The sequence below is a fragment of the Hyperoodon ampullatus genome (genome assembly GCF_949752795.1).
Source record: "Hyperoodon ampullatus genome assembly, chromosome: 11".
NCBI classification, from domain to species: Eukaryota; Metazoa; Chordata; class Mammalia; order Artiodactyla; family Ziphiidae; genus Hyperoodon; species Hyperoodon ampullatus.
Window position 1 is genome coordinate 52,724,239 of NC_136924.1, and position 72,089 is coordinate 52,796,327.

Below are 72,089 nucleotides of genomic sequence, written 5' to 3' on the forward strand. Positions count from 1 at the left end.
GAAGAACCCAGCTGTCGTTGAACAAGAATCTACCAATTAAAATGTTCTGATGCATAAGATCGAGAAATGTCTCTAATTTCTATCTGTGATTGGAGCTAGGCTAACTGGGAGCCTGAATATGGAAAATAGGGATTGGGGCTGGGTTTACTTGGGGGGTTGGTGTTAACATAAGGACTGTTCAAGAGTTCATTAAGAAAAGAGAAGAGATGAAGAAACAGCCCAAAGGACAGAAGAAACAGTAAAAAAAAGAGAGACAGGAATATGAATTGAGATGAAGAGACATGATGAGAATCTGGCAGTATGTTGTTCATTTATTTCTGTTACTTCTTGTGGGTTAGAAAAATCCACAGGCATGGAATTGATGGGCAAAAATGAAGATCATTTACAATATTAATAGATATTGCCAAAAAAATTGCAAAGTTTATACTCTCACCAGCTGCATATGAAACTGGCTGTTTCTTACATCCTTACCAGAACTATAATAACAACAGTTTTAATCATTTCTGATATGAAAGTAAAATTTTAAAAGGTATATAAATGTTCTACATTAGATTTATTTACTTATGAGTTAGATTATTAGATTGAACATCATTTCAAGTGTTTATTTTATTTCTCTTTCTGGTAGCTCCTTTTTACATTTTTGTAGCCCATTTTTCTGTTGGGATTTAAATATTTTTCTTAGTGATTTTTAAAAGCTTTTGACTAGTTAAGGAGACGAGCTCTATGCTATGTAGCCAAGGACTGGGTAGGCAGAACTTTAAGATGCTTCTTTGTGAATACAGTTTAGTAACTTTCAAACAAGAAAAAGTCAGTGGAATGGCCTCTCTAAAGTTCTAAATAGGAGTCAAACAGACAGGCATTACCTCAAGGGAAGACCGTACCAGAAACATTTTTGTGGTTAAATGTGACTGTCCAAAGCTGAACATCGCTTGGGGTATTGAAACAATGACTGTTGGAAAGAGTCAGGCAAATTTGCAGAGGCACCACAAAGATAGTATTAATTCTCCTACCCAGTACCTTCTGTTTTGAATTTTACTACTTTTAGAACCTCTCCCATAGATTCCCCAAAGGGAAACTCACCATGAGGGACATCCGGAGTGGAGACCTGGCATCAATATCAGGTTTCAGTGCCCATGGGTGGGGGAAAGGGAGAGCGTTGGCTCTGATACAGTGTGCAGCTATAATTGGAGCCCTGCCTAAGCCAGACAGCCTGGGGGGCGTGAGTTGGGAACAAGCTTGTGGTAAACAGCTCTACCTTGCGTGGGTTCCCAAGGTGGCAGTCACCATAGCACTGTGTGGATTAGTTACCCTTCCTCCATGGCTTCAGCCCTGGTGGAGTTGTGGACCTGTGAGGGCACCACTGTTAACAGTAGACACAGATTAACAAACTGTGCAGAGCCAGTGTTCAACAGTGACACCGTGTGGTAGCAACAGAAGCTGCACTGCAGTGGGAAGGAAGCCTGCTATGAACTGATTAAATTCACCAGTAAGTTTCTCTTTTGCCTGGAGTTTGGAAGTAAGCACTTCTGGAGCCAAATGCCTCGAGGGTTCTTGGACAATTTGGAGGGGAGGGAGTATCAAGAAAGAGACATGGGGCATCCTGGTAATGTGACCAAGGGAATACTTTGAATAGTTTCGACCTCAAATTTGAGAGTCAGGTCATACCAGTTGCAACCCATGTGTAGCAAATGTTAGTTTTGTCTATCATTTGGATTTTTGGGTTTTTTGCCCTTTGGCACTTTTATAAGTCATAGAGAGTTGCACAATTTTACAGATCCATTACTTCTTTTGTGACTTCTGTATTTTTGTATGAAGAAAGGCCTTCCCCTCTCTAAGATCTTATATATATGAGATACAGATATACAGACAGTGATAGGAAAACAGTGAAAGGCTTTGAAATAGGTAAAAATGATTACTGGGTGTCCTTTCAGTGGAATACTACACAGCTCTTCAAGGTTACCTGGAATGATACCTATGATAGAGTGGAAACCATTAGTTACCTAGTAAATGAACCACAGCCTTTCCATCTCATTATCAAATAGCCTCTTCTGTTTCTCCTTGAAACTTGCCTGAGGCCCTGTTATAAGCTACAGGCCCAAATCTGGTTCTTTAGCAAAGACACACAGGCCCAGCAACTCGTGGAAAAGGAGTGTGCCAAGTGCATTAGACTATTAACACCTCAAAGAATAGACTCCTGGGTACGAGCTTCTGAGGTGACATTACTTAGACAACTTTCAAGCTGTACCTGTGGAGTGAGTGTGGATTTACACGACCGCTTTTAGTCCAGAAACAGACAACTTTATGAAAGCAGAACATTAACCCAAGATCCAGCAGAGCATAATTACAAGGAATGGAAATCTTACTGTGGTTGTGTTGAGGCTGTTTTAATACTCTTATTTTCTGGATATATAAGGAGGCCATTTCTCTTTCTTCTTAAGCTGTCTTTAATCTACAACTCAGTGGACTCTGCTTTTGTAAAGCCTCTGCCTCCAAATTAAAAAGCTCTGAGTTCCTTTACCTTTTCACAGCAATAGAGTTATTTGCATAATTTCCTTTCTACCAGTATATAGTTGGAAAAATTGTGTATCAATTCCTTGTAATATCATGTTTGTGAATGATGCTCATTTAATCAAACACCTCTAAGGACCAAAGGTTGATTTTACTTATAAAGCCAATGCCTACAAAACCATCCCAGGAAAGCTGGCCTAGTACCATCCTTATAGATGGTAAGAAAGGGCATTTCCTGGAAGGGCAGGATCCTTAGGAAATTTGAGGGGAACTCAAATGGAGAGGAATTCAGCCAAATTTCTAGACAGCACAGGTGAAATACGGTGGGGTTTCTTGGGCTTGCTTTCCTAGCCTTGAGCTGGCAAATAATAGAGACTTTTAAAAGTGCAATTCTGTGCTCCAATAGCTGTTCAGTACTGCATGCCTCCGGATTTGCAAAGCAAACCCAAGAAAGCCTATGTGGTTAATTAACACCTGCTGCACCTATGCAAATTATCAGGCCAAACCTAATGAGGCCAGCCTTTCTTTTTTAATAACCAAGAATAATCTTTTGAGATTTTTATGGTTGAAAAGCAGAAAGTTACTAGGAAAATTGGAAAGCATTTGAGAATTTGAAAGGAGCAAAAAAATGATTGGGTTTACTACCTATGTAATATTAGATGTCCCTTCTGAGTTATCTGACTCTAAATGAATATTGCTTTCTTTTTTTTTTTTGCCTTTGAGCTATTTTATAACCCGTTAAATTGTAGAAAACTGATAGAGACAGAAATGACTATTGCCCAGAGAAGCAAATGAATTCTGTCTGATGGAGATGTAACTGATTTCCCTCTGTGGAGAAGGCCAGCTTTTCATCTATTAGCAAATTCATTTCAGCATCCCTGATTGCTCATATATGTGTCTGTTCTTTGAATTCTCCTTTAAACCATTTTAAAACATCTTAATTGTTCCTTTATTAATAATGAACTAGGGCTTCCCTGGTGGCGCAGTGGTTAAGAACCTACCTGCCAATGTAGGGGACACGGGTTTGAGCCCTGGTCCGGGAAGATCCCACATGCCGCGAAGCAACTAAGCCTGTGTTCCACAACTACTGAGCCTGCATTCTACAGCCCACGAGCCACAACTACTGAAGCCCGTGCGCCTAGAGCCTGTGCTCTGCAACAAGAGAAGCCGCCGCAATGAGAAGCCCATGCACCGCAATGAAGAGTAGCCCCGGCTCACCGCAACTAGAGAGAGCCCGCATGCAGCAACTAAGACCCAATGCAGCCAAAAAATAAATAAATAAAATAAATTTAAAACAAAACAAAAAATAATGAACTAGATAAATATTTTGACACACTTTGTATGAGTCATATTTCTACCTTTGTAAAAAAATAGACCTATTTACCTGTGTGTTTTAAAGTCTTTAATATATATGAGCTTTTTTTAGATATAAGGGGCAATACAAGGATATAGCTTTATTATCTTCAAAAAGCTAGTCATTTTTTCACCATTTATTGAGTAACCCATATTTTCCCCATTAATTTGAAAGGCCATTTTTCTCATGTTATTTGTGTTCTCTATTATAATCTATTTATTTCAGTATAAATCTGTTTTAAGTGTTATTGCTTTATAATACATTTTGATAATTTGGCAGGTTATGATGATGTTGCAGTAACCCTACCAAAGAACAGAGTGTCCTGCCAATTTGGAGTAGTCTAAAATGTAAACTAATGAAAGATAAAACATTGGCATACCAAAAATTGGCTCTGTTATTTGGGCCTCATCAACCCCTTCCAGACTGGGCTAATGAAACAGAACCGAATTATAAATCTAGAAGGTAAGCGAGCAGGTTTTCTGAGTTGCAAAGTAATCAGTAAGTCCATAGTTTATTCCATTTTGGAAAGGTAGAATAATGCATACCCAGACAATTGTGTAGAATAGGGCAGAAGAGAACAGTATTAGCAGACACGCATGGAACTGTAGTGGAAGAAGTCAGAACCATCAAAACCACAGCAGGACCAGACCTTCTGATTTATAACAAAACCTGCTCATATTCTCAAGTCTTTTGCATGTATGCACTTTTACAACTGCTTGGGTTGGAAAGTGATGACGACTCACACCCTTTGTCCCTGGGGTTTTGATTAATTAAGAAATAGAAACAGGAGGCACATAAGGATAAAAGTACCAGCCTTATTGCTAATGAAGTCAGATTGGAGTCCACAGCTTGGCCTCCTGGGCCCCAAATTTCCACCATGAGATCCACACGGGTGCCAAGGTGGCCCTGCAGAATGGGCTGTCTCCTGGGCAGCCCAGGGAGAGTTGAGAGCAGCCTCACAGCCAGTCATACGATGAAGGCCCAGGTCGTTCATGCACTAACCCTGTCCACAGAGGAATTTGGGTATCAGACTATGGCCATCTTGCCATCTTGCCCTGATAAAACTTTCCTAAGATCATGGGGAGGAGCCAGTGATGGACATGAAAATGAGGCTGCAGGAGCTTTCCCCTCAATAGTTCCTGGAGAAATGGAAGTGTCGATAGGATTTCCTATTTTATGGGTGGTTGCAGTGTGGGTAGAGGAAGACTAGAGTCCCTCCCACAAGATGGCACAGAAATTGATATTCATAAAGATGAACCTGAGTTTAAGAAGAAAATATTACGTTCAGCCTACTCTGATTGCGAAGGATGGAAAAGATGTAATGTGCTTCAGATCGGATAGATTTTTATCGGAAGTAATTTTTAAAGTTTGGGCACCTGAATGTAATCTTCCATGAACTCTCGGTGTCCCAGAACACTGACAAACGTGTCAAATCTGTCTCCAACAATCCCAAATAGTGTGTAAGTACCTAAACACCTCCCTTTTTAGTACTGCACCCCAGAAGAATGAAGACAAAAATTCATAAATACTTTTACTCCACATTTTTAATGTTTAAAAACTATGTTAACAGAGCAGTTATAGAACAGAACTTCTTGTCTTTATTTACACCACATCCTGTGTGTGGGGGGAACTATGTGTTTGATCAACCACGAATGGCAAAGTTTTGTGACTTGTGACTCACTTAAATCATCCATCTGAAATTCATTTACAAGGTTTTTACATTAATAAAACAGTGGTGTGCTACACGCACTGGACTTAGATGAAGTCTAAAATACACTGAACTCTAGTGAGCGGATTACATACCAACGATCAAGATTCAAGTGTTTTGGGAAAATATGACTTAACACAGCCTATGTTGGCATTGACACTGAAAAGAAAAGGCAAACATGCAAGTCTTGCAAAAGCTTGATAAAATAATGGGTTTTATTTTCTTTTCTTCATATTTGTGCTCATATTTAATATTCAGGTCTTTCCCCCCTTTCAGAGATCCCAAAGTTTGGGAAATGCAGCAATTCAATTTTGAAAAAAAAAAACCCCAAAAAACCATTCTCCTCCCCAACTTCTGTTTTCATAAATGCTGTGTAGTGGTATCAGTGTTAACAGTGAAACAGCATTATGAAGAAACAACTCGTTACTTTGGGTATATCTATTTCTATATGGCAATAATTTGGGTCTAAAATGTTCCTTATTTGTATCTCAGAGGACTAGGTTTGAAATAATTGATCTTTATACCAGTATAAGAAATCAATGAAACTATTTCTCAGACATTTCTCTCTCTAAACAATTAAGTAAGACTTGTAGGTTCCAAGTTTACATTGAGAGAACTATGTTACCTGGGAGAGAATGTAAATTTTTCTAATTCCCAAACAAAACTGCTAATATCTATGAAAACATTCTTGATATGCAGATACTAGCGACTTCTATTTCAATGTGGATCAACAACTGCAAAAATATACAGCCTCCTATTTATTTACAATATATTTACATACAAATGAAGTATTTCTTACAATAAGCCTCAACTGCATAGATTCTTCCTTTTAAAAGCACAAATTCAAGCCTGTATGCACATGGGCCCAGTTTCACAGTCCTTCCTCCAAGAAAATCCTAAAGATCTGAGCCTTGTGAATTTAACATGTTTTTCAAGAACTTTCCCTTTAAGATTTAGTGGTATTTTTCAGTTGTCAGCCACCCCATCCCCAATTTGTACCTGAAAGCCTTAGATAACTATAAATAATTTACCGTGTGTATTTTAGAGGAAGTGTATTCTGCTGCTAAAAGATTCTCAGATCTGCCATCTCTAAGGAAACATTCATTAACATCGTTAAATGATGCAGTCTCAATCGTTTTTATTTTGAAAGGGGCTAGAAGTTTACTGTGAACTGGAATGGAGGAATTACATTCTTAAAGTTTACACCCTTTCTAAGCCTCATGTCACTTACACTGATAAACAGAGGGGAACTGATTGATGGCTTTTGCACTAAGGCATAAAATCATGTATCTGATCATTTCACTGACCTCCGCCCCACTTCCACCTCAACAAAACGTGCTGTCCAGCACTCTGATCCACTGAAACCGAGCTGAGCACTAATTTTTTCCGAGCAGTTTGTAGCCCCTCATGCAGTGCAGCACTTGCAGCAGAGAATTCACTTTAAAGGGAGGACAGGATTGATCGCCATACACTGAACCCAAACATTCTGGAGAACTTACTCCTGACACGAATTCAGTATTTCCTCTGAGGTTGCATTTACAAATGGTATATCATTTAATTCCTTTCAAAAAAGGAAAAAAAAAAAACCCAAACCCCAAACACCTCACTTTTATTTCTTCACAGCTGCCATAACTGTAATCTTATGGTGTGTCAGCCCGTGCAAGCCCCACTTACAATGATGCGCCTGTACCAGCATTTCCAGTGGGAAGGGGGCTGAGACGAGGCCCCTTCCTCCCCTCCCTAAGTCCTTCTTCCCACTTCTTGTCCGTGAGCCCTAGGAACCACCCTCAGAGAATTATGGGCAGGACTAATGAAGAGGAAAAGGAGAGACAAACTGGCTCACTGGCAGGGCTTTTTAAAACAGTTTGCTGGGCCTCCACCCTGAGTTTCTGATTTTACTGGGTCTGGGGTGGGGCCTAAGAATGTGCATTCCAATGAGTTCCCAGGTGATGGTGATGCTTCTGGTCCGGGGATCCCCACTTTGAGAACCACTGGCTTGGAGGCTTGACTCCAACTCCACAAAGAAGCCAATTCTGGGGTAACTGTCTGAGGTGTCCTCTGAAATACCGTGACACCTTACCACAGTCCTTTGTCCACCCCAAGCCCCACGGCCATGACCCACAGATGCCCTTCTCAACAGGGTCTGCAAATGTAAAAAAGGAGAAGTGGGTAGAGAGCTTTTTTACCCCCATTTGATTACTGGGCAGTTAAACCATGGTTTACTAGCACTAAACCCATTAAAAGTGCTGTGTGCTGGCTTCCACAACTGGCATGTGGGAGAAGCTATGCAGTGGCATCCTTTTTGGTAGCGGGAGGGAAGGAGACGAACTCCAGGAGCAAGAGGTCCTACAAATAGAAGCAGGTAGGCCAGGCCTGAGACTCCAGAGAAAAGGGTAGCAGCGGAGAACGTCCCTGGCAGTTTACGGCCCACAGGAGGACCCTTCATCCTCCATAACCCTTCTCCTACCACGAGGTCTCTGGTGGCCCTGAACTTGGTCCCCCTCCTTTGCTGGACCCCTCCTTTGCTGGAGAGCTAGCTTCAGGCCACTATGGGCACCTCTAATTGGTGGTGTGTGACTGGAGTGGGCAATCCAGATTCCACTAACAACGAGTGAGGGATTCTTGGCAACTCTGAACAAATACCCCCTAGAAACAATGTTATATTTAGTGTGTAGGTTCTTCAGCAATCTTGTTATATTATCCTATTTCAGTTAAACTATGGGCTTAGATCATTTTCTCTAGCTGGTCTGGGGGGCCTAACCATCATGTATAACCTGGTTTCTAAAGGAAAATGCATTCCAGGTTGCAAACAACTGACAGTTTTACAACATGGTCTGCATACAAACTGGGGGTTGCCCGTGCTTAACAAGACTGGACTTCTTTCCCGTATATACTTTGCAACCCCACTTCCAGGAAGTAACATGAAGGAAACCAGGGATTTACAGTGTGCTGTGTTATTATAACTAGAGAACAGTTCATAAGCCAAAGTACGAAGCTGGCACTGTTCACTAGTGCTGAGATCCTATCTACCAAAGGAAAACGTGCTGCTCCCAAAGGCTAAGGTATAATATTCATTAGTCTACTCATTTAGCAGAAAAACTTCTACAGCACTTAACTGTGTTATTTAAATTCTACCTAACATCTGTGGTACATGTATTTTTGGCTACCGGTTCACTGCTCTGAATGAGAATAAGGGCAGTACACTTTACAGCTAATCCCACACAAATGATGTAATTAGTCAGTGATATTTGACAAATTACAGTAGGGTCGATTATATTCAGTCAACAATAAACTTAGATAAACATTACAAAGATTTTTAAAAACCTGTAGTATCACAGACATTCACAACAATGTACCTCCTCTAAATAAGTATATTTTAAATAATAATAAAAATTCCTTGTCCTGACACATAAAATCCAGAGATCCAAAAATATCACTACACATCCCAAGAGCTAATGATCATCTTCTAAATGGACTCTGTGGGCATAAAATGAATTGTTATAAATTAATGAAGAAAATAGAAAGCAGCATAATATAGCTTGCAGGCTAAATTTTGTAGTTTTTTTAATGGAGGGTCATCCACTATCTGGCTATTTCATTATTTGGTGCCCTAGACAGCTCAAAGGGCCAGCCAACTTGTTTTGTTGAGTTTCTCTCCTGCTCGTCTAACATGGAAGACACTGCTGAGGAAGGACAGAGATGGCTGTGGATTTTACTAGGTTAGGAATTCATATATAGGTAGGTACTCATATCTAAACACCTGAACTCTGACCTAATGTGCATGTAATTCTGGAGCATTATGGTAAAAGCTATGATGATGCCACTAAGAAATGCAGGAAATAACTTCTCCTTTCCCCCCAAGAGGATCACGAGAAAGTGCTCTGATGCCCGCGCTCTCTATGGGACATTAGTCTGTAAAGGGAAGGGGACATTTCCGTGTTACTCCTAGTAAGTGTGGAGGCCTCTGGGGGTCTCAGTGGAGGAGGAACAGAGCCCAGAGCTAAGTGCCTGGAAACTCTGCCAAGAGTCTGCGGTTAGAGGCCACTTATCTCTGGATAAGAAATCTGTGTTTGGTGAACTTACGTGTCTGCGGAATTCAACCAGGATGCAGATAAAACACAAGCCCTGTTTCAAGTGACCAGCTCACAGGGTACACACACTTCTCACGGTGTGATACGGACAATCCAATCATAGGTGATGGCCCAGCTCAGGCAGAATGCGGTGCTGGGTTTCTATGCTGTGTCCCATGCCTTTCCAAGCTACCTTGTCCCAAACTCTCTTCTTTTTCAGCCTCTCTGTAGTTTCCTTCACTTGCTTTAGGAGAGGGGCTGGGGTAAGAGTGTGAGGCAACTCTGTGCTCCTGTGTGGTTCACGTCAGGCGGGTAGTAACGGCCCACCCTTGACTAGGGGCGAGAAGAGAGAGAGCACAGACGCCTAAGTCCCCATCTGGGGGAAGAAAGGTACACAGTGATTTCATCATGTGTTCTTCTCAAAGACCATCTCTGAGGGCTCGTTTTCTTTTTTCAAGACTGGATGGATGGTTAATGGAGAAGAAATAGGAATGAGGCTTATTTAAGGTACAAAAATCTTATATTTGTAATAACCTAAATTTATAGATATAAAACAAGTCTTTTAAAGACCCCCCTAAGGTACCCAATATAAAACAGGAATTACTTATCCTAGATCATCCTTGGTTAGATACACATGATTCTCTGTGCAAAAAGCTGGTGGACATGAGTAAAAGCTGCTGGGTTTGTAATTTAAGAAAATGTTTTTCCCCCTTCAACAATACCGATGTAGGGCTGAAGGCTATCTGCATCCGAGGAATATTTCCTTAGGCATTTGGGACAATCTTTTTGTAGGACTCTTGCTTCTCAATTTGTTACAAAGGTATCATGGGTCTTCCCCAATAGAAGTTGATGCAGATTAGAGTAACTCTGACAGAAATTGTCAAGGGAGAAACAAAACTTCATTTGCTAGATTACCCAGATGTGTAGATTAGTATGTTTACCAAGGTAAGAATCATTCCCATCCCCTTCCCAGCTGAGAACAGTCACCAGAGAATATCTCTGCACAGAGTGGGATGCAGTGCCAGCGAGGCCATGGGCTGCTGAAGCTCAGCTGCCAGATGATCAGAGCTGCCTCAAATATTGGGCATCCTCTGATCCAGCAAGGGTGTGCACCCTGTGACTCTCATATGATTATCCCTATGTGCTATGTTAACCAAAATAGGCAAATTATTTACGAAACCATTTTTTTTCTGTAAAGCAAAATAAATATATACAATTCAAGATTCTTTTCTTTTCTAAAAAGGTACAGATATTATAAGCTGAACATCAGTAGGAAAATTATGTCAGAATCTGGATGTGTAATAAATAAACATGATGGATGCTCATGTCTTCCAAGTTCTAAGAGACGATGAAATCACAAAAAACAGAGTTAGGAGAGTGAAAAATAACTGATTGTGAAAAGTACTGGAAAATATGATTGCGTGAAATTTGGAACAAAAGAAATCCATAATCCTTAAAATTGATCCCCAATCTTGGAGGGACATGAACCATGATAGAAACAGGTCTCTGTTTTGTTACCAAAGTGTTATTCCATTGTGTATCTTGTAAATTTCTGTTTGCTTCTGTAAACTTGCAAAGGATGTGATGAGGGCTTGCTGATGAGTGGTAACTTGACTGTTTCTTTTTCCATCTGGTCTCAGTGGCCTTCATCACCACTTGATGAGCAGGCCCAGTCGTAGATAACCAAGGGAATGCTGACCAGGGAAAACACCACCCCCAGACCCAAGAAAAGGGCAGCCTGGAGTGACAGAAAGGCAATGGTTATTTTCAGGGAAGCAAACATTTCCCACACATACCTGGGAAAAAACAGATATGCTTTCCCTCTCTTTTTGAGTCCCTCTGTTTTTGGAGTTTGTTACAACTATTGCTGAACCGTGAGAATCTTTCTAAAACTGTGTGCATCTGATTCTCCAAGGATGGGAAACTAAGAAAAACCAGCTATCAGAACCATCCTCTCCATTCTGTTCTTTGACTTCACAGTCACCTCAGAGTGAATCTGTCCTACAGCTGATGGTATCCTCACAGCTTCTTTCAGACTAAGATGACAACCGAAAAAAAGAATGGCTTAGAAAACATACAGGTCATTTCATTACTCTTTACCAACCAACCTAGGTTATCGCTGGCAGGCAAACATTTCTGTTTGAAAAAGTGTTAAAAGGATATCAAAAAGCAAAGTAGATTTGATCGAGTGAACATAGGAAATGGGTGTCCAAAACGAAGTTATTTCAAGGGTTGATGAAGGCCACGGGGGGCAGGTTACTAACTCTAGAATCTGGAGAACTCGAGATTATAAACTGTTCGGCCTTGAGAGTTTCCAATGAGAGCTGAAATTCAGGGAGAAGGATGAAGCATCATGAGAGCCAGGGGGGCTGGACTAGAGTCTGGATGGGGAGACAGAGGTAAGGGAAGGGGAGAAGGTGAAGGGTGGCATTGGGAGGGTTGCACACAGGCTCACCATCACTGGTCTGGTGTCACTCCCACTGGGTCCCCACATGGACTGGATCCCTTGTCTAATGCTATTTGGTAGATCCTCCTAGCAGTTTTAAAACGGGAGCAGGGTTGGAGAGGCCCAGAGAATTCACAGGCAATAGGTCTCCATCATCGTCAGACTTAATCTTAGTTTACTTTACTGCTGTGCCAGAGTGACTGCTCCTTCCTCTCTGTCCTCATGAAGTCCCCAATGGTCAGATCTAGAAGGACTGGGGATTTATGGCTTTAGGGATAATCCTGTTGGGGAAGTAGATGCTCTACCAGCATCAACGCTGCTTCTCCTAAATGCACAGCGATGATCCCCCATGCCTACGTCTCTCATCCGGGTCTGTTGACTCAGGTAACATGTGGATTGGAGTGCTTACACTATCTGGGAGGGCGGCTGAGAAGCCTTCTCCGAAGCCAAACATAATGGTGCTCCAGAAGGTACTCATGTAGCAGCCACTTCACCCCTGCTTCCCTCACTGTCTCCAAGTGCACCACCTTCAAGATGCCCTTGAACTTCACCAGACCTGGAAACAAGAATCCCAATATAGAAAGGTAGTTTCTGAATCCAGGTCTGTTGCTCCAAAGCATTTCTGTCAAATCATAAAAAGACTCTTTACACTAACTCAGCCATTTAAATTAAGGCTTTGCAGGTTCCCTGGGCTGTAGCATGGAGTTACAGGACTAGGAATTGTACTGAAACAGCAGACTGCATAAAATCTTTGAGCCCCTTTCCACTTCAGGTCTTGCTAAAGACAAGGCATTACACTACAGAGACACAGGATGATAAACGTCTAATCTTTGAGTTGGCCCTGCCCTCGCAGAGCAAGAGCTAAGGCACAATAAGGGCAAAACCTGAAAATATTTTGAGGGATTGGAGAAGATTCTGCTATGATATTTTAAATTTCCCAAATGGGCAAACACTAGGACTGCTGCCTACTTTTGTGATCACTAAAAGTAGTATTAATTGGTGGAGATGGACTATTTATTTGATACATTTCAGTGAAAATCTAATCAGAAAAATGAGAGTGGCTGGCATGAGACATACCCAAATTTGTTGAGTTCCTTTATCTCCATCTTGGCTTGTGATTTTTAAATAAAGAGAGGAAGGAAGAATGAAAATAAGCATATTAGCAGACGTAACTCCTGAAAAATAAGAAAAAACAAAGTTTGAGGTTGTTATTGTGAAACTTCAGGTTTCTAAACAGCTATTGTAAATAGAATAAGCAGAAAGTCAGAAAGCCATACCCACGACTCCGAAAATATCCTTCATGGAGGGTATGAAGATCACCAACAAGTTGATAATAACCAGGAGTATGAAGGTCACCAAGACATGACGACATAAATTAAACTTTGTTTTCTTAGCCAGTTCAAATAAAGAAGAACGAACCTGCAGGAAAAGAAAACAAAAAATTCCGTAATGCCCACAGCGTGCTGCCTTTCACATTTCTCAGCAGTGACTGAAAGATTGGTGCACAGGCATTTGGGACATGTTTTGTCACACCTAGTGAGTTTATAGATAGCTTTAACAGTTTGGGAAGCAGGGGGGCTTGACTTAAGATGGGAAGTCTTTTTCTTTACGAATAGGTAGTTTTTTTTTGCAGGGGGATAATTTCTGTTTTATCTATGACTGAGTGTTCTCTTCTGGTTCTTCTATATTCCCCTGTCATGGATGACTGGGATTCAAACAGTCTATCTACATTTCTCTGTAAAGAAGAGGGACAGATAAATTAGAACAAAGATTCACTCCATCAGAAGGTTACCCTAACTCACTGATCCCACTTTTTTTCCAAAGAGCCTTGGGATCCTTCCTTGATGCAGTTTCAATGATGCAGGAGACTTCCCTGCAGCAGGCTTGCTCTGCAAGGAGACCTCAGCTTTTCTCAAGTTGCACTGAGGCCTTTTACTCACCGTGAAAAATAACACCGGCACCGTGAGGATGACAGCGACAATGACAGCCAGCCGCACGGTCAGGATGAGGATGTCATCTTCACTCTGATACTTGTGGAGGAGGTCTGAATGCACATTTTCTAAAACAAGGGAATAGTAAGAGGGTGTTAAAACAAGACAAAAGCACATCACGGAATGACGGGTTTTCTGAGCCACAAACAATTTGTAAACTAAAGGGCAAGGAAAGCAATGTTCTGGGTATAGAAGTGTCTATTCACAATTTATAAAGTTGAAAAGAAAAATCCTCTGTGTGGGCTTCCCTGGTGGCACAGTGGTTGAGAGTCCAACTGCTGATGCAGGGGACACGGGTTCGTGCCCCGGTCCGGGAAGATCTCACATGCCATGGAGTGCCTGGGCCCGTGAGCCATGGCCGCTGAGTCTGCGTGTCCAGAGCCTGTGCTCCGCAAAGGGAGAGGCCACAACAGTGAGAGGCCCATGTACCGCAAAAAAAAAAAAAAAAAAAAAAAATCCCCTGTGTGAGATGGGTACCACCTGTCCACACGTACCTGTAGCAAAAAGGAATGTACAGTAATCACTAGAAGAAGTTACACCAAGTAGGGAGCTTAATTTACACTACACTAAACCTAAGAGTAAGTTGGGGGTAGAAATACCATACGGTCGAAGCACAAAGCCCTTCTTCATCTAGATTCTCCCCGACTTGGTGCCACTCATCAAACAACACCGAACACTCTCGCTAAGTGGACTGCAGGCCTCCCCGGGGCCACTTTCAAACTCTCCTCTTATAACTCAATGTCTAAGCGGCAGAGGTACCCATGGAACTTCACCATGGTGAAGTTCATCATTCTTCTCTTCCAGGTATGTTTTCCTCATAAAAAAAGTACTTAGCTTATACACCACTTTGAACTTTTTCTCAACTCTGAATTCAGAAAGTGTCATTTCAAAGACAACCAAAGCTAGAATGGCAGCCACTGAGAGCAAGAATGCTCACTTGTGTCTTTTTTATCAATGACTTTTTTTTTTTTTCCGTTACGCGGGCCTCTCACTGTTGTGGCCTCTCCCGTTGCGGAGCACAGGCTCCGGATGCGCAGGCTCAGTGGCCATGGCTCACAGGCCCAGCCGCTCCGCGGCATGTGGGATCCTCCTGGACCGGGGCACGAACCCGTGTCCCCTGCATCGGCAGGCGGACTCTCAACCACTGTGCCACCAGGGAAGCCCTATCAATGACTTTTGAGCAGTTAGTTGTGATTTGGGTGTGCTCGTGAGAAGAGGTGAGCTCAAGGTCCTCCTACTCTGCCATCTTATCTCCAACTCGAAAATGCTCACTCCTTTGACAAAAGATAGTTTCCCTCCCTTCTCAAGGTTCAGGGTGTAGAATTACAATTCTAGTTTGGGCCAGAGATTGGTCTCAATTTTAGAAAAAGGGCCCTAGGTTATAATAAAAATCTCCTTAGTTCTACCTTACTTGATTCAAAATTCATAACCATCTAAAAATAGCTGAGTTTTTTCTTTGACCTAAGAGTATGAAAGGGTTTGGTATTCTATGTGGGAAAAAAATGGATTTGCCAAGAAAAATCATAGCTTGAACAAGGTTGCAGTGAGACCATGCAACTAACATTAGGTGCTCTCTCTCTCCCTCCCTCCCTTTACCCACCCTAATCCCCGCAACTCTGCAGGAAACTTAAGAACACCATCTCTATGCAGAAATTAAATGTGGTATTTATGGACTCATTAGACAATGCTATTCTCCATTGCTTGTGAGAATGTTAATAAGGGAATTCCCTGGCGGTCCAGTGGTTAGGACTTGGTGCTTCCACTACTGAGGGCCTGGGTTCAATCCCTGGTTGGGGAACTAAGATCCCACAAACCATGCCGTGTGGCCAAAAAAAAAAAAAAAGGTAATAATACAACTGTATAATCAGGGTAGTCTTCCTCTCCAGGATGAATTGATCATCTCTAAATGTGTTTAAATTTTGAGATATTTGTGTTTAAATTTTGAGACATTTGTGTTTACGAAAAAAATGCCCCCAAGAAATATTACTTAATAGAGAATGTGAAATTTATGTATTTAAATTTATATTAGGTCCCCAATTATAATGATAATGAAAGATGTTACATAAAGCTGCAGGATGACTGGAAAAGCAGAGGATGAAGAAGTAGTAAAAGAAGGTAAACTATTCATACAGGGGCAATAAAAGTTACAAATGGAACCTTGTTCTTTTTCAGATTTCATTTCTTTTAACTTTCTATGTCACTGCTTCAAATGGTTGCAAGGCTCCACCTGCAGCTGAACAATCAGGTGCTTTATTTTTAATTAATGCAGAGTGTCATGAGTGTAGCACTCTGCTCTTTCTCCCTTTCAAAATCTGTCTGTCTCTCTTTTCTATTAATGGAATCTGACCCAGTTCTCAACAGCAATTAGGAAAGCTTTCTCTGATTATAGTTTTAAACTTTCCTCAGTAAAGGTGGCGTGCTTATAAAATGCAATTTCTTTTAAGGACAGTATTAGGAGAAAAAATTACAGTATTTCAGTAATTATTTAATTAATTAATTTCAGTAATTATTCTATTGTGCAGTCTGCATGAATATGCGAAGGAACCACTGCCATTTGCTTTAAGTAGAAGAAAAGATCAGCAAAGTCAATGGACAGATTTGTTGCTTTTTGGGCTATCATATTAAAAGTTATTTTGATATTGATTTTTACTAATTTACTTACTAATACCTATATTTATGTACTGACAGAAGGTACTTACCATAGAATGTCAAGTAGCCAAAAATGGCAGTCAAGAAATACATAACAAACATGGCGAAAAAGGAGATATTTGAAACCATCTGCATCTTTTTCTGTGATCGACTAAAAACAAAGATAAAGGAATTTGAAAAATTAAAAACCACATTACTGAATGTAAACACCAGTGTTAACACTGAAGAATGGAACTTAACTTTCTATCAGGCTGGGGCTGACTTGACCAGCTGAAATTACCCCCAGAAAATATGCCAGTTTATAGTAACTTCTTTTACACCAAATGGGTATTATGAGAGAGAGAGCCATGTAATGAACAATCCCTTGAATGTTCTTCCCCATTCTTTCGAAAGAATATAGAGTTCCCATCTGAAGAGCAAAGAGTATTTTTTAACATTTGTTTGATACTATCTCTACACTCAGCATGCACAGGAAAAAGGCAGAATAAATTCCAAAGCTGTTCTCTCAGCTCCAGAGATTGGGGCAGAGCTCCAACTTGACCTTGGTGTTCAGTTGCTAAAGCCGCTATTTAAGTTCCGGTTTTCCCACTGAATAGCCCCAGGGAAGCCTGTTTGCCTCCAGAGCAATGAGTGCCTAAGAGCTCACCGCTGGGATAATGAAGGGCTCTCTCTTTCTCTCTTAGGTCAAGTTTACTCTGGGAGTTTGCATGAACCTCTAAGTTTCTTTAACTGCCCAAACAATTAATCTACAAGACTTGTACTCAACAGTCAACCACCAACAGTCACAACATTTGATTGTGTCAAAAAAAGGGAGTATGGAAAACGAGAAAAATTGAGAAGTACCCACGTGAGGAAATTACAAACTAAAAGCTGAACTATTAAATGTAAAAGATGCCAAAGACGTATTTAAACACCCTAAATATAAGGTCATAAAGTAGGCCTGATGAACACATAGATAGGTAGATGTAAATACTGATACTTCAAAGTTACTCATATATCAATTAAATATGAAAGAGGAAGAATAATGAGTGAATTCAATGCTAAATAACATCAACTTTATTTTTGTTTCAAATGGAAGCAGATAGCTATATTGTATATCTTTCTGAGTTTAAGACTATACCATGATGCCTACTTCAAGAAACAAGAAAAATCTCAAATAAACAATCTAACCTGACACCTAGAGGAACTAGACAAAAAAGAACAAACAAAGTCTAAAGGAAGGAAACAAAGATCAGAGTGGAAATAAATGAAATAGAAACTAAAAAGACAATAGAAAAGATCAATGAAACTAAGAGCCGATTCTTTGAAAAGATAAAGAAAAATGACAAGCCTTTAGCTAGACTCACTAAGAAAAAAAGACAGAAGGCCCTGATAAATAAAATCAGAAACAAAAGAGGATAAATAACAATGGATACCACAGAAATACAAAGGATTACAAGAGAATAGTATGAAAGCTATGCGCCAACAAATTGGGCAACCTAGAAGAAATGGACAAATGCTTAGAATCATATAACCTTCCAAGACTGAATCATAAAGAAATAGAAAATCTGAATAGACTGATCACTAGTACAGAGATTGAAACAGTAATCAAAAACCTCCCAAAAAACAAAAGTCTCCAGGACCAGAGGGCTTCACTGGTGAATTCTACCAAACATTTAAAGACGATTTAATATCACTGGTGAATTCTACCAAACATTTAAAGATGATTTAATATCACTGGTGAATTCTACCAAACATTTAAAGAAGATTTAATACCTATCCTTCTCAAACTCTTCCAAAATTCTGAAGAGGAGGGAATGCCTCCTAACATTTCATAAGGTCAACATCACCATGATACCAAAACCAGACAAAGACGACACAAAAAAAATTGCTGGCCAATATCTCTGATGAACATAGATGCAAAAAATCCTCAACAAAATACTAGCAAACTGAATACAACAATACATCAAAAGGATCATACACTGTGATCAAGTGGAATTTATTCCAGGGATGCAAGGATAGTTCAACATTCACAAATCAATCAATGTGATATACCACATTAACAAAGTACCCACTTACGATAAAAACTCAATGAAGTGGGTACAAAAGGAACATACCTCAACATAATAAAGGCCATATATGACAAACCCACAGCTAACATCATTCTCAATGATGAAAAACTGGAAGTTATATCTCTAAAATGAGGAAGAGGACAAGTATGCCCACTCTCACCACTCTTATTCAACCTAGTATCGAAAGTCCTAGCCAGAGCAATTAGGGAAGAAAACGAAATAAAAGGCATCCAAATTGGAAAACTGTCCCTATTTGCAGGTGACATGACTTTATATATTGAAAACCCTGAAGACTCCACCAAAAAACTATTAGAAATAATAAACAAGTACAGTAAAGTTGCAGGGTACAAAATCAACATACAAAAATCTGCCATGTTTCTGTTTGCTAAAGATGAGCTGGCAGAAAGAGAAATTAAGAAAATAATCCATTTACAGTTGCAACAAAAAGAATAAAATACCTAGGAATAAATCTAACCAAGGAGGTAGCTACAGAGAATAGGGTAGTGGTTACCAGAGGGGAGGGGGATGGGGGAGGACAAAATGCGTAAAGGGGATCAACTGTACGGTGATGGATGGAAACTAAATTTTTGGTGTTGAGCAGGATGTAATGTCTACAGAAGGAGAAATATTAGGTTGTACACATGAAACCTATATAAGTTGTAAACCAGTTCCCTCAAAAAAAGACACTAGGCCATGATGACTATTTTTATGTGGAAAGTCTGATAACAATAGGCTAAAAAGAGAACCCATGAGGGAATTTATAAGCAGGGCTTTCGTTTTCTCTAACAGCAATCAAAACCAAATCCATATAATCATTGTAATAGTTTGAAATGAACAACAATATTCTTTTGTCCAGTTTGTGGTCTTAACATGAATTTCTTCCTGCCTGATTTACCAGCCTTTTCCAAGTAAACCAAAAGGCAAATCAGATGCAGTGTATTTAGTGGTTCACAGATGGGTATGAAGATGATTATTATCCGCTTGCAAAATAATCATAAGTAACATAAAGCAACACAAATACTTGAACTCTCTTGAGTAATATAGAATTTGAAAAATGAAATTAACAAGAAAAAGCCCCCAGCCTACGCCACTTTATACATTTATGGCCAAAATATACTGCAGGTTTGTGATTTTTCTTGCTCAAGAATGGCAGAAAGTAAATGTTGAAGCTGGGTGATGAGTCAGCGGGGGTTCATCATGTGAGTCCATTTATTTTAAATACAGTACTTGCCTATTAACGAGAGGCCCTAAAATGATTCAGTTTGCAAAAAAATTAAACAAATCTCTTACTCTTTAAGCTCGCTGTAAATTGGCAGGACAGACGGGTGGCAGACAAATGCAAATGCAATTGTTGGTAAAGCGTACACGGTCTGTTTGAAAGAAAAAATATAAATGTTATGGAAAGGCATTTTTACCATAAAAATTGTACAGCTCCAGTATTTCTAATCTGTCTTTTCATCTGACAGCCCTTCAGGATCCCTGGATTACTTGGTTATTAGGAGAGCTTTGGTATCAAAATAGGAGCAGCTTCTCTAAGAGAGCTTATCTAGCTTGAGACATTAGGGACTTGGCAGAGAGGGGTTCTAGAGCTGGGCTCACCCACAGTGTATTCTACAACCTCCAGGCACTGCGTCACCCCGTATTTATGTGGCGCTAGCTGGTTACATAGCACTTTCCTACATTATTTTGCTGAATCCCCACAGCAACCCTGAGGCAGACCAGTGCTGTTCTCCTGACTCCCTCCAAGACAGGCTAGGCAACACGCCCAGAACTTCCACCTCCATTTTACTGCTCTTTGCACTATATAGGGTGCATCAATCAGACTTAATTAAATATGGCATCTAAAAAGAAAGTTACTTTCTAAAAAGAAAATCACTTCACTGCTTTGGCTGTATCCTTGAGAATTAAAAGACAGTGAGAGAAAGAGAACGAGCTAAATTAGTTTTCTTAGATAAGGTTTTTTTAAAACTCCCAAATTCAATATAGTAACTTCTTATGCAAAAAGAAGTTGGCAGAGAAGGAGGGAAAAGTAATATTTCTCATGCTCTAATTTTGCCCAAGCACTGTACCGGGCACATTCTAACAAAACCCTGTAAGATACAGAATAGAATAGTTTAATTTTACAAATGGGGTTGATAATTTGCCTGAGGATTCAAATCCAAGCCTGACTGGTTCCATAGTCCATCATTTCCCAATATGTCGTATGAACGTTCCTTAAGTGCCAATTTGTGGTGGTGTCTGTATTTCAACTGTACATGCTGGGGAAGTCTGAGGTGTTCCTTTCTGTCACCACAAGATAAGAAGCAGTGGGCTAAGGATGTTAGTTATTAATCTGTTTTTAAAGATCTAGAAGGAATAACAGAGCTGAGACAATTATCCAGAAAGAGGTTTTCACAGGGAATACTTAAGGCTGTCCTACACATAAACTGGGTAAAAGGGAGAATGAAATATACAATTTGTATATTTCTCCAAGGTCCCTAAATGGATTGTGGCAGCTGGAAGCAGTGATACAGTGTTCTTCTGAGAACAAACACATCAGAGACAGTTTAATCAAAAGAAGTCTGAGAAATACAAATGCCCTTAGTAAAAACTCTCGTTTTTATATTGAAAGGATAAGAGGCTTACCTTTGAATTGAAGGTAACATATTTTGGTGTACACATGTCAGCATTTGTTGAATTAGCATTTATTGTTGAATTTAGCTCTGGAACAAGGCAGGAAATTTGAAATTTCTTGTATATAACCTAGTATTAAAAAATAAAGGAGAAACAATCAGACTTTAATCAAATAAAGCCAAATAATGCATAATTATTACATAGCATCATACTACAGCAAAACCAAGCCAACCATTTCAATCAGCACTTACCACAATTAGGAAAAAAACCATACAGCTCAAGGAAAATCCACTAGTATAGCCAAGATAGCCTAAAAAAAAAAGTTTAAAGAATTATTATTATTTCATCTGTCACCTCTTTCAATGCATTATTTCAAGCATAGTTTGGGGTTCCAATAGTATTCATACATGCTAATATTAATACAAGATTATTTGATAGTGCTACCTTACTTGGCAAAAATGATGACTTTAAATTAAAACATTATAGCATTATGTGTTTTGATTCCAGTTCTTCCTGACACTAGATAGAGAACACAGATTCCCAGAATCCAGGGGAAAAGACCTTCCCAAATTTGGCCATAGGTCTCTGTTGCTGTACTCGGATGGATTCCTATGGCCAAATCCCATTTACTCCTTGATCCATTCAATAATTCTTGATTATGCACATACGCAGAGGAGAGGAAGTGGTTTCTAGGGAGAAACTGAACACCTGAGGATCTCCACCTTGCTCCCCTTGGAATGCCTGGGAGATCTCCGAGCACCATAATCTCCAGAAAGGCAGAGTTAAGTGGTCTCTGGGGGCTGCACTATTCTCACCCCTGGGGGAGAAGAGCCCTTCTCCACTTGCACTGAAAAGAGCTACATGTATATACACAGAAAAGCTTAAACACAGACTCAGAAACCAGATAATTAAATAGCTTAAAAAAAATCTACTTATAGGTCTCACAGAACAGCTACAGAGGCTTGGTATTTTTCATACAAAACAAAAAATTACGGTTAGAAATCATTTTGGGAAGAACGTTAAGTGTCTGCATTGAATGAGCCCAGAATTAAAGGAAATGCATTTCATAGGCTTGGGACTGGACGGCAGTCTGGCTGCAATATTCCACACACGAAATGTCCATAACATCAGGGACCCTGGTCTCCAAATACACACACACAAAAATGTCAAAATCAAATGGAGGGCTTCACTGGTGGCGCAGTGGTTGAGAGTCCGCCTGCCGATGCAAGGGACACGGGTTCGTGCCCCGGTCCGGGAAGATCTCACATGCCGCAGAGCGGCTGGGCCCTTGAGCCATGGCCGCTGAGCCTGCGCTCCGCAAAGGTAGAGGCCACAACAGTGAGAGGCCCACGTACCGAAAAACAAAACAAAACAAAACAAAAAAACCAAATGGATATGACTTAGTGATTATCTACCACTTTTGACTTTTTGCTTCTCTCTCTCCCTTCAATGAAGCAAATAATTGAGACCAGTTAGACTCTGATAATTTAAGAGTGATTCATAATACTTTGGGGTAAAAATATAAGCAACTTTCTGTCTTGATATCAGATGTGAAATTCTGCTCATCTAAATAATCAGAGTATGTAAGACCTTGGATGAGGAGAATTCCATTTTCTGGACTTTGTGCTTTTGGACAGAGCACTGTCTGTTGCTGGTCCCAGGACCTCCCTTCTTCCCTCCACGGCTTAGAAGAGGGATTGCTTAGGAAGTCACATACCAACCAGTGTTTTTATCCCATATTAAAGTCAAGCCTGATTAATACTTGTAATTTATCACTCATTTAATCTTTACCCTACAAGTGAAAGCAGAGGGCAAAGTTGTTCGTTTTTATTAGGTTTCTGATTCATCTGGGTATTGTAGAGACTATGAGAAAAGCAAGCTCTTACCTAAGTTTTTCAAGAGACACAGAGGGAGAATTATGCCAAAAGTAACTACCACCACCAGAAGGCGGCCATCCACGTACCAGGCTCTGAAAGGCATGTAAGCAGTTAGGTCACATTTTTTTAGAAAGTGACTTTTCTTTCCTCACACATAAAATTTCACAATATTTAAACTTTGTTAACTATTATTAATGTTTACCATTAACTTTTATCATTATTCAGGTTTTATCCAACCACTTTGACCCAACCGCTAGTCACTTACTATCATCTCTCCCCCCACGCAGCAGAAGAAGAGATATTGCTTCCCCTCTCACTCCCATTGGCTAAGCATGCCTTTCCTCTGAATTATTTACATTGTTTCAAAGATGAATGCACACATTACTTCTGTCAGATTACAACTTCTCTTATCAATTATTTAAAGAGAAAGTTCCTTTCTGTTCTGCTTGGCTAATATTATCGAAAAACAAGTCACCACAGGTAGCCATTGCTTTCTCCCTAATCCCTTGTATTTGACCTTGAATCCTGATGAAAGAACACTAAGAACCCTGGTTTCTACCATTCTCCCTTGAAAGAAAACAGAGAAACTAAGACTGACAAGAACTGTGAAACAAGAGGTAGTCAAAACACAGGATGTACTAAACGCAGCTGCAACGTTTTCCAAGGTTATAGCTACATCTTTAATGAGGTTGGCTCACATCAGTTCTGCTCCCCAAATGCTCTGTCCGTTCTTTAAGGAAGAGACTCGGGTCTTAATCTTGCTTGTTCCACTTCTGTGTCAAAAATACTCCATATCTGTTTTATTTCATAGAAACTGGATGTAGATTTCAAGTTCTTGGGAAATTGCAGCACCTAGCACTTACAGGATGACCGATGAATCTACCTTTTAAATGCTCAGATTCAAATGGCTCTGCCTGCTTCCTTCATTTATATACCCCCAGAAACAACAAACCAAGAAAAAACAGCCTAGGGAAAACTTTGTTTCTGCAGTCTTCATAAAACAAAAACGTTGGTTAGCCCACATTTCAATTAAAAGCATTTTAGTTATCTCACAAACAACGGTCTGTAACTTACGAAAATGTCTCTTCCTTTCCCATTAGAAACTTTATGGCAGAGGGTAGTTCATTTTTTACTATGAAGAGGTAGCTCAGCATTGCTAGAGGAAAATGAGAACATTTTTAGAAAGAGGATACTGAGGCTCACGTCGCAAGCTATATAGAAGGTCACCAGGGGGCTTCCCTGGTGGCGCAGTGGTTGAGAGTCCGCCTGCCGATGCAGGGGACGCAGGTTCATGCCCCGGTCCGGGAAGATCCCACATGCCGCGGAGCGGCTGGGCCCGTGAGCCATGGCCGCTGAGCCTGCGCGTCCGGAGCCTGTGCTCCGCAACGGGAGAGGCCACAACAGTGAGAGGCCCGCGTAACGGGGAAAAAAAAAAAAAAAAGGTCACCAGCCTGTTCCTAGACTAACCTTCAATAAGACACAAAGACAGCTGTAGACACTGTCCCAGTATCCTTGGTTGTTAAGTGACTACTGTCTCTGCTGGACTTTCCAAGCGCCATTTTAGCAATGAGAATGATACTGCTTGAATTATGTTAAAATTCATGTGGCCACCCAACCACCAGGATTAGAAAGAAATAATAATGTTCACGACATTAATGTATAGAAAAACACGATCTTTTTACCTCCAGTGTTCTGTAGGGAGGTGGCTCCAAAGATGACAAGTTTCCCTGTGGTGCCAAAGACCTGTTCTCCCAGCTTTTCATAAACCATGCAGCCTGTTCAAAAACGACAGTTGAGAACAGAAGAAATGACAGAGTTCCCTACGTTAAAAATAGCAAGATTTCATCATTCTAGTGACGATTCCCCAAGTTATTGTGTCTTTATAAAAAATCACACAAATAGCCTTCTTGGCTTTGCAAGGGTTAAGGCATTCTCATTACAAAACCACCCCTTGACATTTTTAAATGTCAGACATGAGCACCATTTTTTCTTTTTCAGGTTGGCTACAAATAAACGATGAGGTCATAAGCCTTATTTGTTTTACTGCCTCAAAAGTCTCCCTACTTTACTGGGGGGGAAGTTCCCGCTCTGACCTTATTCTCAGGTCTGGTGTGTATCATTAAAATAAAAATTTGATTTAAAAATTAAAATCCTGAGGCTTGGGAAGAAAAGCTCCTTTTGAATGAATTACCTGAACTGATTAGGCTAACCAGGAATTATCTTAGTAATATTCCAACAATGCCTCATGGGTCCTAAATATAGTAACAAGCTTAGAAACATGTAATAACCATGACATCAGAATTCTGACCTTTGATAAAATTTAGTTCAGGGATTTGCACCTCACAAAAGAGGGAAGCAGATAACTCTGTCAAGAGAATAATCTGGCCATAGCAAAATTCTAAAGCGTTCAACCGGCTCATCTCACTAAATACTAAAATGTTAAACCGTTCATTTAAGAAAATGGGTTTATATTTCTTTGTAACAGTTCAGCTCACGTTTTTCAAAAGGTTCACAGGAAGCAATATGAGTCAGACTATAATTAAACTTTTTTTATTCTCTCATAAGACTGGTGTTTAAACTAGACAATGGTTAGATCTGCAGTTTATTAGAAAATGTTCCAGTTAAATGGAGTCATCTACATACAGTAATAGTCGGCCAATGTGGTTTTAGCTAAAGTAAAAGTCAAAGTATTACAAACATAATCCAGTGTCCCAGGAACAGAAAATAAACACTTCAGGTATTACACTGCCCAGAGAACCTGAAGTCTTTTCACAGTACACTCACTCCCACATTGCATTGGGAATCACATTTTCTCCTTGGAATATGCACGAAAGGGAATGAAAGCTCTGTTTACTTTTGAAACCTTGGAGGCTATAATATAAAAACATGGGATCCTCGGTCTGATTTTATAAAGACCTAAGGAAAAAGCCGAGGCCTTTAAAATGAAGTCATCTTAAACTAGAAAAGCAGGTATAATGGAGGGTTCTCTTTTAATGGCAATGTTATTTGCTCATTGTTCATAACAAGTTAACTTATATGTTGCTCTATCTACTTCTCTAGGTAAATTCCTCTATAGGTCTTCCAGTGACGACAGGTCAAAGTACTGTTTTTCTTTAATAATCAAGTTGCTGAACAGGGAGAGTATCATTTGTTCACAATATCACCATGAGAATCAATTACCCCGGCTTTACAAAACTAGACGTGCTATCAGCTTACCTGTTTCCTTTGAACAGATCAACAGAAGGTTGATTGAATATATAGACAGCAGGGTTACTGAAGTCAAAAGTACCCTAAAGCAAAGAAAAGAAGTCTTGTGATAGCTATAAAGAACACAGACCCTGACCTTACATTGCATTGGGTTGGCCAAAAAGTTCGTTCAGGTTTCGCGTAACACGTTACGGAAAAACCCGAATAAACTTTTTGGCCACACCAACAGAAAGGCCAAGGCTGATTTATATGTTATACGGTTACCACTATTCATTGACAGATCCAGATACTGGAACCTATTAGTCACACCCTCCTTAACATCCTCAATAAAAACGTTCTACCAAGTAAAGAGCTGCTCATTAGAATGTAACTCCAAGAATTCAAATGCTTTGTAATCCTAAGCCTAAAACAGAAATAGCTTTCTGGGATCATTTCAGTTGAGGTGACTTTAAAACAACATTGTGAAACAAAGATTTTGTGGTCTATGGTGCACTTGCTGTGACACCCCCTGTGAGGAAGTGTGAGAAAGGGGGGTGAGGGTGGGAGTGGGGTGAGTGGGGATGTTGAGGGAAAGGCTTGCAGTGACCCTTAGATCCAGGACCACGTGACTGTGGGCACCTTGCTTGATGTCTCCCATCCCTCGCCTGTGACAGAAGGCCAAACGGTGTCTAGGTTCTTTCCACCTAATTACTCTATGGCTATCTTTGAATCTATACGTTAGATCACTGAGATAATTCACTTTTTTTTGCACCCGGTTCCTCTTAAAATAATAATAAGTTTCCCTCTCTTAACGGATGGGGAAAGTTAGACAATCAAGCGGAATGAAAAGACTTTGTTGAACGACGAACTCATGTTTTTGTTTTAGTACATCTGGCTCATTATCAAACCTTCCTTGAGAAAAAGCACAGTTAGAATGATGTGGGAGATGGCATAGATTATTTCTGAATCATTTGGTTAAAACAGACCTAAGAATTGCAAATAAAGCTTATTTATTTAAAGAACTAAATTCCAGTCCCCTAGATAAGACCGCTCACTTCCTGATGTAGGGAAATATGTCCCAGGAACAATGCATTACTGCAATTGATTCCATGTTTGAGTAATTAAGGCAATTATTTTTCTAGCAAGTACTGCTGAGCGGTGCTTGGCGCCTTGTGCAATTCTGTCTGCGTGGGCCTCTTCCCGGCCCTTCCCCCACTCCGCACACCTGCTGAACCACTGCTCAGATGTCACCTCCTCAGGTACCTCCCCTTGCCCCAGGCAGAAACATTGCTTAGCTTTCTCTTGTCTCGCGGCATTTTGTTTCTCCTCTGTTTCAACCATGGGGAAATAAACGGGGGAGTACAGACAGCCAAGGGCAGAGCAGACGGACTGCCAGAGACTGGCCAGAAACCATAAAAGAGTGACAGGGCTCGGCAGAGGTAAAACAAACACTGGGAGAAAGAATGGAAAATCTATGGGAGAAAGAATGGAAAATCTGACACTTCAGGTGAAGGTCCAACTGACCGGCTAATAAAGGGGAATTTAGGTTAAGATATGATTGTAAGGAAGTACATTCGGACATATATTGACTCAGATCCCTGAGTAAGAGGGTGAATAAGAGGGTAAGTCCCTTATTACCTATTCTGGTTAAGGGACACGAAAAACTGAGAGCAAGCATTTATTAAGCAATCCAGCAGTTTTGAGATCTGTAATGGAACATGATTTGCTATGCTCTGCCAGAGAGTAAGAGACAGGACACATCTGTGGTATGATTTTTCCTTCATCTTATAAGATAAAATTTATGTTAAGGAAGCAAGCCTTGAGTTTCACTCAGAGTTCACTCATGTTGATACTAAACCCTAAGTGGCCACTTCCACATGCGCCTGTGGCAGGTCACAGGGGATTTCTGTGGCACAGATCTGTGGGCTACCAACTGGGGATAGAATGGATGCAATTTGAGGATCAGCCATGGGCTCTTCTGAAGTGACCCTGTCCTCTGTTGAATTGACTCTCCTGGGACTGACCTGGGGAGGAGAGGACATATTACCACTGGGCCCCAGGCTAATGAGTAAAGAGTATGACCTTTCGAAATATGTACGTTGTAGGGGGGATAATTACTAACATCTACCTAATGGGTAACCAAAGGCCCTCAGCCAGGGAGAACTGGGTCCTCAGTAGCAAAAGAAACATTCTACGGAAACATCTGCTCCCCCAGTTGGTAGCCCTGGGACCACATGTTCTTGCACATAGTGGCTCTGAGCCATTCTTTTGGGTGGACTTCTCTGTAGATGATGCTCAGCTGGCCTTTGGCCCTTGGCAAAAGAGAAAGGATTTCTTCATAAACTGGTATCACCTCTTTTTCTTTTCCAAGTGGGAGAAAAGTGTTGATCAGGGAAGATTTTAGCAGGGAGCTCACCTATCTTCTTCCCCAAACTTAACAGCAGAATGAGATCCTTCCACAGTGATGACAACAAGCCCCTTGCTCTCATGTCTGAGACATCACAACGCACCCCCGGCCAAACGACCCATAGTAAGTCTGACAGCCAATTTCTGAAGACCCTTTTCTCCATCCCTCCCAACATATAGACCTTCCCTTCCAAGACTGAAAACTAATATAAAGCAAAACTCTTTTTCTATCAGGTCACTAAAAGGCAACTTCTGCATGTAAAATTCTATGACTGCTTTAGCCTATAACAGAATCTAGCATTAATGGAATTAAAATTTAGAAAAGTATATCTCCCTATTTAGATTCTTAGAAAGAAGCAATAAAATATCGAATTGGTTATCACAGATCCTAGAATAGTTTAAGAGGATCCAGTCGGAGCTGACATCTAGAAGAAAGAGCAGGGAGAATGACTCGTGAGACTAAGGACTTATTTGAACATTTCTTCTATTTTGAGCATGACTGTGCCCCTATTTACCCAAGTAAATATTTGTACATGTAGTTTGGTTTCCTGGAGGAGAAACATAAGCTGGTATTCCTGTGCTAAGAGGAACAGAAGTGATTCATTTTTTTCATTTCATCTGGGTATCATGTAAGCTTTCACACAGCTAACCATTGACCAAAATTTTCATATGGTTGGGGCAAAAGCTGCTCGCTGAAAAAGGCATGTTTCAATGAAACCAAACCTCAACAACAGGCAACTGAGTTGTCAAGGTATTAATAGTTCAGACTGACGTTCAGCCTTGAAGAGAAGGGGACCTAGAACATATGACTGAACACGGGCCCTGGGGAAGCAGTGGCGGGAGAGTTAGTCTTGCGAAGAACGTGTTCAGGGATTTTGAGAACCCTCATGTGTCAGCGATACTTTGAAAAACGTGGTGCAGGGACATTCCAGTAGGTTTTGTGTCCCCTGAGAAGAAAGAGGCTGGTTAGGAGACAGAATTCTAGACTCCTGGACTGGGGAGAGACCTTCAGAGACTACCCTGCCCAGCTTTTCAGGCAGGATGGGAAACCTCTATGCTCTGTGCCAACACATAGGCATCCAGGTCTGCAAAGTCTTCTGTCAGGGGACACATATGCAACCCATCCTGCTTCTGGAAAGTGCTGTGCACTGGAACTGAGGTTGAGCTGAAACTTCTGCTGCTATGTTTATCTTGGGTCCTTATTTTACCCTCTGGACCTACTTGAATCTACTTGAAATATAACCCCTCTTCCACCGAAAGGTCCATCTTACGGTGCTCATTTTAAGATGGTGCTCTTTGACTTTTAACTTCTCCAGTACTTTCAGCTGTTCATCCTGTGATGGAGTGTTCAGCTGTTTACAGCTCAGTCGTGGTCCAGTTTCTCATCCATCCTTTTTAATGGCTGTGTGCCAAGAAAAGCACGACACTCTCACATTAGTTTTGTTCCAGACAGTGCAAAGCACAGTAAGATTATTAATTTGAGTGAGACATCCTGCTTTTTTTTTTAAATTCTTTTTATTAGTAATGTTGAGCATCTTTTCATGTACCTCTTGGCCATCTGTATGTCTTTTTTTTTTGCTTTAATTTTTTTAAACAGCAGGTTAGTTATCTATTAGTTATTAGTTTTCTATTTCATACATATTAGTGTATATATGTCAATACCAATCTCCCAATTCATTCCACCCCAACTCCCTACCCCTGCTTTCCCCACTTGGTGTCCTTGTTTGTTCTCTACATCTGTGTCTCTATTTCTGCCTGCAAGCTGGTTCATCTGTACCATTTTTCTAGATTCCACATATATGCATTAATATACGATATTTATTTTTCTCTTTCTGACTTATTTCACTCTGTATGACAGCCTCTTTGTCCATCCACGTCTCTACAAATGACCCAATTTCGTTCCTTTTTATGGCTGAGTAATATTCCATTGTATATATGTATCATATCTTCTTTATCCATTCGTCTGTCAATGGGCATTTAGGTTGCTTCTGTGACCTGGCTACTGTAAATAGTGATGCAATAAACACTGGGGTGCATGTGTCTTTTTGAATTACGGTTTTCTCTGGGTATATGCCCAGTAGTCATCCTGCTTCTTTGAAGGCAAACTATTTTGGTTTTCATTTTTATGAAAGCAAGTCATACTTTTCATTCTTGTTGAGCTTCTGGGGGAACTGCTGTTAGGCCAGTCTTCCTGGTTCCATCCTGTGCACTTCTTTTTTTCTTTAAGCCAAGTATAAGGCTCTGCACTTATTTTCGTTACCTTTTATCTTTCCAGTCTTGTGATATTTTTTAAATTGTTGATCCTTTTTACTTATGTATCAACTACCTTATCCAGCTTCCTATCTTGAGTCTGCCTTCAACCAAGTCACTGGTTCTTTTTGAACGGAACAAGACCATCTGGAAAATGGCCCACTGTCTGGCCAACTGCTCCAGCCAGACACCTGGAGGTCATCCCTGACTTCTCATCTACTCACTCATCGCTCATCTCTAATTCACTGGCAAGTGTCCTATAATTTCTGCCTCCAAAATATATCCCAAATCCATACGCTTCTTTTTTTTCCATCTCCACAGCCACTACTCTAATCCAAGCCACTGTCATCTTTAATTTCTGGGCAACTGTGATAACCTGTTTCCCTTTTCTTGACCCCTCTGATCCATCCTCCATCCAGCAGCCAGAGGTATCTTTTTGTTCTATTGCTTTATTATGCTTCTTCACCACTAGACTGTAGGACAGGCCACGATGGTTTAATTCAGTCATGGCCTGTCCTACTTACCTGTTTACTTCCAATACCAAACACAGCACATAGCGGACTCTTAGCTAAGTATAAGTGAATTTACAAAGATTAGAATCTCATTTGTAAAACCACATGAGACTGCCAAATATCTTGCTAAAATCAAGGTACACTCTGCTTAAGCCAGTTTGGTGACCTACCAGCTCACTCTTTCTTTTTTGTTTCTGAAAAAGAATTTATTTTTATTGAATTTTTAAATTAAATTAAATTAATTTATTTATACAGCAGGTTCTTATTATACCAGTTCACTCTTATCTCAAAAGATGAATTTAGGTTAGCACGACTATTTAAGAAAACCTTATTTGCCCCCAGGGAGCAGTATTTTCTGCAGTAATTGCATGTAAATAAGCTATTTAATAAATCTGCTCTAGAATAATGCTTGGGATATACTTTTTACTACTTTTGAAAGCTGGGATGAAATTTGCCCATTTCCAGTCCCCTAGCAATACCCCATGATTTTTTTTTTTAATTCATATGCTTTTTTAAAAAAATTATTTATTTATTTTTGGCTGCGTTTGGGTCTTCATTGCTGCACGCAGGCTTTCTCTAGTTGCAGTCAGTGGAGGTTACTCTTCGTTGCGGTGTGCGGGCTCCTAACTGCAGTGGCTTCTCCTGTTGTGGGGCATGTGCTCTAGGCGCACGGGCTTCAGTAGTTGTGGCTCAGAGGCTCTAGAGTGCAGGCTCAGTAGTTGTGGCCCACGGGCTTAGCTGTTCCGCAGCATGTGGGATCTTCCCGGACCAGGGCTCGAACCCATGTCCCCTGCATTGGCAGGCAGATTGTTAACCACTGTGCCACCAGGGAAGTCCCTCCATGATTTCTTAAATATTCCTAGATATTTTTATTCTGTTTGCTGCAAGAAAATTTTGACTCACACATTAAAACAATGAACATCTAAACACCTATCTTGAAAACATTTATCTGTCATTGTTTTGAATCATATTGATAGGACTATGATTCTTGTTCTTCTATAATTTACCCAAAGATTATATGGATAATGTTATAAAAAATTTCATTTTTTAAAGTATTTTATGCTAATGAAATGGAAAGCTGTGACAATAAATGGAACCAACACACTTAAGGCGACTGAAATAGTCTATCTATGCCATGGTTGTGGTGGTGATTCCACAACTCTATTTGGGTAAACTCATCAAATCCTATCCTTTAAATTGGGAAATTTTATAAATTATATCTCAAAAAAAAAAAAAAACAAGAAAAAAAAAACCCCAACCTCCCAGCACTTTAAGGGAGATGAGACTATCTTTTAACAGCCCAGCTATATAACAAGAAATCATACGACATCCTTCAACCGAGCGTCAGAGTCCTTGAAAGAGGTGAAGATGAAGCAGCCGTCACTGCTGAGGATCCAGAAATAGCTCAGATGGGGGTGTTCAAGGCTGCCACGCAGGTGAGGGCTTTCAGCTCTTCCAGGACCCACTCCTCTCAAAAAAGAGAGAACCCTTACCAACCCTCCCAGCATGACTCTTCCTGTCCTCTCCTTTGCCAGAGTTTAAAGCAGCTATTCTCAAATTTCAATGTGTATATACGTATCTCCTTAGGATCTTGTTAAAATGAAGATTCTCATTCTGTAGGTCTGGGATGGGACCTGAGGTTCTGTATTCTTCCCAAGCTCGCAGGTAGTGTTGGTGCTGCTGGCCCATGGACTGCGCCTGGAGTAGGCAGGATGTGAAGCTGCCGGCTCTGGTCCCCTGGCATATCCATCTCAGTATTTCTGTTTCTCACAACCTCCGAACCAGCGCCACCACATTGCCCGCCACGCCGCCTGCAGGTATTCAGCGTGAATACCTGCGACATGGATCCCACCGCTCTCCAGGTGAGACTGCACTGAAGGGAAGCATTTACAGCTGAGCCATTACCATTCCTGTGAGTCCCTGACCGGCTCTCAGTGTGAGAGCGAGTCCTGTCTGCTTCTTTTGGTCGACTTCCTAAGGGTAGTAGAGCATTCTTTACCTCACCAGGATATATATTTTTAAAGTATTTTCAACTCCACACTCTTCCCCACACCGCCATGTCTTTCCTTCCAAAAGGGACCCGAGGCTCACCACACTATATAATCCTTCTTCTAAACGTGGTTGAAAGTATAAAAGTTTTTTAAAAAATAATATCCAGAGATGCTTGTTTTATTTCTTACCAGCTGATTGCATTTCAGGCTGGTGACATCAAGTAACAGTTTAATTACCAACTAATTTTGTACCTCTGAACTACAAATCAACAATACAACTCAGCAAGGAGCAATGGGGTCAACGTCTAACTGGGAGGGACTGGGTTTTCCAAATAAATGGTCTTGGTTGACAGGGTGCCGTGAGTGGAGCCAAGGGCAAGGCCTGAGATCGTTTGGGAGACCCTGACACCTGGTTGAGATAGGCTGAAACCCTGTGAATCCCTAGGCCAAGCCCTCCATCCCAAATCCTAAGAGCACAGCTATAATCTTCCTTTTTGTGGTCAGTTCAGCCCAAACAAGGAGCTGAGCTGGGCCTAACAAAGTGGATCTGGGGCCTACTTTTAGGTGATTTGTCCTCCACCTGTACTCCCAACCTTAGGGCACAGCTCCTTCTGCAGGTTCTTAGGAAAAAGCTAGGCTTCTGGTAATTTCTTGTCTCTTTTTAGTTCTGCTTTGAGAAGAAAATGGAACATCGGTAACCAAGGGTGGGCACAGGCATCTCAGCAGAGCTCCAGTGGCCCCGGAGCCCAGAGCAGGGGTGAGTCAGGTCTACGCTCGTGAGTGGTGCTCCTCTAGGAACGCAGGGCCACTGCATCCTCCTGGGAGAAGGTCCAAGGGGAAGAATTCATTAATAACATTCCAAGCCAGTAGGGGCTGTTCATCTGAGAAGGCAGAAACTGGGAGAGGGTCAAAATCAAAGAAGAGGGCTTCCCTGGTGGCACAGTGGTTAAGAATCCACCTGCCAATGCAGGGGGCACGGGTTCGAGCCCTGGTCCGGGAAGATCCCACATGCTGCGGAGAAACGAAGCCCGTGCGCCACAACTACTGAGCCTGCACTCTAGAGCCTGCGAGCCACAACTACTGAGCCCACGTGCCACAACTACTGAAGCCTGCGTGCCTAGAGCTGGTGTTCCGAATCAAGAGAAGCCACCGCAATGAGAAGCCTGCGCACTGCAACGAAGAGTAGCCCGCGCTCACCGCAACTAGAGAAAGCCCACGTGCAGCAACAAAGACCCAATGCAGCCATAAATTAAAAAAAAAAAAAAAAATCAAAGAAGAAAGAGCTAGAAAGGAGGGATGAGCAACTCTTTCTTATTACATGGGAGGCACTCCATCCAAGTAAGCAATTACTACGTGAGTCGTTACTGTAGTTCCTCTTCCTTTTTCTCACCAGAAAATTACACAAGCTTCCTTTGAGTTCTGGAGATCCCCTGCCCAAGAACCAACTGACAAGCTGGTGTTTTTCTCTGAGACCAAGACAGACCAAGTCATTTAGGAAAGGCTGGTCTCAGCAGCATCTCTACACTGAGGCTTCACGTGGCCGCGGCTCCCACCGTGCTCAGCCTGCGCTCACGGGTGTCTCTGAGCCATAGGGCTCTGCAGATGCGTGCTGGCACCCGAGGCAGGGCCAGAGCACCCATGCTCCGCCCCTTGGTTCCCACAAAATCCTTTTTTTTTTTTTTTTAATTTTTTTAAGATGTTGGGGGTAGGAGTTTATTAATTTATTAATTTATTTTTGCTGTGTTGGGTCTTCATTTCTGTGCGAGGGCTTTCTCTAGTTGTGGCAAGCGGGGGCCACTCTTCATCGCAGTGCGTGGACCTCTCACTCTCGCGGCCTCTCTTGTTGCAGAGCACAGGCTCCAGACGCGCAGGCTCAGTAGTTGTGGCTCACGGGCCTAGTCGCTCCGTGGCATGTGGGATCCTCCCAGACCAGGGCTCGAACCCATGTCCCCTGCATTAGCAGGCAGATTCTCAACCACTGCGCACCAGGGAAGCCCACAAAATCCTTTTTGAATTGAAAAGTATCCTAACGTTCTAATGTTATTTAATCATGCAAGTACCTTTGTTTCTATATTCTTTGATATACTCAGTGCCTGGGAGAGTGTCTGGCACATAAAATGTACCAATAAATATTTGATGAATAAATGAATTATCTGATTAAAAAAGATAAAACTTTTACCATCCTCATGATTAGAAGAGCCCACATAAAAACGACCTTGCTGGACAAAAAGTGGTCTTTGTTGCTCATCCTGCTTTTATCTAACATCATCTCCCACCAAATCACAGCCCCTCACTCCTAAACTCACAGACATAGATGCTCATCATCTGCAAGAAAATGTAAAACCCCAGGACAAGGGAATTGGACAAATGGTAGGAAACATTCTGTTTTCTGGCCAGTCATCTTTCTCCAGTCCTTCCCTGGGGTGTGGGTCTCTCCCAGGCTCTCTTCGACCTCCTCCCTTTCTTCCACATTTCCAGGCTGTCTCTGCCCTCCTGCACTTTCCTCCCCACTTTGTCATTCACCTCTTATCTCCACTCACTCTGCTGCTCTTCCATTCCACCCCTATTCTTCCTATGAGAAATATCTCTATGAAGTGAATAAAGATTTTAAAACACTGCTGAAGAGAGTGCCAGTGGGGGATGAAGGAAGGGCTGGAGAGCTCCCTGAGGATGAAGTTCAAGTGTCACCCGTCCGTATGATGAGAGAGCTCAGATTCAGGGCTTTTCCGGGCTAGTGTGACAGAGCACCAGTAGAGGAAGGGAATTTCAGGTGTGGGGAAGACCTGAAGGGGTTTAAGTGAAGGACCGTGGCCTCTAAGCTGGACAGGGAAGGAAGCACAGAGGTCCTCAGTGACATTGAAGGCCAGGCCCAGTGGGAGTATCCAAGGGGGAGCCCTTGGAGGGAAGTAGAGGAGGCTGCAGTCAGAAGCAGGGTGTTTGGAGGGTACGTGCAGGTAGGTGGTGCAGCCTTGTTCCTGTGGGGTGCCAGTGGGAGAGGCTTACGTGGAGAGGAAAGGGCACACAGAGAAAGTTTATTTAACAAGAGCTTAGATGGAAGAAGACACACCTGAAAATCAGGAGAGGGGGACAAGCTGTTCTGAGACTCTAATTCATGGGGAAGTTATAAATATTTTGACAAATTCAAAATTATATTTTACATACAAATGTACTCCTAGAGCTTTCATTTACTTCGATGAGAATTCAGTATAATTAATAAAACACTTTATTGATCACCACTAATCATAAATCTAAGAGTATTTACTATGTTGGGCCCACACTAAGCACTCTTTACAATATTTTACTTGTGAGTAGTACTATTACTACCTACCTTACAGATAAGGAAACTGAAGTTCAGAGAGGTTCAGTATTTTGTCCAAGGTCACAAAGTGAGCATCAGAGCCCTCAAACCCTGGTAGTCTGACTCAAGTCCTTACCCACCATGCTCTATTGTCTGCCAAAGTCAAATGTCCACGGAAGAACGCCAGTGTAAAAAGCAAGACCCAAGCAGAAGACAAAAAACTTAAGAGTAAAATATATCGAAATGTTAACAGAGCTTGTTTTAACAGTAAGACTTTGGGTGATTTCTTTATACTTTATTTTATGCAATTTCAAAATGGTCTTTAATGATTATCTTACTTTTACAATAACACTATTAAAATGAAAAATAAAGAAACCTTTCAAATGAGAAGTATTATTATTCCAAACCCTTTTTGGGGTGTGTGCATTTGTTTAAGCCCCAAGCTCATTAATATAGTCCCTATTTCATTTAAGGAGCTCAAGAAATGCTTATGGAAAGGAGCAGAAACATCTAATTATTCAGACCCAAAGTGGACTTCTTAGTCACTACACCCTAATTAAATTTCAACATTCTGAGGGTCAGAGGACCAGCACACTAGGATCTAGTAGCATGTGATTATTTGTAATATTTACAAATTGAACTAGAGAATGAAAGGGATGGTTTTTAAAGGCTGGGCAGGGAACAGGTGAGGATCAATTATTTGTACAATTCCATTTCTTTCCGTGTAGGCAAATCGAACTTCTGTGCTGCAAAGTTTCTCTTAAACTCGCCTCACTATTGATTAGATATTTTGTTTTGTCTGAGGAAAGGAATACACATCGCTGGTGACGAAACCAAATAATATCTAATATAATCCTAAAGAGAAAGAAGTGTTTAAAAGAGATTTGCGGAGAGAAATAGAATCTATCAGTTTAGTTGATGTTTTGAGAAGTTAAGAAAGTTAGGAGGAGGGCTGAGTTTAAATGAGGAAGTTGTACCAGCAAGAAAGGAAGCCAGATGCCACCACCACTTCCTGTTTTTGCCTACAGTCCTTGGTAGAAGGCTATGGGTTTTGTGGGCACTCCATTTATAACTCTAGACATGGTTTCCTTCCTCTTCTTCCATTCCACAAGGATCAGTGGTTTCCCTTCTCCTCAAACCTAGATCCTTACCTTTCAAAACGATGCCCCCTTTATCACACTCTAAAGATGTGACTTCTGAGTGACAAGAATTCCCTATAACCATTAGGTAAAGGAACATGCTGTACTTGGTGGGCATTTTGGACTTCCATTCCAGTAGGAATGATGGATTACTGGCTCCATTCACACTTTCCAACGCTGTTTCCAAGGTAACAACGTACATTTAAGGAGAGATGGGAGAGTTAAGAGGAATACACCTTCGTTACCCTCCCTTCCCCATCCCACCCCCAACTGGTGTCATCCTGGGCAAGTTACTCAGCCTCTGTGAATCTTAGCTTCTTTATCTGTAAAATGGGGATGATAAATAGGATTGTTATAAAGATTCCATGAAACAATGTATACTTTATAACTACCTTCTTTTTTTAACCCTTTAAAAAAGTAAAAGCCATAGAAACAGAGGCTGCAGGTGGCTTTGGTTTTTGGGCTATAGTCTGCCAACCCTGATACAGATGTAGATCATTAATACCATGTGCCTGATGAAAGGTGAAGCGTGTGGCCATAGAACAAAGCAAAACTAACTGGCCCACATCAGGGCAGTTTTCTAATCTACTAAACCAACTACCATTCTATGAGTAAGAAAAGTTCAAGCTACTCTTGAAAATCCAAATTTCTGGACTATTTAGATCTACTGTGCAGATACACATCTGTCCTACTGTAACCCAGAAGAGTAAATGTTAAAGGCATCCTACACATCACGGCCGTGAACAGTACTGTTAAAACCTTAGACAGTTTAGTTAAGTTGCCTCTTGCAGACTAAGAAAAACACGGGGCTCCAAAATGGGGGCCACGCTGCTATCCTTGGGTAGTACCGGGGCACCCGATGCAACACAGCACAGGCAGGACTGAGTGAGCTCAGTGTACACTCTTGCACATTCGTACACACACACACCCCACACTCCTACGTCCCTGGGGTCAAGAGAATCGATTTCTTGGAACCCCCTTATCAGACACATATCAGATGACTCATCAACTAAGCATAACTGCTCCACTTTTTTTTTTTTTTTTTTTCCCCCGGTACGCGGGCCTCTCACTGTTGTGGCCTCTCCCGTTGCAGAGCGCAGGCTCCGGAGGCGCAGGCTCAGCGGCCATGGCTCACGGGCCCAGCCGCTCTGCAGCATGTGGGATCTTCCCGGACCGGGGCCCGAACACGTGTCCCCTGCATCAGCAGGCAGACTCAACCACTGCGCCACCAGGGAAGCCCGTGCTCAACTTTTAAAAATGGTGGGTGGGACCCATCGCCTACACTTGCCAGCTCTGTTTACAAAATAGACACTCATTTTTAGCACAACACCCCTTCCGCCTTTCCTATTTGCCCATTTCTGAAAAGTTCTTCATCCAGTGAATTTCAATTAGAGTTCAATGGCACTGCCGCTGTCCTTTCTACATGTATTTCTAATGCTGGCAAGCGTGAATGTGCCACTGCTCCCTTTCCAGTATTATTATTCCCAAACAAGAGACTCTGATGCCAATGATTTTTGCTGCCAGCTGAAGGACAACAATTTTCTCTTCAAATCATTTCTAAGGAACGGAGACTATAACTCAAAGAATTTTGAAAACAAGTAAGTGACTGACATAAGACGTAAGATGAGTGTGCCTCTACCCAGGGACCTCCTGGGATCATCAGAAGAGCAGCGTTTCCTATTGACTTCCTCTTCATCGCCCTGTTTTGATATCACAAAATCCAATTGGGTCTTTCCTTAGGAGGCAAAGAATTGCCTGCTTAGGAGCCCACAGAGAAGACAACTTAGCATTTACCAGGAATGACTTGATAGACATCACACAAACCATCTTTGTTACTGCTAAAAGCAAAATTATCACCTTGGTGGGTGTGATTCAAACTTTTGGGAATATATGGAAAGTAACAGAGCAATGACAGTTCAAGAACATGCAGAGTATTTGCAAAGGTACACTGCAATCTCACTCCAATTTGGTAGAATTTGCTAAAATGATTTAGAAACTCCAGAGAGCTATGCTGAGGCAGTTTTCTGAGACTGCAAACCTCTTGAAAGAACAAGAAGCCCATTTTTGTGACACGATAGTAACGATCAAATAGCTATAATATCTGAACAGGACTTAGGGCAATGTGTTGATGGGTCTGTTGTTCTAATTCCATTTCTGCCTACCCCTTATGCAGGCTGAATTGTAAAACACGAATTTAGAGAGAGAAGGCACCTGGTAGTCTGATCTTTGTTTACAGAGTCCTCATTTTATAGATTTATCTTTACCGGCATGGCTATTTACTGATTTGTTTGTAAACACTGTGATTATAGACAATACAATGTTGCATCTTTTTGGTGGTAGGATAATGATAAGTGATAATGGTCCACAAAGGTAAATACTGAGAGAGAGAGAAGAATTCACCTACAATTGGAACAAACAATCCACCACAAAGTGAAGGTAATTGCTGTAAACTGACAATGACAATTACTGTCCTTTTTGCAAAGAGCAATTTAGCAACAAACGCCCTTTTAGCAATGCAGTGCTAACCTTGTACAGTATTTCTTAACAGTCTCTAACTATTTTGAATTTTCAAATGAAGGAGGCATTCCCAGGAAAATAACCAATGGGTGGTGAGTCCCTTCCTAAACTTCTATAATTTTCATTACATCTCCAGAGCCTACTTTAAATCTGAGGGTGAACTAAACCCCCGAGTTCATGTTTTCCCTCTGATAAGTTTGCAAAATTATGAGAGCCATTGTTTGCCCTAAAGCCTTGTAAGACTATGTAAGACTATGCTAATTTTTACATATTCTTTCATTTCAGGGAAACTTTATTGAGAATCAGCTATAGGCAAGCACTGTTCTAGATCCTGTTGTGGGGAGAGAGACAAGGAAGACATTAATCCTGCCCTTGTAGGGCTCAGTGTTCAATAGGGAACAAAATATATATGCCTAAATAATGGAAGTAATACTTGCTATTAGAAAGATAAAGGCTACACCAAAAAGAGAAGGAAGGGAGATCTTTCCTTCCACCTGGGAGGATCAGAGAAACACTTTTGGAGATGGCATCAGACCTGGGTCTTACGGGACCGTCAGGATTCAGAAGCACAGGGACGGCATGGGAGGGGGGTGGCAGAAAGGTTGAGGTGATGGGCACGGTGCCGGCGGCCCCTACAGAAGAGAGGGAGGCTGGTGTAGCTGATGCAGAGGCAGTCTGCAGGGAAGTGTGGTGAAAATGCAGTTTGGAGCAGGTGGCACTGTATTGATCACTCATTCTAGCTCTTGTGGTCTAAATAGCAACACCGAAAATATTTTTTTCTCAAGTTTTCTGCAGGAAAGAGAAAGAGGAAAAATCTTGTCGCAGTGGTCTGAAGTTCTCTAAAAACCAGTTTTCTCAACTAGTTTCTTCCCCTAAAGCACGTGGTGAAAAGATACTTTAAAGAGTATAAACTTTCCACTCCCGCTCCACCCCCAGACCCCATGTCACCCTCCAGAAGTAGCCACTGTCAGCAGTTTTCTTGTTTACCCTCCCAAACAGTCTGTGTAATACATGCACATATTACGCAATCTACCCCCATCCTCACTTCCACCCAATATTCAGTTTGTTTTTAATTTTTCAATACAGTACATATAAGTCTATCTTACTCCTTTAAACAGCAGTCTAATATTCCATTTTATGGAACTACTATGGTTATCTAACCAATTCCCTAATAACGAACTTGGTGTTATTTGACTTTGCTATTTCTTGGTTTTCAATTCTTAATTACAAAAAGTTTACTTAAAGCCCTGGAAAGAATTAAGTTCAAGGGCAGTGGGAAATCTTAAATAGCACATGAGGCAAAGTCAGGCACAGATATGACAAACATGAAGCAGTTCAAAAAGTTTACTGGTTTTACAATATACTTGAGGCATGTATTGTACTTGCTGCGACCAGGAACTTGACCACTCCTGATACACAGTTTCATACCCTTGGTATTGCTGAACTATTTTCATTACAATAAAGGTGACGGTTCTTGGTGGAACAGTAGTAAAATAGTTCAGAAACACTGACTGATTTTACAAGGTGATTTTAAAGAGCTAAAGGATTAACTTGCAAGTATCCACTGATAAGAATAAAATTTGTCTCAAGAAGTACATTAATAATGTAAGTTTGGCTTCTGAAGGCATCACTAAAAGGCAGTATAGTGTTTTAGATCACTCAGGTTCTAGACTCAAGAAATCCTGGATGGAACATGGAACCCTGGCTCCCCTATTTTCTAAGTTGTTATTAAGCCTCAGTTACTTCATCTGTAAAATGGGGCTAACATTTACTTCATAGTGTTGTTGGTGGGGGTTAGATGAGATAACATGGTATATATAGTTACTGTTCAATAAATGTTAACTATTATTTGGTAACTACCTAATTAATACTTTAACAAACATTTAGTACACAGTGTTACTATGTACCAGGCACTGCTGGTACTCTCTCCATCTCTCTCTCTCTCTCTCTCTCTCTCTCTCTCTCTCTCTCTCTCACACACACACACACACACACACACACACACACACACACACGCTCACTCATTAGTTTCTTATAGCAGCCCTACAGAGTTGTACTAACTAATAAATGTCTTCTTGCGTGCCACTTTTCAAAGTGTGCTTTTAGATACATTATCTTTTTTATTCTCACAACCACTACCCCAGTGAGAAAGAAAATGGAAGACACCAAAAAAAGGCAGGAATTATAATCAACCAAAATAAAATTTAAACTATTGTTTCATTCAGATTGTAATGTTGTTTCACAATTATCATTTCAAACAGATTGTTTACAAACTCAGTGTTTATGATAAACTATGACATCTCTTTGAGCTCCCAGCAATGTCATGAATTACATTCTCATTTTTCATGGTTTTAAACTTAAAGGTTACATGATTAAAATAATAATAAATAATAATGATACATGCTAAGAAGTTATGGGAAAATATAAAGCATTTATTACTTTATCAGATTCCATACAGTGTAATAAACCTCTCATTTACCTAGCACAGTGAGGAGATCACATGCTCTTCAGAGATTAATTCTCTATAAAATGTATGCGTTTAATAGAAATCTTTAGAAAATGTAACTTTCCTATTTGGGGAGATGGTAATGTGAAATAAACAAAACAAAAGCCATCATTCTTCTGTGCTAATATTTACTTTTTTTTTTTTGCAGTACGCAGGCGTCTCACTGTTGTGGCCTCTCCCGTTGCGGAGCATAGGCTCCGGACGCGCAGTCTCAGTGGCCATGGCTCACGGGCCCAGCTGCTCCGCGGCATGTGGGATCTTCCCGGACCGGGGCATGAACCCGTGTCCCCTGCATCGGCAGGCGGACTCTCAACCACTGTGCCACCAGGGAAGCCCAATATTTACTTTTAATTCCTACTTTTGCTATGATGGAGTTATGGGGAAGCTGTGGAAAAGGAGTAGCCATAGAAGAGGAGGATGCAGTGGAAAGAGATTTCTTCAGCACCCTTTGCCTTTCCCTTGGATCCCACTCAGGAAAACTCAATTCAGTAGGTGCATTTTACCCTTACCCGTGCCTCAGCACATCCCCAAACTGCTGCCTCAGGGAACAGCCCCATTTTACTTCCAACAGAGAACATACACCTTCAGAACAATTGTACACTGAGATTCACCACTAGCATACTTCCGGCTCCTCAGATGCAATTATAAGGCCTCAGGATTTAGGATAACACAAAACCTCACAGCATTCTTATAATAGGGCTGAATTCACTGAATCGAACTGAATCAGACATGTGTTAAACAGGAATGACAGCCATTATAGTCAGGTCCAAAAAATGAGCCCCAAACTCATCCAGCAAAAAGAAATCACCCCAGCAAGTTTCCAGAGGACTCCAATGAAGAGCCCAGTACCCAGCCTCAGTGAGACACAGAGGAGCCTTCCCAGCTGCTTTTCTAAAGAAGCCTGGACAGCCTTGGGCTCTTTCTCTGCGTTGGCCAATATGAGTCTGGAACGGGGCCCTGTACCAGATGAATTATCTTCATCCTGCCAACTGCTTCTTGGCTTGAGCAGTTGTGGGAACAGCTGGTTTTATAACACAGAGTGAGCCCTTGTTCTGAGGTAGGAGAGCTCTGCATTCTGTGAAAAACTTGTAAGTTTGGGTCTCTATACAACTACCTTCATGAGCTTTAACCTGAAGGTTTGGTGTGTTGTGCTTGCTATACATGCGTCTTGCAAAGAACCAAACAACCTATGAGAGTTTTATCCAGAGGAAATCTTCCTGCAACTCTAAAAGTCACCTTTACCCAATTCTTTGTCTCAATCAGAAACGGAAGAGTCATGAGATAAGAGATCACTTATCCCTGAACCAGTATAACTAAAAATCAACCAAATTCCAGGAATGGTAGGTTGAAAACAAGAATTTACTCCTGCTCTCCTGGCCCCAATAATCCAGTAAAGCGATTTCTTAAGGCATAAAACTGCTAGGATAGTAAGAAGAGGAGAGAAGAGACAACAGTAACAAAAATTCAGAAGCTGGAAAGTGGACAGAGCTCAATCTTAAACTGGCAGTGGAGAAAGCCAAGACCAATCCAATTTACACCACAGAATTCCCAAAAGGCCTTGGTGGCATTACTGGAAGTAGGGAACAATGGACAGGATGAACTAAAATAAAGAGGATCTGTTGAACTTCTTTCAAGAAATAGCTAGATTCCCCAGACCAGGCACCTACTCTGTAAAGCAGGGTGACTGCTCCTCTCCCATCTTGGCAAAAGATACATAAATATATAGAAAATATATTCTCTGAAAAGTATAAAATGTAATTCTCCGAGTGAGCACAACTTGTGAGGGAGGGGGGATTGGGTGGACACATGCACAGAGATATTCACCCAAGCCCTTTCCCCCAACTTGGTTCCCATAAAGATGGCAGCAGTGCCCAGACCCTACAGGCAGGTGACTGGAAGATCTTCCCTGGGTGATCTGAACAGCCAAGAAGAAACTGACACAGCTGGTTCCCCAAGGAAAGGGCTACTGACAGCACCTCTAGTGAAGCTATTTCCAACAAACCCCACTCATGTGTACCAGGCTCCAATTAGCCTTGTTCCAGTCCACCCCCTGCAATACTTGAATACAGCAGACAGAGAAGGACAACCTGATATCTAAGGAAAGATTCTAAAGTGAAAGAGTCCAAAACAAACAGAAAAATCAACTTGCATCACAGGGATACAATCAGCAGAACTCAGATTATGGGAAACACTATACGACAAATGGTCCAGTTTCTTCAACAAATAAACTGCGCAGAAAAGAACAGAAGAAAATGGGGGAACCTACAGAGTGAAAGAGACTTAAACCACATAACAACCAATTGTAGTATATGGACCTGATTTGAGTACTGATTTAAACAATCCAATTGCTTTTTAAAAATAAGGTAAGCAGAGCAATTTAAATATTGTTTGGGTATTTGATGATATAAGGAACTGTGGTTAATTTTCTGGGTATGGCATATCATGGTTATGTTTTTACAGTCCTTATATATTACAGAAATACAGTGAAATATTTATGGATGAAACGATGTGATGGCTGGGATTTGCTTCAAGACAATCTGGGTGAGGGGCTGACTAAACAAGCATGGTCATGAGATGAAGGGAATACAGGGATCTTTTAGACTCTCTACTTGATGTCTGAAATTTTCCATAACAGAGAAAAACCATCACTAGAATCCTCAGAGAAAACAATGAAATTGTAAAACAGAAACAAAATAATATAAAAAGGGAACATTCAAAGAAAGTTTAAAAGCCCCTGTAAATAAAAAAATAATAAGAGAAATAAAACATTCAATAAAGAGTTGGGAAAAAATTGGTGGCATATTCCAGAGAGTATAGTGAAAAACTTTAGAAATGAAAATAAAGAAAAGAATAAAAAGTTAGAGGGCTAGTCCAGAAGGTCCAAAATCTTGGTAACAGTTCCAGAAAGAGAGAAAAGAGAAAGAGAAGGAAGGAATTCATCAACACAACAATGTAAGAAATGTCCCAGAACTGAAGACCATGAATTTCTAAAAGAAAAGATGTACCAGCTGCCTGACACAATGGATGAAAAAAGGCACACAGCAAGACACAGCATTGTGAAACATCAGGAACAAAGAGATTTGGCAAGTGTCCAGAAAAGACAAAATAAAAACAAAAGGCCTGGCTACATATAAAAGATGAGGAATCACAAGCATTTGGGACTCCACAACAGAAAAAACTAGAAAGCAATGAAGCAATGCCTTCAAAATTCTGAAGGAAAATGATTGCCAACAGAGTTCTATATCCAGCCAAACTACCAATCAATGGTGAAGGTAAGATAAAAATATTTTTCAGACATGAAGGCCTCAAAAATTTTATTTCTATTTACCCTTTCTCAACAGCAAAAGCAAGGAAGTAAACCCAGAAAGAGGAAGAAATGAGATACAGGGAACAAGGGATCTAGCAGAGAAGAGAGGTGGAGGGGATTCATAGGATGGTGACAAAGAGAGATTCCAGAATAAAAGTTTACTCTCCTTGCCTCAGTTCCCTTAAACGGGAACTGAGAACTGACAGCAGTAGCTGCCTCATAGACTTGTCAGGATTCAGCGTAAAACACTCTGAGCAGTTTCTGGCATAGAGTAAGAGCCACAAGAGTTGTTCTCGTTATCATCATCAAAGAAATGACTCTTTATCCTATGTTAACATGTAACTACTTGATATATTACAATAATTAAAAAGAAAGAGGGCTTCCCTGGTGGCGCAGTGGTTGAGACTCTGCCTGCTAATGCAGGGGACACAGGTTCGAGCCCTGGTCTGGGAGGATCCCACATGCCGCGGAGCAACTGGGCCCGTGAGCCACAACTACTGAGCTTGCGCGTCTGGAGCCTGTCCTCCGCAACAAGAGAGGCTGCGATAGTGAGAGGCCCGTGCACCGCGATGGAGTGGCCCCCGCTTGCCACAACTAGAGAAAGCCCTTGCACAGAAACGAAGAAAAAAAAAGAAAGAAAGAAATCAGTGTAAAACACATGTCCAAACCAAACATATTTCCAGCTTTGGAATGACTGAAAATTGTCACAGACCATAGGGTTTTGGAGGTTAACAGGTTCTGAGATTTTTCTAGTGCAATTTCCTTGTTTCAAAGAGTAGGGAATTGAAGCTCAGAGTAGCTAAGTAACTTGCTGGACTATACAACCATTCAGAAAAGGAGTTGAGATTAGCAGTCAGGTGTTTCATGTCAATGCACTGAAAATCACATGTGTAGCTGCTCAAACTCCATCTATGGTATCGTCACAGGGTCAGAATTCCACACATACAAAAAAGTATCACCACAGGAATATTTTATCCAACTCCTGTCATTTTACCCTAAAACCTGCCACTTGGCTCATGATATACGTAAATAGAAAGACCACCTAGAAAGATCCAGCCGGGGCAATAAAGCGAGGAGGCTACAGTTGGGTTTACTGGTTAGGTTGACAAGAGGAAGGTAATGTATTAGATTCTCTGTCCTACACAGAGTTGTTCTGATTCTAGGAAGGATACCTCTAGTGGGTTTACACACAAAAGTATGAATATTAATCCCTAGTGCTGTGGACCAATATGGTGCAGCCTGCATGCTGATGCCTGAGTAGTGGAATGGGTAGCAATGCACTTCCACCACAGTCTTCTAAGTCTTTCTAAAGGAATAAACACAATTTGCAGGATTAGTAGACATTTTGGTCACTGTTTCCAAGGAAATGATGGATCTGGCAATGAGGACTACGGGGCAAGCCCAGTGAAGAGCATGAGTGTCGTCAGGGGTGAAAGCGCCACTGTTACTCCTTTGAGATCTGAGAGAGAAATCAGGCTGGGTGGGAATCTTCCTGGTATAAATTGTATGATCTGTCTTCATCTCGTTCCAACTGAAATTAAGCCCTCTGTACATGTGCAGAAAGTCTCATTCAACAGTTTGAGATGAACTTATTTCAAAAGAAAATTGCCCATTTTCTTTTCACTGAATCTCAGGGGGAAAGTACAGAATAATTTCTCATCTTTAAAACACTGAAAACTTCTATGCTTCTTGCATATTTCTTACAAATGAATTTGCAGTTACCTTTGGATATAGTACGTGTTCCACAGCTATCCAATACCAAAGTGGTGACTGGATGGATTAAACACCTCAATATTTTCACCATTTATTGATAGCTGAGATTTAAAGTGACAAGTCTAGAGTCCAAAAATACAAAAAGTGCTATCTTCAAATCTTTTATCCTTTTTACAAGTGCTTATTTTGGTATTTTTGATTAATAAAAAGATTTTCTCCTTCTACTTTCTTATAAACATGAGGTGCTTCTTGGAAAATCATTCAAACAAACAATGTAAAAGGATGCACTGTAACTTAGCCAAGTTAGTAAAACATAGAAAGAAATAAGAACTATTTCGAAATATTTCCAATGTCTTCTGCGTATGAACAGAAACATACAGAAAATACAGTTTTTAAATGAAAAGTACGGCAGTGTCAACACTCACAGAAAAAGTAGGATTCCGGTATTTGCCAGGGCGAAGGCGAGTCCCAAAATCCCACTGCCCATAATGGCGTTGCTTAGGTTAAAAACAGACATGCCCAAGGAGGTTGTTCCTGGAATCTGAACAGAGACAGTCACACTAAGCAAAAGAGTCCTCAAGACAGATCATCATGCCAAAGCCTTTAAAGAAAGCACTATCAGGAACCAACAGGGAAATGAAATTCAAGGAATCCTTTCCTAGTGGTCTAGTTATTTTTTTTAAATGGGTTTCAGGAGAAAATACATAGGCTCCGAGGAATAACCTGGTGAATAAATAGCTATGTTTTTGGTACTATGCTGGATGAATTAAACATCTGTCACAATTTATGTAATTTAAAAAAATAAGCAAACTTTATTATAATGACACTTACATAGTCATCACATTTCTTTTTTTCCAAATGGCTGTTCGTGAGACTCCTTCTACTTTCACGATCAGAAATAAACTTGCTGTAAAGAGACGTATTATGATTTAATTTCATGATAATGACTTGAAACTTAACATCATGACTAAATGATTTATTACTTACCAAAACATCACACATAAAAAGTTATCAACCAGTGATGAAAGAAATTAAAGATGATACAAATAGATGGAGAGATATACCATGCTCCTGGATTGGAAGAATCAATATTGTGAAAATGACTCTACTACCGAAAGCAATCTACAGATGCAATGCAATCCCTATCAAACTACCACTGGCGTTTTTCACAGATCTAGAACAAAAAATTTCAAAATTTGTTTGGGAAAACAAAAGACCCCGAATAGCCAAAGCAATCTTGAGAACGAAAAATGGAGCTGGAGGAATCAGGCTCCCTGACTTCAGACTATACTACAAAGCTACAGTAATCAAGACAGTGTGGTACTGCCACAAAAACAGAAAGATAGATCAATGGAACAGGATAGAAAGCCCAGAGATAAACCCACACACATATGGTCAACTTATCTTTGATAAAGGAGGCAGGAATGTACAGTGGAGAAAGGACAGCCTCTTCAATAAGTGGTGCTGGGAAAACTGGACAGGGACATGTAAAAGTATGAGATTAGATCATTCCCTAACACCATACACAAAAATAAGCTCAAAATGGATTAAAGACCTAAATGTAAGGCCAGACACTATCCAACTCTTAGAGGAAAACATAGGCAGAACACTCTATGACATAAATCACAGCAAGATCCTTTTGGACCCACCTCCTAGAGAAATGGAAATAAAAACAAAGATAAACAAATGGGACCTAATGAAACTTCAAAGCTTTTGCACAGCAAAGGAAACCATAAACAAGACCAAAAGACAACCCTCAGAATGGGAGAAAATATTTGCAAATGAAGCAACTGACAAAGGATTAATCTCCAAAATTTATAAGCAGCTCAAGCAGCTCAATAGCAAAAAAACAAACAACCCAATCCAAAAATGGGCAGAAGACCTAAACAGACATTTCTCCACAGAAGATATACAGACTGCCAACAAACACATGAAAGCATGCTCAACATCATTAATCATTAGAGAAATGCAAATCAAAACTACAATGAGATATCATCTCACACCAGTCAGAATGGCCATCATCAAGAAATCTAGAAACAATCAATGCTGGAGAGGATTTGGAGAAAAGGGAACCCTCTTGCACTGCTGGTGGGAATGTGAATTGGTACAGCCACTATGGAGAACAGTATGGAGGTTCCTTAAAAAACTAAAAATAGAACTACCATATGACCCAGCAATCCCACTGCTAGGCATATACCCTGAGAAAACCATAATTCAAAAAGAGACATGTACCATAATGTTCATTGCAGCTCTATTCACAATAGCCCGGAGATGGAAACAACCTAAGTGTCCATCATCGGATGAATGGATAAAGAAGATGTGGCACATATATACAATGGAATATTACTCAGCCATAAAGAGAAACGAAACTGAGCTATTTGTAATGAGGTAGATAGACCTAGAGTCTGTCATGCAGAGTGAAGTAAGTCAGAAAGAGAAAGACAAATACCGTATGCTAACACATATATATGGAATTTAAGAAAAAAAAATGTCATGAAGAACCTATGGGTAAAACAGGAATAAAGACACAGACCTACTTGAGAATGGAGTTGAGGATATGGGGAGGGGGAAGGGTAAGCTGTGACAAAGCGAAAGAGAGGCATGGACATATATACACTACCAAACGTAAGGTAGATAGATAGTGGGAAGCAGCCGCATAGCACAGGGAGATCAGCTCGGTGCTTTGTGACCGCCTGGAAGGGTGGGATAGGGAGGGTGGGAGGGAGGGAGACGCAAGAGGGAAGGGATGGGGGAACAGATGTATATGTATGACTGATTCACTTTGTTATAAAGCAGAAACTAATTTAAAAAAATGTACTTCATACAGTGTCAGTTATGCTAGACGCTGTACAGCGTCATGCCTGTACACAGCAATACTGTATTGTGCACTTAAAAATGTGTTGAGAGGGTAGATCTCCTGTTGTGTTCTCATCACAATAAAAACAAAACCAAACCAAAAAAAAAAAAAAGTTATCAACCAGTTACTTAAGAGTTTATAGTCCTATTCAACCACTCTCCCTACCTCGTTTTTGTTTTGGTTTGGGTTTTTTTGCCAGTGTTAGTTGTCCACATTCTTGTTTTACCAAATAAACTAAATGTGCTACAAGGGCAGACACTTTGCCTCATTCCTTTTTATATCCCTCACTCTACTTAACACAAAACAATGCAAACAGCAGGTGCTCATCTTCAGAGGAAATGAAAGACAACCGTAAGTCAAAAAGAGCTATAGATTTTGAATCATTTTAATACTAATAAATTAAAACATTATATGCAATGCAAGTTAACTTTTACATAGATTGTTCTCTAATGGAAAATCAGATGATGTCAAGAATACTATAAAGCTGGCATTTAGAAGAATATTGGAGGCAGGATTCCTTCTGAGCTCACATTCCTGGAGCACAAAGTTATCACATAGGAATTCCCTCCCCCCAGCAAAAAGGAAAACAACTCTTTTCCCATCACACATTCTTTCAGCACCTGCTAATATGCAAGTCACTAGACCAGGCAATGTGGGAGATATGGGGGTGTGTAATAAGTGATGCAGCAGTAGCCCACAGGAAATCATGGTGGAGGAAGCAGGGCCTATGGTCCATGGTTAGGGGCAGAGCTAGTAGGGCTTAAAGCAAGCATGGGATTCAGAACGTGAGTTCAAATTCTCACTTGCTCTGAGGGCCTGAGTATGCTACCCCAGTTTCCTGATCTGTGAAACGGGAACGACACTATTATATAATCTCATAGTGTTACTGGGAGAATTAAATGAGAGCACATGTAAAACATCAGTACAGCTGCAGGCACAGAGTAAGAGCAACACATGGGAAAGATTCAGACAGGGTGAGTGGAGTAAAGTATATACAGATGTACAGAAGGAGGAATTCAGAATGCTCTAAGAACCAGCAAATATATTCAGGATTAATATCAGAACTTTAAGTGCTATTGTCAAAGAAAAGTCTATTCATAAGCAAACTGCTACATGTATTAGTTAAGACATGTTAGGGGTGCTTTTTGGCTCTCCTTCTGGAAATTTTATTATCTGGTCTAAGTAAGAAATAATCAGTGTGTTTTCCACTAATAAATATAAAGCCACTTGAATTGGACTATCTTAAAGAGGCATATATCTTTAAACTACACATTATATTTTCATATGCTTTTTTTTTTCCCGGTACGCGGGCCTCTCACTGTTGTGGCCTCTCCCGTTGCGGAGCACAGGCTCCGGAGGCGCAGGCTCAGTGGCCATGGCTCACGGGCCCAGCTGCTCCGCAGCATGTGGGATCCTCCCGGACCGGGGCACGAACCCGCGTCCCCTGCATCGGCAGGCAGACTCTCAACCACTGCGCCCAGGGAAGCCCTCATATGCTTTTTTTAATGAGGCTATATTTCACCATAAATCATGTTTTAATGAAAGATATATATCATTAATGTTGGCTTTATTTGTCTACCGTTTTCATCTTTAATCCATATTCTTCAGGTTTGCATTTTCGCCAGGAGAAACCAAAGGCAGGCAACATAGATACTATGAACTTCCCCTGAGGCCACCACCTAGTATGAGCAGCACAGCCTGAGGTTTATTTCCTTCAGCATCTGCCTTTGCCTAGGACCCGTCCAGTGACTGTCAGAGATGAAAAGGAAGAGAAGAAAACCTTGGTCTCCTGAAACCCAGGAGCTGACATTCCAGCTGAGGAGAGACCAGACCAGCTAACACCAGAATAAGAACATCAGGCCATGCAAAATGGAGATGAGATAAGGAAGCCAGAGAAGGAAAAACCATTATTGGATGGGATTAGCCAGAGGAAACTAAAAGCCGAGGCTTGAGAAACAGCATTGCAGGGTCTTAGCAAGGGAATGACATAATGAAAGCTGTGTCTTTGGAGACCCATCTGGCAGTTCTCTAGCCTTGGCTCTTCTTTTGCCCTTAACATTTAAAATCTTTCCAAAGAACAGAGGTTTACAGATCTGGCTGGAGAGGGACCGGGAGAGCAGTCTTCCTTTTCACCCAGGCGGCCCAAGGAAATGGGGGTGCTGGACTTTCCAAACTGAAATTGACTCATATTTAGTGTGGCTATTAAATAAAAGACTGTATGTAATCAGGCTAATTTTAACAATCAACTCAAGTCTACCAAATCATTATCCAGAAGGTCCCCTGTTTGCCTTTCTTGCAGAGAGACTTGCTTTTCAAAGAGAATCTCCATTATTTTTAAATTAAGGGGAAAGCCCGAACATTTTCAAATAAACGAAACCAAACACCAGTAAACCTCCTATTATGGCAGATCTAAGTTCCTGGCCTACCAGTGCTCCCCAGACTTGTGGCAGAAGACTGATAGAGAAGAACCGGATCAAGACACCTGGATGCAGGGGCATTCAGCAGGGTCAAACACTGCAACGGACGGGGAGGAAGAAGAGGCCCCTGCATGCTTGCCAGCTCTCTGCGGTAGCACTTCTGCAGGATGAGAATAATGCAAGTGACCTGCAGAGCTGTTGTGATGAGTAACCATGAAAAAGCATATTAAAACACATTGTGCTTTGAGTGCTTCCCGATTCTGCCTCTTTCTGTCTACTTTCTACAGCAAGGCTTGATAGGTTTTCCCAAAAATCTTCACTGATGCTCCCACTGAAAAAGTTTCCAGTCCAAACTGCTCGTCCTGCAAATTCCAGGTACTGCTGAATTTGATTTTGCCTCACTGTTCAATCTTAGCTCCCCCTGCTCTTCCAAATGGTCTTCCCAAGAGGCGGTGAGGATCAAGATAAGACCAGGGCATTCTGAGAATAGAGACGGAAAAACAAGTACCGCTAGGAATCCACTCTCCCCTCAAGAGACCCTCCATCCTCCTCCCTGCCAGTGCCTTCCTGCCCGTTCACAACCCTCATCCTCCATGAGTCTGCTGATGTTCTGGTTTGAACGCAGTTTTCTGACTCTGACCTATTTACGATTTTTCTGTAGCACAGACTGTGGCACTGAGCTCATCTTGCATCCAGAGTAGTGTCATGTTCTCACTCCCTTAGCTCCTCCTTCTATGTACCTACCCATGTGTTAGCAACTCAGAGGAACCCTCCATAAACCAAATGTGCCTCTTCCATTGAGGAACTAGGGAGTAGCTTAGGCTGCAGGGAAATCTCGCTCAGTAAGAACGGAGTACTCAGATAAAGCCTCTGTATCCTCTTTACAGTATTTCAACTTTTTCTTCTCTTTCGATCTTTGCTTTGTATTTCTGCAAACTTTTTTTTAAAACAAAATAAAACCAACCATTTTTTTTGTAATGGAAAAGTTCATTTATAATAACTAGGTCAAGCAGCTTATCACAAGTTTCTGTTACCTCACCATTTTAAAAATGCAATTTCATGTTAAAAAGCACTGACCTCTAGCAAAGACCTCTTTATTGACTTAAAAATGAGCTATTGGAGATTGACTTATAAATGAGCTATTGGAGAAGGTGCCTTTGACATGAGGTCTTGGGAGTGATAAAAGTATTATTAAAAAAGCATTTTCAGTGGGTCGTTCTGTACCCATAAAGCAGAATCTGATCAACTCTTAGGTAGCCAATTGTTCTGTGAACAAAACAAAACAAAAATCTACAGTGGCTGTCATGCTGACCTTCAACAGACAAAGCCTTAAAAAGGATGTAGGCATTATACTGAGGTAGTGTGAAGGGAGACAAGCAATATAGAGCAGTTATTTAAAGCCAAAAATAAATCAACAACAACAACAATCCAGTTAAGGATGGGTTGTACAACGGGAAGATAATCTTCCTATTTTAATCTCTACCAATCAGGTTCTTACTAGATTATAGCGTTTCATTGGAGGATTTATAACACAAAAGAGATGAGTGGTTGAACTTAAATGACCTTTCCTAGCTTTTTCCCTGAAACTCTAACAGTCTATAAAAAGGAAAAGAGAAAAGGAGGAAAGAAGCATGTAACCGAGAGACTGGAAAACATGAAAGAATTAAAGAAATAGGCATTTAAAGGCATTTAAAGAGAAGACTGAGAGGTGAGAAAAGCCTTATCTGGTGGATAAACTCTACCTAAAATAGGAGAAAACAGATTTTCGTTGTAGCAGGAGCAGTTAAAGCTAGGGAAGAATTCTCTGAAATGAAAACTGAATATGGGAAAAAGTTATGGTATCTTCTTCCCTAAGGTATAGAAAAGACATTAGAAGAGAAGGGGTAACTTTTCAAGGGTCCTCCCAATGATACAAATGTAGTTCATGAACTGCAGAAGACATACAGGGACCAAGGAAAAAAAAGGCTGATGTAAGGTGTAGTGACAAGAGTTCCTCATTAAGAAATATCTTAATGAAAGACTCTCAAATTTTGTTAGAAGCTTCCTGGGTCATAACAACAATAACTATTCGTGGAGATTAGAGCAACAGTAGATAAATATTAAAATATGTGAATATTTGCCTGGCTATAGCTAGGATAATCTATTAATATTTCAACGACTTTAAGATAACAATAACCAACAATCATCCCAAACCTAAAACAGTATTATTAGTCCTTGGGTGGAGAAGAAAGAGGTGCTTGCCAAAGAAAGAGGGTTGCACTTTTACTGTTAGAGACTTTCCTCGTACTAAAAGACTTACTCGTGCCAGACACCGTGTCAAGTGCTTTACATGAGTTTTCTCATCTCTTTTCACAATAATTGCATGTGGTCAGTACTATTTTTAGCTCCATTTTGGAGAAATTAAGTAACTCGACCAAAGTTACATTATAACTAAACTGTTGAGCCATGATTTGAACCTAAGCAGGCTGATGGTACAGCCTGAGTCCTTAACCTACAAACAGCATTGCATTTAATATTCCCCAACAATCCCAGGAGGTCAGGTATTATTTTTATCCCTGTGTTACAGGGATGGAACTAAGGCTTAAAGTACAAGATCACACAAGACCTATGGATGGAGCCAGGATTCAATATAAGTTGAACTCCAAACCATGCACTTAACTGCTCTCTCTGTCTGTCTCTGTCTCTCTCTTTCATTTAACAAATACTTAGTAATGTCTGCCCTGCTCCAGGCACTATTACCATATCATTACAAGGTACAAGAGATATAAAAATGATTAAGATGGGTCCTTCTCTCAAGAAGCTCACATCTAGAGGAATGTCTAGAGCTCATTACTCAAAATGTGGTCCATGGACCAGCTGTAAGGGCATCACCTGGAAGCTTGTGAGAAATTAGAATCTCAGGCCCAGTACCAGAGCTACTGAATCAGAATCTGCATGTTAACAAGGTTTCCAGGTGTTTCACATGCACATTAAAATGTCAGCAGTACTGGTCCAGTGGACATTTCAAAAGGCTTTGCTTTGTAAAGCAACTATACTCCAATAAAGATGTTAAAAAAAAAAAAAAAAAGGCTTTGCTGTTCCAGGTATAGATTTCTATGACTACAACCCACAAATTAGGGCATGAAATAAAACAACTGAACTGGAATAAGAGCAGGTGTCCTAATGCCCAAATGGCTCTACTCTATTTTTTTTTTTTTTTCGGTACGCAGGCCTCTCACTGTTGTGGCCTCTCCCGTTGCGGTGCACAGGCTCCGGACGCGCAGGCTCAGCGGCCATGGGTCACGGGCCCAGCCGCTCCGCGGCATGTGGGATCTTCCCGGACCGGGGCACAAACCTGTGTCCCCTGAATCGGCAGGCGGACTCTCAACCACTGCGCCACCAGGGAAGCCTCTCTACTCTATTTTTAACTAAACTTAATAACATGATTCTTAAGGTATCCTAGTAGGGAGTTTCCAGGCAAAGCTATCAGTTACACGCCAGCTAATGAGAAGTCAACGTTTGTTTTCAACATTTTCTCTAGCTTCCTAAAAAAAGGCACTGTTACCTAGAAGTTCACTGTTTTGGGAGATGGTTCTCCTAGATTCATATAATTGGGCCTACCTTCCTCCCACCAATGTGAAAAAGCTAACAGAAGAGTCAGAAGTATTAGGTGTAGCTTTGCAGAAATCACGGGTGGGGGGGGGGGCGGGGGGTGTCGTTTTTGATTTTTATTTACCTTTTGGCTTCATGCTGTAATATGTTGTTTTTAATTTTCATTGTTCTAGAGCCAGAAATGAAGCAAAATTCATAAACCACGTCAGTGAAAGAGGGGAGATAAAATAAAGCAATAAATGCATCACACCACACTTGCGACAGTGGAACCAAATTCCGCAAAACAAGAGGTTGTACAGCCCACATTTTAGTCATGGTCTCTGGGGAAGTGAGCTCCCCTGGCAGGCACCCCAAGGGGCGAGAAGGGGTGCCTCCTCCTACTGCAAGATGTTGTCACCTCCCAAGCAATACTTTTTCTTAGTAAAACTTTTAAATATCAAGTTCAGATCCTAAGCTGAATATTATAAAAGGCTCTCATTTTAGGTCCTCAAGGTTTACACTGCTTTGGGAATGAAGCTTTGTGATAAACCTAAAATGTGCTAATTGTGAAATAGTTGGAATCCCATCCACCACCGTTAAGTGCGGGTCAGCAGTGACTACAGAACACCCCAGGGGCCCAGAGCAGAAAATAGCACTGGTAGAGTTTAGCAGAGTTTAATTGATAGTAGAGACTATCTTTTTCATTCACGCCCGAGCATTTTAATCAGAGGCAGCAGGACAGAGAGGAAAGACAGGGATTTCAGACAGACCTGTGTGTGCCCTTGAGCATGTTATTTTATTTCTCTGAGCCTCCATTTTCTTATGGTACACTGAATTTTTAAGTTTTCCTTATTTGCAAAAGAATACATTGAATGATGTTATAAGGATAAGTGGTAATATATGTAACCACACCTGACACTCAAGAAACGGTAGTTATGCTTAATAATTACACAGAAAAGGTGAGAGAAGCAAACTTGAGTTCAACAATAAGAAATATCACATGGTGAATGATACTTGGATGGCAATGAGGAAGTATTTGGGTTGGAGACTTAACCTCTGAGAATATGTAAGGAAGAGAACAAGGAGGAGGGGCGGGGCTGAAACTTCTGAGTGTCTGTAAATGATGGCAGCCCAGTCGATTACACATTGTATCAGAATGCAGAGCAGATTATCAGAAATGATTTCTGTGAAGATGCCTGGTTAGCTGACATAATGTTTTCGTCTTCCTCCCAATTTCCTCTTGACCCCGCTCCCGCAAGTGTAGCATGGCTGGTGTTCTAGTAAGTAGTCCCCGTATATTCCACTCTCTCCTCCCAGCCTTTTAGGAGGCCTCAGGCTTCAAACAAACCTCACCACTAACTCCCAAGCTGGAGAGCTTCCTGCTAAGGGATCCATATAAGCTGACTGTAAAATCAGAGGGTCAGAATTTGCAGCAACATGGATGGACCTAGAGAGATTATCACACTAAGTGAAGTAAGTCAGAAAGAGAAAGATAAATTCCATACGATATCACTTATACGTGTAATCTAAAATATGACACAAATGAACTTATCTACGACACAGAAACAGACTCACAGACACAGAGAACAGACTTGTGGTTGCCAGTGGGAAGGGGGTGTGGGAGGGATGGACTGGGAGTTTGGGGTTAGCAGATGCGAACTATTATATATAGAATGGATAAACAACAAGGTCCTACTGTATAGCACAGGGAACTATATTCAATATCCTGTGATAAACCATAATGGAAAAGAATATGAAAAAGAATATATATATATATATATGTATAACTGAATCATTTTGCTGTACACCAGAAAATAACACGACAATGTAAGTCAACTATATTTCAATAAAATACATTTTAAAAAATAATAAAAAAATAAAATCAGGGCTTTCCTGGTGGCACAGTGGTTGAGAGTCTGCCTGCCGATGCAGGGGACACGGGTTCGTGCCCCGGGCCGGGAAGATCCCACATGCCGCGGAGCGGCTGGGCCCGTGAGCCATGGCCGCTGAGCCTGCGCCTCCGGAGCCTGTGCTCCGCAACGGGAGAGGCCACAACAGTGAGAGGCCCGCGTACCGCAAAAAAATAAATAAATAAAATTTAAAAATAAAATAAAATAAAATCAGAAGGTCAGAGAATGCCCCAAATCATTAAAAAAAAAAAAAAAAAGATATTTGGTCCTACTCTTGTAACTTAAGAAACACAGGACCCAAGGGTTGGAAGGACTTGCTGAGGCCACAGCTAAGGGTGAGAGCTGCCAGGCCAGCATTCTTCCTACCCACCCCCTACCTCCCCTCACTCACTGTATCTCTTCTTTTCTTTCTCTTTCATGTACTATTTCTCCGTTTCATGTACTGTTTCATCTACTATTTCTCATAGAGCCATTTGGCTCTGTGTTATTATTACTTAAAATCCATGTTACAAACGATGCTTGTAGTGACGTATTTGTCGTTTTAACATGGGAACATGGGAAAATGCGACTTTGACCATTCCTTGATTAACACGCGGGCAAGGCCAGATGACTGTAGTACACATTCAGATATGGCACGCAGTGAAATTCCAACAGTTGGTCTGATTCATAAACACAGAGCTTTTGAAAAGTTAGGGCTGGTTGGGGTCCAATGTATTTATACATTTTTATTAGACTCAATTGAAAGATTTGAAAGGATGAATAAATTACTTTCCTATTTGCTTCATCTGCTATTGCAGACGATGCCCAACAGATGTCACATATGAAATTCAAATTACATCTTCAAATGGAGCATAACTTTAGTAATGAATAATTCAAGAGAATAACTGAAAACCAGAATGATATTTTAGAGACATTTCTTTCATTGGAGAGAAACTGTTCGTGGAAAAATACTCACCTATTTATCTGACCATTTTCTACCTCGGTGAAATCATTGGAATCATTGCTAATGTTATCATCTTCGGGCACTGTCATGTTTTGCAGTTCAGTTAATTCAAGTCCACTTTTGAAATGCATCATGTTTAGAAAGTACCTGTCGTCCAAATCCTCCTTTTCTGAGTGTATTTACAAATGGATAGCAGCAAAAGTATAAGGTTCACACCCCTAAAATACAACACAAGGAAAAATAATTAAACATATGAATATCACCACTGATTACACATAAGCTATTACACACAAATGATTTGCTGATAACATAACTTTTACATTTTGCTATTCAAAGCATTAAAGCAATCTTGGTACATCAAGTTATAGAGGCTGTAAATTTTCTGTCTTTCATAAATCTTCCTCCATTTTTAACTATAAAATGAGTCATGTCCCATAATCTTTATGCTCACGTTCATAGGAATACCATGTGATCTGTAGGCGATAGAGATGCCCTTTTATGAAAGAGTGTGTTTAAAAGGAAAGCGAATAGGTTATTTTAATGCATCAGACCACAGGGCACACATATAGCTGGGTACAGACTGAACAGACACAAAAGCACCTCTGATTTAGCAATCCCAGTTTAATAAAAATGCAAATCCTCAATAAATGGCAAAATGCAGGATCAACCACCCAACCTGGAGGTCAAGCAGCAAAGGACAAATCTGTGTTTTGAAATTTAGCAAACAGTTTATCCATCAACTGCAAGAGATTAAATCAGTGTCTTCAGTGAAATCACTCCATGTCAGGGAGTTAGGGAATTAAAAACTCATACTCAGGGGATTTAGGTTAATCCACCTGAAACTGTATTTCCTCACAGAAATGAAAGACTCGCCGAGTTCACAATTTCTCCCACATGGATGACTGTGATTTAAATTTCTGAGTGGTCACCAATAATATATAAGGGGGTAAAGAGTTTCAGACACACAGCATCACAAATCAAAAAGCAGGTGGCAACAGAGGTATGGTACTGTGATTTATTATAAAGAATACATATTTGGTCTTTGTTCCTATTTCTGGTTCACAGCTCCCCAGACCCTTAGAATTTCCTAAGTGTTGAGAGTGATAAATGTCTTTAGGTATATTAATGAGGTGACTTTGGGAAAGCACCTATGGATGGGGGCTGGTTGCCAGTGGAGCCAAACATGTGATTAGAGGGTTGGAATTTTCAGTCCCACCCCGTGATTTCCGGGAGAGGAGACAGGCCAGAGCTTGAATCAATCACTAGCGGCCAATGAGTTCATCAATCATGCCTATGTTATGAAGCCTCCATAAAAAGCAAAAAAAGGAGGAGGTTCAAAGAATATCCATACTAGGGACCCAGAACTCCACCACGTACTGCGCACCAAGCTCCACAAGGACCGAAGCTCCTGTGTTGAGGACCTCGCCCTATGTATCTCTACATCTGGCTGTTGATTTGTATCTTCTGCTATCTTTTGGAATAAATTGGTAACCTAGTGAGTAAATGGGTTTTCCTGAGTTCTGTGAGCTGTTCTGGCAAATTAATGGAACCCAAGGAGGGGGTCATGGAAATCTCTGATTTATGGCCAGTCAGTCAGGAGCAAAGGCAATACCCTGGGCTTGTGACTGGTGTCTGAAGTGAAGGGCAGCCTGTGGCACGGAGCCCTTGACCCGTAGAACCTCATTCTATCTACCAGTGGACAGTGTCAGAACTGAGGTGACGATTGGTGGTGTGGGGAAGCCTACACACACACACATTGGAAATGGGTCCAGGAACCCTTTTAAGAGGTAAATGCAACTTCAAAAGTAAGGCCTGGGAAGGTATAGGAGCCTCACTAAGATAATCTCAGTGAGGCGATGGGGATCATGGAACGAAGCAGAATGTCAGCGAGATTTTTTTTTTAACCTCCAATGGATGATCCACCTTGGATGATGTTTTGATATTTTGTCTGATCCTGAATTCCATAAGATAACTGTAACCTAGTTAAGAGTCAAAGCTCCAATGTGCCCATCTAAGCATCCTAGTATATCCGAAGAAGCATTTTGCTAACTGGTAATATTTTCAGGACCCCTAGAAAGTACCCTAGAATGATACTTCTTTAAGAATTTCCTTCCTCTCAACCTAGGGTCAAGATGGGAATAAAGATGCAGACCTACTAGAGAATGGACTTGAGGACACGGGGAGGGGTAAGGGTAAGCTGTGACAAAGTGAGAGAGCAGCATGGACATATATACACTATCAAATGTAAAATAGATAGCTAGTGGGAAGCAGCTGCATAGCACAGAGATCAGCTCGGTGCTTTGTGACCACCTAGAGGGGTGGGATAGGGAGGGTGGGAGGGAGATGCAAGAGGGAGGAGATATGGGAATATATGTATATGTATAGCTGATTCACTTTGTTATAAAGCAGAAACTAACACACCATTGTAAAGCAATTATACTCCAATAAAGATGTTAAAAAAAAAAATTTCCTTCTTCTCTTCCCCACAGCTAGGCCCCACCTTACTCCTTTCCATTCACACCATCTCCTGTCTAGAATGAATCTTCCCTGGTTCCAGGATCCTTTACAGCTTCCACAAGATAAATACTGTCTAATACCTCAGATTCCAGGAGCCTCACCCTTCCTGCAGGGCAGGGCCTCTCCTGGAAAGTAGGAAGCCAGGATGGGAGACTGGAGCTCCCCGAACTCCTGGTCTAAGGCTAACCTGGCAGCTCAGGGCTGATTCTTCCAGCTAGGGTGGTAGTGCTGGAGCCTGGGCCATGACTAATTGCTTTTGGTGTCTTCACACAGCAGCAGCGTTTACAGCCTGTCTTTACTTTGCAAAAGTCGAAGTGCATTAGAAAGGTTAAACCCCCTTGTCACCCCTCGGCCCCCTCTGAAGAAAGCTGCACAAATGGACTGGGCTTGGTAACCCCTAGGAGTCTTGGCACACTGGATCTTGCCTGTATGACTCCCTCAGAGGCTACTAAAGTGATACCGTAGGGCTGCTAGAAAGTTCACTCAGTGGGGACTTACCTGGTGGTCCAGTGGTAAAGAATACGCCTTACAGTGCAGGGGACGGGGGTTCGATCCCTGGTCAGGGAACTAAGATCCCACATGCCACGGGGCAACTAAGCCTGCGCGCTACAACTACTGAGCTCGCGTGCCTCAACTAGAGCCTGCGTGCTGCAAACTACAGAGCCCACGTGCTCTAGAACCCACGCCCCACAACTAGAGAAGAGAAAGCCTGCACGCCACAACTAGAGAGGCGCCCACGCACCACAACGAAGAGTCCCACATGCCTCAACAAAGATCCCGCGTGCCGCAACTAAGACCCAACACAGCCAAAGAAATAAATTAAATAAATAAATAAATAAAATAAATCTTAAAAAAAAGAAAAAAAAGTTCATTCAGTGGATGGCGTTTCCAATCTGGGATAAGGAGTCCTTTTCTCTCTAAAAACTTGTAGGAAACAGGGCACTAGACAAAAAATTTCTGAGGAGAGGAAATGTTGACTAACAACAGATCTGGAGTCTACTGTTTGAATGTAAACTTTCATATCAATATATATGTGTGAATACAAATATATACTACACATACATACACACACACACGTGCAACGGACAAAAAAGGAAAAGAATAAAAAGAATAGAGTAAGTTCTGGCCGCTAAAATTATGTCAGTATTAGGCAAATGCCAGCACTAAGTTAATCACATAGGATACATTTTTGCCTTTGGCTTAAAGAGAAATTTATTTTTTTCACAGTTCCAGAAGTCCAAGATTAAGGTAATGGCAAGTTTTATTTCTTCTGAGGCCTCTCTCCTTGGCTTACAGATAGCTATCTTCTTGATCTGTCCTCATATGGTCTTTCGTCTCTCTGTGTGTTCTCTGTATTGTAACCTCCTTTTCTTTTTTTTTTTAATTTAGGATAAATTTTTATTGTTGTGAAATAACCTATCTGAAATCTAACTTATTCTTGAAAATAAAAACTGGAAAAATGGGGAAAATTAAAAAGTTAGTGACATCTGTCACTAAGGTTGAGGCCACACTTAGGAAATACTATCCATTCAATTTATTATATATTTATTGAGTGCTAGGTGATGAAAGGATTTTAAAAGTCTGAAAAGGATCTGAGGCAGCCTCACAGAAAAATCACATTTGAATTGGCTCTTGAAAAAGAAAACAAAAATTTTCTGGTTCTAAAGCTAATATATGCCCACTGTAGAATCTTTAGAGCGAACATTGTACAAGAAACCCCACCACCCAAAATGGGCCGCTGTTAGAGTTCCATGTGCTTCCTCCCTTCTTTTCTTCTTTTTCTTTCTTTCTTTCTCTCTAGCTCTCTCTCCTCTCTCTTTTTTATTTAACATTGGAATTTTAGACTGTTTTTAGTCTATTGTTTTTCATGTAATATTACACAGTATGCATTTTGAAGAATAGAAGTGCTTTTTAAAAGTATATTAGTTCCTTATTAATAAATAATACAGGGATTTGTAGAAAAATTAAAAAATACAAGCTTGCAAATGAAAGAAAGAACAAATAAAAAGAAAAAAGTCACCTGTTATCTCAGCAAGCAGAGATGATCACTGTATATATATTGGAGTATAACTTTCAAGGATTTTTCTATGCACATAGATATAGTGCCTGGCACACAGTAGGCACTCGATAAATATCTGTTAAATGAAAAGAATGAGTACAAATTTTTAAAAAATATGGATACATTTACAAAAATGGAAATCATACCATAGAGTTTTTAAAACATATTTTTTCACTTAACAAGATATGGTCTCCTATCCTGAGTTATGTCTGTAAACACGGGTCTACACCATTATGGCAAATGCTCCTTAACCGCTTGATTGTGCCATAAATTGACATCCAACCTACTACTGCTAGACAGTCACACTGCCTGGTGGACAGGAGACTGACAGGTGGAGATAGGCCCTGAGCTGAGACTTTTCAATGAAGGAGAACACAGCCAACAACAAAGACACAGGAAGTGCAGGTTGAGTTTAAGAAACAAAAGAATTATAGTTTCACTGAAAGATTGAAGCAATTATCAGACTATACAGTTAATTAAAAGACCAAATGGGATCATAATGTGAAGATCTTGACGTTAACCCAACCACAATTACTATCTCCCAACATTTATAATAGGTTACAAATGATGGTTTACTCAGCACAGAATATTTCTGATCCTTCACTGCAATCTTGTGAGGTATTCTTAAGAAGCATTATTATCTTGCCATGCTTATTGGTACGTTTTACTAATAGTACCAATGTAAAATACAGAAACTTCTTCTCTACTCTTCATGGTGATACACATCAAAGGAGAGGATACATAGAGAAACCTGGTTTGGTCTTACGTTGGTCTTACGTTGCATACAACCTACTGAAACAAGCAAGACCTTCCCATATAAAGTGACAGTATATCATAAAACATTTGCATGATAGAGACCAAACTGTACAACAGAACAAAGAATAAGTCCAGAAAGATTTCAGAGACATACATACATACATATGTACACACAGGAAGGAAGGAGGGAAGAAAAGAAGGAAGTAAGGAAGGAAAGAAGGGAGGGAGGGAGGGAGGAAGGAAATTGGAGCCTGGAGAAATCAGGTAAGGGTTTACAAAGAGTTAGGACTTGAACTATGTCTAAAAATAGGTAGGATTTAGACTGGGGTAGGGAAGGCATTCCTTGCACTGGAAACAGCACAGGCAAAGACATGGAGGCCAAATGTGCACAAAACACCCACTCAGATGAATCTAGCTACAGCAGAGGAAGCAAGGTACATGTTCTTGAGTAATAAGAGGTTATACTGGTTTAGCAAAAGCTGATTAAAAAATTGTAGAGAGGGCTTCTCTGGTGGTGCAGTGGTTGAGAGTCCGCCTGCCAATGCAGGGGATACGGGTTCGTGTCCCGGTCCGGGAAGATCCCACATGCCGCGGGGCGGCTAGGCCCGTGAGCCATGGCTGCTGAGCCTGCACGTCCGGAGCCTGTGCTCCGCAATGAGAGAGGCCACAACAGTGAGAGGCCTGCGTACCGCAAAAAAAAAAAAAGAAAAAAAAATTGTAGAGAGAAAGCCAAACCAAAGAATATACTATAACTCAAACATTGTCCAAAATTACTTTTGGGGATAAATAAACAAAAATACAATTTCAATCGCTAAGACACTGTGTGATGGATTAGCCCACTCAATATTTGTTCCCACTTCTTTCTAGTCCAGTTCTGCATCTAGAGGATAGAGAGTTGAAAACTACATTTCCCACATTCCTTTGTAGCTAGGGGTCTAAAGAAGATTTAGATTCTACCAATCAGAGAGCAAAGTGGTGGGGTCCAGGCACCCATTTTGCTGGTACAATTCTAGCAGGTGCTACAGACAGCACTGGAGCCAACAACTGTGGCTATGAATTCCTGATCATCAGATTTGGCCTAAGTGACGTGCTCCTGGAGGATATGTTCAAACAATGAGAAACCGGCTTCCTGGCTTCCTGATGGAGGCACAAGAGCTGCCCCTAAAGCCAGCTGAGTGGCGGTGTTCTGGTGATTCTTCCTAGACACCCAGCCTAAAGCCTGGTCTGCCATCTTTCCTAACAATTTTACAGGCCCTAATTCCCCGTATTCAATCCCTTTTGCTTAACATACACAGAAGGATCTCTGTTAATATGCAGCTAAACCCTGACTGATATTCTTAATTTTATTTTTTCCTCCCTCTAAAATGTTTTATTATGGAAATTTTAAACATATATAAAAGTGGACAGAATAGAATAATGAACGTCCATGTAGTAGCTTCAACAAGGATCATTTCAGGCCAGGCTTGTTGAAGTTTTACCCCCACCATCACATAGAATTATTTAACAAAAGATCCCAGATATCCTATCATTTGTAATTATTTCAGCACATATCTCTAAAAGGTCAGATCTATTTTTAAAACAATATCACCATATCATGATCACACCTAAAATGTAACAAGAATTCCTTTATGACTTTAAATATCCAGTCACACACACTTAATTTCAAAATTGTTATGAATCACTATTATTTTCTTTTTATTCTGAAGAATAAGATCACACCTCTCCCAGCTCAGCTCCTGAAAATCAATTATGACCACTAGGTCAGTGGTTCTGAGAATGTGTTAGGCGTAAGGCTAATGACGGTCCTGGTCTTCCTGCCATCTCTTCCCATAACCAACTGAACCTATTTACACACTTGAGGTCCCTGGCTCACCGGGCTCTTCACTGTATTTCAAAGGGCCTCAAACAGGCTAAACAGGTTAACTAAAATGTCAAGAGTCCTTGCTTTTGGCAAGATTGCCTTAACTTGATGTGATAATCCTAGATTCTGACTGGCAATGTTATATATCTTTGAGTAAAAAAAGCGGGAAGTGAATTAATATTTTCAAGTTGTAGTTAAAACTCACTGAACAGTATACTTAAGATCCAGATGTTGCATTCCATATCAGTTATATTTCAACTAAAATAAAAGCTTAAAATTGATAGCCTTTGAAAACCTGGGGTCCTCGGGAGGTGGGGAATGGCCTTCAGTAGTGAAAGGCTGGGACCCAGTAAGCACTCTCAGAAGAAAAGGTGTTTTCTCTCTTACTCAAAACTCATGACTTATCCAGTGTTCATGTCTCAGCTCTGCTAGACCTGGGCCTCCCACTTTCTCTCTACTGGCTTCCCCGACTTCTGTCAATCACGCTCAGCCTCCTATCTGGAAACTAACCTTGAACTATCACCCCTCCCTCCTGTCTTTACTGCCAACAGTCTGAACAACTTGCCCCTGTCCTCATCACTCCCCTGAACCCAGGATCCACTGGCAAATCTGGGCTTCACCCTTCAGGAGCTGTGTTGACCCTGGGCAAGTAGGTTAACTTCTCTTTACCTCAGTGTCCTCATCTGTAAAATGGAGATAAAGTAGTACCCACCTCACAGAGTCCTTATAAAGACTCCATGATGGGTCCATGCTCGGCCTGATTCTGGTAAGCGAGGGTGACTGTCCCTGCTACTATTGCTACCTCTTCCTAATCAAGGCAAGTGGCCTTTTCTTGGTCCTCATCCCTTCACTTGCCTGCACAGGAGGGTCACTGTTTCCTGACCTCCACCAGCTTGCCCCTCGCCGCATCCTCCTACATGCTGCCTCCTGCCTCCTTTGCCAGCTCCTGTCCTCCTCCCACCCTCGGTGTGGGCAGCCCTTCTCCCACCACTCTTCCTCTGCAGACTCCAAACTCTTTCTTTTGTAAGTTTCAAGCCTGAAGTGTCAGGCTTCACCCCACAAGGGCATCTTTCATATCTTTTCCCCCCCAGGCCTTTTCATTTTACAAAACTAGAAATCCTCTGCGTTTTCAAATAGGATCTTCCTCATAAATACTACTTGCTAATGATCACGTCACTTAACATGGCATGTGTTTCTTCCTCTGTCAACTGAGAAGGCTGCAGGGGAGAGGCAATCTCTCAGGTTCCCTCCTGCTCAGAAAAATTTCCACAAATTCTTTTCAGACCCCAGCTGCCCGCCGGACCTCTCCACGTTGATGTTTGCCATGACCTCCAACTCCACGTGCCTCACTGAACACATCACCCGACCTCACACATCAGCTTTTCTATTTCTGTTCACGATAATGTTCGTTCCCCTCCTCACTTAGACATGGAACCCGGGTATCTAATCAGTCCCCAGGTCCTATCAACATTCTTTCATACCGTCCCTTCCTTCCTCTCATTCCTTCCGGCTCCCCAGTCCTAGCCTGGCCAGTCGCTTCCCCCCGTGCTGCCTACTGAGCCCTACCCACTTCAGGAAGATGCAGGTTCTTCCTGAAAATCCACGTCTTGCACATTCCTATTCCCCCCTCCTTGCCAATCATAACTGTTCCTAATAGCTGAATCCCTGGAACCTCAAATTCAAGGCCCAGATTGCTCTTACCTCTCTCTTTAAACTTCTCTCCCACGATGTTCCTTCTGAACCTTCCATTCCTGTGATGGATCTACTTATAAGGAGTTTCCTGCTTTGCTTCCACCATCTTGGTCCTAACATACTTCCCACAAACCCCTTTCCCATCAAGCTCATGCTCACTTAAGTACAACATTTCTTTCAAAGCCCATCTTGCTGGTTTGCGTGCTTTTTTTTTTTTTTTAATTTCAAGCCAACCTTCTCTGTGAGGTCTTCCTCCAATGACCAGCTCATGATTGATTATTTACCCGTGATGAATTCTTACAGCACTTTTGTATAGATTACTCATTGGCTTATAGCAAGAGTTCTTATATACTTTCATGATCTCCTTATGGATTTATCCAGTTCCCTAATTATTATACATTTTCAACTTCTCGAGGACAGGGACCACAGCCCTCTTAGCTCCCTAGCACATGGTGATAGTAAATATGTTAACAATAATGGTGATGACTAAATTGAAAAAGCAAGCTATGATAATCTGTCTATAGACAATACAGCAGCAATCCTCACAAACACAATTTCACAGGAAAACATAACAAAAATGGGAAGTTAAAGGAAGCAACACATACAGCCCCACAGCACAGTTTTCATTAAGTCTGCCACTTAATTTCTTTTACATTTGATCTGGGCATGTGAGAATTACGTGAAAGTGCATTTAAAACTGTAAAGTACTATATGAATGGAAGGTATTTATCATGAACATCCTGGCCACTATGCCTGGAATGTCTGAGAACTCTTGGCATGATTTCTACAAGTTCAGAGAAAGGGTTGTATTAAAGCAGTGGTTCTTAACTGGGGACCATTTTGGCGCCCATTTGACCATGCCTGGAGACATTTTTTGTTGTTACAAGTGAGAGGGTGTCGCAGGCTTCTAGTGGAGAGAGATGCTGCTAAACACCATACAATGCACAGGGTGGCTGCCCACAACAAAGCCTTATCTGGCCCCAGAGGCCGAGAGTGCCGAGGGTGAGAATTCCCATGTTAAAGGAAGCTCACCAGAGGATCAGGACTGAGCATTTCTGCATGGGGCAGAGATGAGCTGCTTACTTCCCTGGACAGACTGCCCCCTGCATCCTGTCTTGTTCACAGTATCCCAGCACCTGCTCCTACCACTCCACAAGGCTGTTCAGGTTCCCAGATGATCTTTTATTTTCTTAATTTTTATTTTTTTATTTAACTATTTCATTTTGTTGGAAAATATTTGACTAGGCAATACATGTACGCAGTACAACATAAAGTATAAGAGTCTACAGGGAAAAAAGCCTCCTTCACTCCTTATCCCCCAAGAAGTTCCCTCCCATGTTTTCTTCTATAACTTTTACAGTTTTATTTTTTACATTAAAATCTTTGACTCACCCAGATGATCTTTTAAATGTCTGTTATCAACATGCTCAGCCTATGATGTTGGGGAGTTAACCTACCCATATTCAGATGTTTTGAAACTATTCTGATTTCTCAAAGTCAGAAAATATTAATAAACTCTAGAAGTTAATGAAGTTAATCTGTAACTCTGGATATAGGAGGACAGACTGTATATTACATTACAAAAACTAAAGTTTAATTTAATTAAAACAGTGAGTGTCTTTGAGCAGTGTGAATACCACAAAAGTAAAAATCTTTCTCATCAACTGAAAATTCATGGATTTAAATAATTACATACAGAGTTTAAAAACAGCTTGGCATATTATAGCCTTTGAGAAATTCTTTTTCTTTGCACATGTATGTTTTTGCTATAGTCATATCTGTGATCAAGGATTACTATTGAACTGAAAACAATGAACAGGAGTTTATTTTTTTAAAGTCCTAGCTATTATGACAGCTAACTCCCAACAAAATACTCTAGGAAAAACAGAAATAATGACAATGTGAAAGCACCACAAAGTGCTTTCAAACTGCATGTAAGGAGGTTCATTTATAAATATAAACATGAAAAATATGCCTTTATTTGAAAAGAGAAAATATAATAAAACACACTATAACTAAATACCAAATGATGTTATGGTCCTTGAACAAGTTTTTTCTTCTCTTTGGACCTTTGTCTTAGACGGAATCTGAAGTTCAGATTAACTGATGCACTCTCAAAGATCTCTCCCAGTTCTAAAAATCCTCTGAATTTATGATTCTGTAGACTGTTTCTTAATGAATCACTTTCATTTCAGAGATAAGAAGATGGGCTTGTGGACAAGTCTTTTGAATAGGTGACTTAGACTAGGAGTATTCAGTTCTGACTACACACAGGAATCAACTTGGGAGCTTTAGAAAAATAACAGTGATAATCTGCCCCCCTAATGCACACCAGTTTCTGATTCAATTGGTCTAGGATGGAATCTAAGCATGGATATTTTAAATGCTCTGTAGGGGATTCTAGTGTGCTGCCAACATTAAGATCTACAGATTACATTGGATTGGCCAAAAAGTTCATTCAGGTTTTTCCGAAAGATGAGTATGGAAAAACCCGAACGAACTTTTTGGCTAACCCAATACTAAGGGTTTAAAAAGAAATGCAGCAGGAGCCCAAGTTGGTAAGCTGAATGAGCAAACCAGACTGGGCACAAGAAACTGGAGAACATGTGTCTCATCTATTTCAGTAAAAGTAAGACAGATCTTTTGGTTTCTTTTCAAGAAATGCCAGAAACCCAGGTTTTAAGTGAAATTCTGATACTGTACTTAAATGCTGACAACTAATTCCAAACAATTTTAAGAGAACATGGAGGTCCCACAAAACCTACCCGCAGGTTTCATTTGGTTCTATAGCCACCAGTTTGCAACATATACAAAACCAGTTCAATAAACCAAGCCCAGCTTTTCCCCTGTGCTCTGTCCTGCTGCTCTCCCACTCAGAGCCTCCCCCTCCCAGACCTTGGGCCATAACCTCTCCCTTTCCTTTTCCTTTCCATTGTCTCTTTCTTTTCCAATCATCTTCATCATTCCTAAGAGATGGAAACTGAGACCCACACATTAAATCTTTATTTGGCCCTGGCTGCATCACTGGATGGGCTTCTACGCCTGGGAAAATTCAGGTTATAGACTGTAACCTGAGGCTGTGACTCCAAGATGTCAACAACTGGTGAGCTTTGCCAAGTCAGGGGGAAAGCCAGTCAAGCTCGTAATTTCACATTACCAAGACTTTATCAAACAATATATGGAAGTCTTCATTTAATTTCTGCTTTTGTTTTGCTTGCTTTTAAATCTAAACCACTGTGTATGAGAATTATCCCTGGTGTTGGGTTTTTTTTGTTTTTTTAAAAAATTCCTATGTCTGGGCTCTGCCACAGGATGACTAAATCTGAATCTCTGGAAATGGAGTCTGGGCATTGGTAGCTTTTAAAAGACTCTAGGTGAGTCTGATGTGAAGCTCACGTTGAGAATCGTTCATCTC

General features: G+C 41.0%; 1 protein-coding gene across 1 annotated transcript; it reads right to left on the bottom strand.

The window, feature by feature from the left end:
• Window positions 1-11,276: 11,276 nt before the first annotated feature.
• Window positions 11,277-59,923, bottom strand: SLC38A1 (solute carrier family 38 member 1; the record flags this gene model as incomplete). Its single annotated transcript, XM_079714327.1, has 15 exons — window positions 11,277-11,378; window positions 13,164-13,261; window positions 13,364-13,505; window positions 14,027-14,145; window positions 16,777-16,877; window positions 20,068-20,147; window positions 21,403-21,519; window positions 21,642-21,700; window positions 23,277-23,359; window positions 24,342-24,423; window positions 24,950-25,042; window positions 26,484-26,557; window positions 48,518-48,633; window positions 48,924-48,999; window positions 59,802-59,923. 15 exons carry the CDS (start codon window positions 59,921-59,923, stop codon window positions 11,277-11,279), a joined length of 1,464 nt encoding a protein of 487 aa, XP_079570453.1.
• Between the last annotated feature and the right edge of the window lie 12,166 nt (window positions 59,924-72,089).